Source organism: Cervus canadensis, chromosome 10, assembly GCF_019320065.1.
Source record: "Cervus canadensis isolate Bull #8, Minnesota chromosome 10, ASM1932006v1, whole genome shotgun sequence".
NCBI lineage: Eukaryota > Metazoa > Chordata > Mammalia > Artiodactyla > Cervidae > Cervus > Cervus canadensis.
Window position 1 is genome coordinate 72,287,866 of NC_057395.1, and position 72,089 is coordinate 72,359,954.

Sequence of the window (72,089 nt, forward strand, 5' to 3'; positions counted from 1 at the left end):
GCAGTTCTCTGATTGGGTATCTTAATCTTAACGCTAAGAAGGGAAGAGTAGATGGAGTTTAGCGTTGTACTTGGTAAGTCAGCATCTGTCATTCATACGGGGCAGGAGAGGGGGTTTTTGGTTATTTTTGGTGGCTTCTATAATTTAGCCGTTTGTGTTTAAACACAAACGGTAGTGTAGAGTGTAGAGTATCCTATTTTTGTCATGACATATCATGATCACAGAAAACCCTTGTTTGATGTTGATGTCTTGTGAAATATTTACATTCAGCAGGAGAATTTAAGGCCAGTGGTGGTGCCAAGTCTGCTCCTGGAATCAGAGGTTGCTTTTCTCTTTCTCTGTGAAACTCAGAGCATTATGATGAGAAGTAACAGGATGTGATATTTGTAAAATGCTTTGCACAAGTGTTGAAACTAAGCCCTCAGTGAATGACTGGCTTGATAACACTAATAGGAGCAAATAAAGCACAAATTATTAATAATAATTTGTTTAATTAATAATCATTAATAAGTAATAATTAAAAATATTAACTATTATTTTATAACAGTTTAATGTTACAGAGTCATTACTAATTAGATGGGTTTGGCTTTCAGTAGGTTTGGATGTTGCTGTGTGATCTTGGGCAAGTCCTTTCACTTCTCTGAGCCAAAGTTTCTTTCTTTGCAAAATAAGGTGCTGGCATCTATTTTAAGAAAAACAAGTACTCTGCTATTTTGAGAGTTACACTGATTTTGGTGTAAAGTTCTTTGAACTCCTCAGACCAACACACTTTTAAAAGAACATGGAGTATTATTTTCCTTTGTTCCCAGTTTTTAACATGTGCGGTCCACTGCATTTAAAAAAGGGACAAATAAGCATTTTGGGGGGGATGTCATATTTCATATCCCCTTCAGAAAGTTCCCCACTGTCCAAAGCATCACTGTGTCCTGAAATGGTCCCTTTCTTCTAAAGCACCTTTCCTTCAGCGACAGGCCTCACTCAGTTTGAGTCCCTTGCCCACCCCATGCTGCCCTTTATTTGACCTTCTGGTATCTCGAAAATGTAGGTGGGTTTGGGGGTTTCTGCTGGTTCTCTTTGGGATCAAGTCACCTGTTCCTTGGGGCTTCCAAAGTGGCTCAGCTGTAAAGAATCCGCCTGCCAATGCAGGAGATTCAGGAGACTAGGGTCGATCCCTGGGTCGAGAAGATCCCCTGGAGAAGAAAAATGACAACCCACTCCAGTATTCTTGCCTGGAGAATCCCACGGCCAGAGGAGCCCGGAGGGCTATAGTCTGTAGGGGTGACATGACTTAACACAAATATCGCCAGAAACCGCTCTATACGGCCCTCTGGTGGCTGCCTGAGGAAGTGCGATCTCCGCCTGAAGCTGCGCACGCTTCCTCCGTTAGGCCGAAATATTGAAGTCTTTTGGTAGCTGCCTTTAAAGGTTGTAGTTGTTGTTGCTAGATTCTGGCCTGGGGGCTGTCTGTGTGCCAGAGAAAGCTGTGAACTGCAGCTCACGAGGCTGAAGGGTTGCTGGGTTGGCACTTGGCAGCTGGGTTGCTGTTGTTCAGTCGCTCGGTCGTGTCCGACTCTTTGCGACCCCATAGACCGCAGCATGCCAGGCCTCCCTGTCCATCACCAGCTCCCGGTGCTTACTCAAACTCATATCCATGGAGTCAGTGATGCCGTCCAACCATCTCTTCCTCTGTCGTCCCCTTCTCCTCCTGCCTTCAGTCTTTCCCAGCATCAGGGTCTTTTTCAGTGAGTTGGCTGTTTGCATCAAATGGCCAAAGTACTGAAACTTCAGCTTTAGCATCAGTCCTTCCAATGAATATTCAAGGTTGATTTCCTTTAGGATTGACTGGTTTGATCTCCTTGCTGCCAAGCGACTCTCAAGAATCCTCTCCAACACCACAGTCTGAAAGCATCAATTTGTTGGCACCCAGCCTTCTTTATGGTCCAACTGTCACATCCATACATAACCACTGGAAAAACCATAGCTTTCACTAGATAGACCTGTGTTGGCAAAGTAATATCTCTGCTTTTTAATATGCTGTCTAGGTTTGTCGTAGCTTTTCTTCCAAGGAGCAAGTGTTTTTTAATTTCATGGCCACAGCCACCATCTGCAGTGATTTTGGAGCCCAAGAAACTAAAGTCTTTCACTGTTTCCATTGTTTCCCCATCAATCTGCCATCAAGTGATGGGACTGGATGTGATGATCTTTGTTTTCTGAATGTTGAGTTTTAAGCCAACTTTTTCACTCTCCTCTTTCACTTTCATCAAGAGGCTCGTTAGTTCCTCTTCACTTTCTGCTGTTAAGTGTGGTGTCATCTGCATATCTGAGGTTATTGATATTTCTTCCAACAATCTTGATTCCAGCTTGAGCTCCATCCAGCCCAGCATTTCGCATGATGTACTCTGCATATAAGTTAAATAAGCAGGGTGACAATATACAGCCTTGATGTATTCCTTTCCCAATTCGGAAGCAGTCTGTTGTTCCATGTCTGGTTCTAACTGTTGCTTCTTGACCTCCATATACGTTTCACAGGAGGCAGGTCAGGTGGTCTGGTATTCCCATCTCTTGAAGAATTTTCCACAGTTTGTTGTGATCCATATAGTCAAAGGGTTTAGCATAGTCAATGGAGCAGAAGTAAATGTTTCTCTGGAATTCTCTTGCTTTTTCTATGATCCACTGGATGTTAGCAGTTTGATCTCTGGTTCCTCTGCCTTCTCTAAATCCAGCTTGAACATCTGGAAGGTCTTGGTTCATGTATTGTTGAAGACTGGCTTGAAGGATTTTGAGCATTAGCTTGCTAGCATGTGAAATGAATGCAGTTGGCTGCAAAGTTTGAATATTGTTTGGTATTGCCCTTCTTTGGGACTGGAATGAAAACTGACCTTTTCCAATCCTGTGGCCACTGCTGAAATTTGGAATTTTCCAACTTTGCTGAACATATTGAGTGCAGCACTTTAACAGCATCATCTTTTAGGATTTGAAAAAGCTCAGCTGGAATTCCATCACCTCCACTAGCTTTGTTCATAGTGATGTTTCCTAAGGCCCACCTGACTTCACACTCCAGGATGTCTGGCTCTAGGTGAATGATCACACTATCATGATTATTTGGTCATTAATATCTTTTTTTGTATAGTTCTTCTATGTATTCTTGTCACCTCTTCTTAATATCTTCTGCTTCTGTTAGGTCCATACCATTTCTCTCCTTTATTGTACCCATCTTTGCATAAAATGTTTCCTTGGTATCTCTAACTTAATACTGCTATAAATTAACTATTGATAAAAGTTAAAGAATTTATATTTTTGCAGTATTACTATTACTCTTATCTATCTGACATTCATTAAATGGTTACTCGCCAGTACTTGGACAGACAAAGCATTTAACAAATACAACTCTTTTATTCTCATCATGACCCTATGAGATTGCTAGAGAAAGAGAAAAGCAACTATGAGTTCCAAGACCTGAGCTGGTACCACAGTGGTCCTTATGTTCTTCTGCTCAACATAAACATTTTACCGAACTTCAACATCAGAACAGGCCATTCTGTGTTTGTGAAAGATCTAGAAAAAAACAGTACACTGGATAATCATATTTAAGCTTTGACAAAAGGAGCTAAATTACAGAAAGCACCAATATGATCAAAGCACCTTCCTATCTTGAATAACTTCTACTTCTTGACCAAGTACAGCTCTCAGAGCCGCGATGAATTTAAGCCTTCTTAGATTTAAGATTAAGATACCCAGTCAGAGAACTACCCCGCTTCTTCACAGCCTTCATCCAGAGCAAAGACAGCTTCCTGAAACCCTCCATCAAATCACCTAGTACAGCCCACATCCTGTAAGTTCTTCCTAACATTTTCTTAATAAGACAGCATATTGTTTTCCATGGTGATTCCTGTTCCTTGCTGCAGTGAGTAATAAATCCAATGAGTTCAACTAGGAATGGAAGTTCATCTAGGAACAGGGGTGTTTCTACTGGTCTCTGGCTAGAACTATTAACAAGTAAGATTGTTATCTTTATTTTATAACTGAATAAAGGGAAACTCAGAGATGCTGAGTAATTTTCCAAGACTCTGAGGAAGTGAGTAACAGCACCAGCACCATCTATGTTGTCATTTATGTCATTACTGTGCTTCCTGTGGTCCCCACGCCTCACTTTACTCATCTGTTGTGAGACAGATATTCTCTATTTTCCCAAGGTGCCTCTGTCCTACATCTTTCCGGAGGCAGAGCTGGAAAACGTCATCAAAGTGGATCTACTTAGGAGACTTGGAAGCTGCCGTGTTAGGAAATGAATACAGCCAACTGTCATCTCCATGCCTCCATTTCCTTCCTTGAAGGACTCTTAGGAAGATTATAGAAAAATGCAGGGAAAATGCTAACACAGAGCCCGAGGCACTAAAGTGTAGTTGTCTTTCTGTAACTGAACTAAGAAGCCCCCTCCCCACATGTGATATCAGGGAATCGGATTTCTTAGAAAAGTGGACAACTGAGCCTCATGCCCATTCTCCTTCTGAGAATCCAACCTGCTCCCAAACTTGACTGAACTTAGAAGAATGAAATAAAAGCTGTCATGTTGAGGTGTGTGGCTAGCACATTTCTGTGTAGCTTGGGGTGGCTACTAAGAGGTCAATGATGCTTCCCGTACCTGGTAGGGCACAGTGTCTGGACAGGGAGATGGGAGGTGCCCACTGCTCTGCAGAACAGTGAGAAGGACCACTATTTCCATGGACCTTATTGGTTAAGGTTTGTAGTTGCACACAACAGACTCCATTTCAGTCAGTTTAATTTTAATATGCATTTATTAAAATATAACCCACAGTGTTTGAAGCTACAGAAAGGAAAATACAGGATCATTATGGGGTTTAGGGGCTTCTTTATCCCAAAGTCTTCTCTCAGGATGGATGCTGAGAACTGGATGCTGGAAATTCTGCCTTGGCCACCCACAAGGAGAGCAGTGATGGTGGGCAAGGGGATGAAGGTGAGGATGCCATGAGGATGGGGGTGAAAACAAAAATCCTGTGATAAACCGCAGGCTCTGTAGTTACTCTGGTCGTGAGGAATGTGCTCCTACCTTCCTCCCTCCCTTCTTTCCTCAAATAGAACTGTCTCTTTGGTGTCAGGAACTGTGCTAAGTGCTTGGGATAAAGGGAAGACATGTTCTCATGGTGCTGAGAGCCAGCTGAATGAGACAGAAAGGGCATGAAGACCACGGAGGAGAGGAAATAGGCAGGCTCTGCTGTGGAGGGTAGGGGAGAGAAGAACTGCGAGGAGACTGAATAGTGTAGAAGCAGCCACGGCCTAGCCCTGCAGGGATCCTCCGTGGACTTCACATTTTCCGGGAGACAGTCTCTGCGTGTCCTCTGCAAAAAGAAAGGAACTTGCTGAGTGCCATCATTTGTAGCCCCAGACCTGGACACTGGTCATCTTGACAGATCCTAGATTTTCCAAAAAACACAGAACCAGAGTCCTCATGACCTGAACGGCCTACAAGAAAGAAGTGAACTTTCCAAGCCTAGGTGGGGTGCTCAGGAGCATGGCAGACCTGCCCTGGAGGATGGCTGAGTCAGAGTTCCCATCTAAGAAAAGGGAGCATGTGATCAGGCTGAGATGACCACAAAGAGGCATCAGGGGTTGACCTTCTGCCATTCTCTCCCTGGAGACCTCGCTCAGTGTGGGTTTCACAGGACACTGCAGGCTCCCCTCCTGTGCAGGGTGACTGGCGTGTGGCCCCCTGAGCTCCGCCTCTTTCCCCAGCCCTTCCCCTCCTCCGGTGCCCTGCCCCCCGTCTTACCACAGGGACTGTGCCTTTGGATGGCAGGTCTTCCTGCAGTCCCCCAGTGTTAGGAAGTTGTTTTTGTTCCCTCTGATGCCGCCGTATGTAAACGGCTCACAGTGACCGGTCTTGGCGTTGTAGAAGTACCTGCGCATCGAGGCCTTGCCGATACCTACTACTTTAGGCTTCAGGCAGAAGTCAGGCCTAGAATCTGCTGGAATGAGAGGGGCAATTGTCAGTTATGTGGACGGTCATCACAGCTCCATACAAGGACAACAACTAGAACCACTAGTGTGTTTGGAATAGAGAATCTTAGGGTTGTGGGCGATGGTCAAATTGAAAAGCCCATTTGAAAACTTCCTTTTTCGAACTAATTATGATTGTTGCTAGGGGTGACGTGATATAGTAATCATGTACAAATGTATATCTCCTCATGAAGTCTTATAAGAAAATTTGGCATAATGCCTTTGAATAGCCTTAAAACTTCTATAGGACTTCCCTGGTGATCCCGTGGCTAAGAATCTACCTTCTAATGCATCAGTCCAAGGTTCAATCCTTTGTCAGGGAACTAAAGTCCCAAACGCTGTAGACACTAAGTCAACAGGCCATAACTGCTAAGCCTGGGACCCACAACTAATAACCAGCCCACCCAAATAAATACATAAATGCTCAAAAAAGAAAAAAAATTCCACAACTGTGCAACAACAAAAGGACAAAGGTAAAAAATATTCCCTATATGTCAATAATTACTGGGTCTGGATACCTGAGTTTTATAATATTATTAATATTCTCTGTGTTATGTGTATGGTAAAAGCTTTCCATTGTTAATAAAAATTGTGAAGGAATCATGCTATAATGGAAAAAGGCATGAAGAAAACATAACACTGTGTTTACTTCAGTTACCTCATGGGGATTCTATAAATGAATATTGATACTATATATTGTGTATATAAGGAGAAATATACATATTTGTTTTTTCATCATTTTCCTGACAATGAGCCTAAAAATCTTGGTATTTCTTTTGTGATGAGAACAGTAAAAGTGTCTTTTGGTATGTGAAGTGGTTGAGTTTGGAAAGACTCTAATGAGACCAGAATGGGCTCTGATTGCACAGGAAGGGACTGCCTACAGGAGGGTGGGCACTTTCATTCCTACCCTTCCCCTGATCTTCTATCCACTGCTCCTCTCCTTTGCTCAACCTCAGGGAGGGTAATGGAACCATCTATTGAACAGTCTCCAATGGCTAATGATTTAATGCATCATGACTAGGTAATGAAGCCTCCATAGAAACTTCAACGGAGCAAGACATTCATGTTATTCAAGAGACCTGGGATCCACCCAGGGAACAACATAGATACACACTCGGTGAGAGCTAGTTGCAGCACGCTGCTTGCTGGGGCTCTGTCTCTGCTCTTTACCCCCTTGAGGCCACTCTCTGAACTGCAGCCTGAAGGATTCTGTTATTCTGTCCTTTCTTCACATGGCTCCATCACGACCAATCCTTCAGTGAGTCCCTTTTTCTCTGAGAGTCAAATTCTGATTCTTAAAAAGTCCTACAAGCGTCCTCACGACCTGCTCCTATGGCCTCTGTGCCTCCTCCCCTTCCACTCCTTTTCCCTCATATAAACCCTCTCGTATCCAGCTACCCTGGTCCCTCCTGCTGCTCAGACACAAACAGGCACCTTATTTCTGCAGTTCTGCTCAGGGCCTCCTTATCACAGAAGGTTTCCTTCACCTTGTAGAGAAAAAGGACAGCATCCTTTCTCTGCCTCGCTCTCTATCTTCAAGAAACTGATAACCTACCATAGCATTTCTCCCCTTTGCTATTTTTGTCACCTTCCAAGAAGGCAAATTATTTTGCCATGTTTTTTTGATAGCTGTGTCCCCATCCCCAAGAATAGTGCTTTATAGGGACTTCCTAACTCCCATTTTCATTCTCTCCACAAGTGCAAGGTCATCAAATAGAATGGGTATAATTGATTTCCTTTTAGTACAAAATCACCTTGATGATGGGGCACATCAACATAAAGGTCAATCTCCCTCTAACATTCAGTCCCCAGAGAGCATAATAAAATAGTCTGTCCTAAAAAAAAAAAAAAAAAAAGTCTGTCCTGGTAATCATTAACCCTGAAGCCTCTGAACCCAAATATTTATGGATTTTTAAGGAGGTTTTCAATAGATAGCCACTTTGACTGAATTAGCAGCCATTGCTGATTGATCTCGAAGAGCCTGCCTCTCTCCCCAGAGGGGCTGGCAAGAAAGTGGTGAAATTTCCAACCTCTAAACAGGTGTTTGAGTTTTTTGGCAGACAACCCAAAACCTGAAGTTTCCTGGGTTGCTTTCCCTGAGTGGTCTCATGATCTACCAAAGAAAGTAAGTTCCAAGAGTTTCAGGATGTCTGGACCATGAACCAGGACAAAGATCAAATATGGATCAAATATATGAGTAATAAAATGGTAGTCAAAAGAGGACAAGTGAAAGGGCCTGGAGACTTTACTCATATTTTCTCAGCCTAAATCCCACGAGACAAACCACACAGGGCTGTGTTTTTGCACTCCTGAAGTTGATCTGCTCAATGGTCCCACGTCTTTCTGCTTATTTTAATAATAGAAGTATAATCATTATTTGAGCCCTCAGTATGTTTTCTTGCAAGGATAAACTTCTTCAGATTAACTCATTGGTGGAAAATGGGCAAAATTGGTCATGAAATGTGAACAGATTCTTTATATTCATGAGTGGTAAACTGTTCAGAGAACTCATGTAGCATTTTCCCCGTTCACATGAGGAAACTGCAGATGACTTGCCCCAGGACACAAGCATGTGGTGGCAGGGTCAGGACAAGTAACTATGATGTCACAACCCATCGATTACAATACCTGATTCTACCAGGAGTTCAGAAAATACAGCTTACTTTTAAGAGTTTCTGGATGCGGTGTCCTAATTTTATTGCTTCCCTGTCCCAAGCTTCATCTAAGCTCCCACGTCACAGGGCGGAGTGAGCTTGGGTTAAACCTTGACAGCAAATATGTGGTGTCTCTACCAACATCAACCGATTCCCCAGACACCTGCTGGGCGTCCCCCAGTCAATTGACGCCTGATATGAAATCCGTGCAGTTAGTGCAGATCCCACAGGTCTCAAGACTGTCCTCACTTTAGTGCCAGTCATGTGTTCCCTTGTTACTCACACTTGTGACCAAACGGCTAAAATGTGGAGGTTCCATGACCCCACTTCCAAGTTTAACAACTGAATGGAACTGATGACAAAACTTAGGAAAACCCTTACTGTTCTCAGATGAATATACCTGAAAAATTCACAAATAGTGAAATGGAGGAGATGTGTAGGGCAAAGGGGGAGTGGAGGTGTGTGGAGCCTCCGTGCCTCAATGAGCACAGCGCCCTCACATCACGTACTTGTGCTCACCACCCGGGAAACTCTCTGAATTTTAATATCTTTACATTTTTTGAGATTTCAAGAAATAGGCTTATTGATTGAATCACTGGCCACTGGCCATTGGCCAGTGGTGACTGATCTCAGTCTCAGTGCCCTTTCCTCTCCCCAGAGGTACAGAAAGAGAAAACCTTTGTTCTTCTCATTGAGTATTAAGTGTTGAGTATTGAGTGTTGAGTATTGGGTGTTGGGAACTCCTCTAACTGTATGGTTCTTGAGGTGTGCCCTGGAAACCACCACGTGACCTATGAAGGAAAGTAAATTTCAAGAGTTTCAGGAGGCCTGGTCCATGAAACAGGATAAGGATCAAACATGGATAAGATAATAACAGTCAAAAAAAGACAAGGGAAAGGGCCTGGAGACTTAAGCAATATTGTATCAGTCTTGGTCCCACAGCCTCCCACACAAGGGTTGTGTTTCTTGCTCTCTCTGCAGTTGCTCTCCTCCATGGTTCCACATCTTTTGATTAGTTTTAATAATAGAGGAATAACCATTATTTGATAAAGAAATATTTTTACTTGTCCAAAGCAAGTAGGCAGAGAAATTTTTTTCAGATTAATACACCATAGTGGAAAATGGACAAATCTGGCCATGAAATGTGAGTAAACTATTTACATACATGATTCATCATCTGTTCAAAGAACTCATGTAACATGTTTTCCCTGTTCAGATGAGGAAACTGCAGATGACTTGCCCCAGGACACAGTCACGTGGGTAATAGGGTCAGGATAAGATACTGTGAGGTCACAACCCATCTGATACACTGCCTGATTCTACCAGGAACTTGAAAGTACAGATAACTGGTAAGTGTTTCTGGTGCAGTGTCCTACTTTCCCTACTCACCTCTCCCCAAGCCTCATGTGAGCCCTCAAATCACAAGGGAAGGCGAGTCTGTGTTTTTCCCTGAAGCGGAATACGTGGTTTCTGCACTAACACCATCTGATTCCCAACACCCAATGGGAGAACCACAGTTAACTGACTTCTGACACAAAATCTGTGGAGTTTGGGCCGATGCCACAGGTTGAGGGATCTAGATTGTCCTCTCTTCAGATGCCAGCCAAGTGGTCTTGAGTCACTCATGCTTCTGACCAAGTGACTAAAAATGAGAGTTTCCGTGACCCCAACTCCATGCACAATAATCAGTAGAACCGGTAACTGATCTCAGGAAAACTCCAATTGTTCTCAATCAATGTACAGGATAAAATTCAGAAAGAATGAAATGGAGGAGCTCTGTAGGGCAAAGGGGGAGTGGAGATGTGCGAAGCCTCCATGTCCTGGTTAGATGAGCACCCTCATATAACCTCCTTTTGTTACCGTCCTGAACGCTCTCTCAATGCCAATATTAATGAATTCTTATTGAGGTTTCACTAAATAGGCATGTTGATCAAATCGTTGGCCAGTGGTAACTGATCTCAATCTCAGTGCCCTCCCTTTTCCCCATAGAAGCAGAAAGTTCAAACCTTTCTTTCTCTTATGTATTGCTTTAGCCACTTCATTTGCTAAACCGGATCCTGCTTTGATAATCTTGGCACCTATGAAAGACAAAAATTCCACAATTTTCAGGAGTCTTAGACCATGAACTGGGACAAGGTTCAAATATGGATAATAAAATGATAGTCAAAAGTGGACAAGGCAAAAGGCCTGGAGACTTTGCTAACATTAAATCAGCTTTGTCCCAGGAGCCAGCCACACAGGGCTGTGTTTCATGCTTCCCCTGCAATTGCTCTGCTCAGTGATCCCAGGTCTTTGTGATTTATTATTACAGTAGAGGGATAATCATTATCTGACACATAAATATTCTTTCTCACCCCAAAGCAGTAGGTAGAAATATCTTTTCAAATGAACATATCCTGGTGGAAAATGAGCAAAACTGGCCATGAAATGTAAATAAACTCTTTATATTTATGACTGGTAATATGATCAAAGAATCCATGTAACAGATATCTGCTGTTCAGATGAGGGAACCACAGATGATTTTCCCCAGGACACATGGCATGTGGGTGGCAGAGTCAGGACAAGATACTGCCCTGTCACAATCCATTTGATACACTACCCTGTTCTCCCAGGAACTCTGAAAATATCTATAAACGCTGAGAGCTTCTGGGTGCAGTGTCCTACTTTCATTACTCCCCTGTCCCCAGGACTCACCCGAGCTCCTAAAACTCAGGGAGAGTGAGCCTGGGTTTCCCTGACACCAAATCTGTGGTGTCTCTAGAAACAACTTGCAATTCCTCCAAACACCCACTGCGTGTCCAACAAGGCAATTTAATTCTGATAGAAATCCGGGGAGTTAGTACAGATTCTGCATATTGAGGGCTCAAACTTTCCTCAGCTCAGATGATAGCCATCTTGTCCCAATTCACTCATGATTTGACAAAGTGTCTAAAACTGGGAAGTTCCATTACCCTACCTCAGTGTTCAATAACGCAATAGATCTGACGACCAAACTCAGGAAGACCACTCTCAATAGGGATCTCACGTTATCATAAAGGATAAATCTTGGCACAGCAATGTGAGTGAGATGTGCAGGGCAAAGTGGAAGTGGAGGTGTGGGGAGCCTCCATGTCCTAGAGAACACGGGACCCTCACATCACCACCATGTGTTACCACCCCAAATTCTCTCTGAATCACATATTTAGGGATTCTTATTGAGGTTTCACTGAACAGGCATTTTGATTGAATCATTGGCCAGTGGTGCCTGTTCTCAATCTCAGTGCCCTCTCCTCTCCCCAGAGTTGCAGAAAGTTCCCACCTTTAGACACACCATCGATGATATTTTTAATCAGATCTTTTGTTGAATGCTTCTCACGTCCCTGTCTATGGCTTGTCTCCAGACCTATGAAAGACAGTAAATTCAGAGAGTTTCAGGAGACCTGGGCCATGAACCAAGGCAAACATCAAATATGGAGAATAAAAGAATAGTCAACAGTGGACAAGGCAGGATACAAATGTGTATAGTAAAGTAATAGTCAAAAGGGGACAAGGGAAAGGGCCTGGAGACTTTACTAATACTGAATCAACCTTGGTCCCAGAAGGCAGCCACACAGGGCTGTGTTTCTTGTTTTGTCTGCAGTGGCTCTGCTCATTCATCCCAGGTCTTTCTGATTATTTTTCATAAATAAAGGAACACTCATTATTTGACACCCAAATATTCTTTCTTGCCCAGGACCAGTAGGTAGACAAATTATTTTCAGATGAATTAACACACCCCTGTTAAAAATCACAAAGTTCACCACCTGCAAAGAGTTGAAATGTGTTTCACATCTTTATATTCATGACTGGTAATCTAGTCAAACCAGTCAGTCCGAAAGGAAGTCAACCCTGAATATTCATAAGAAAGGGTAATGCTGAAGCTGAAGCTCCAATACTGTGGCCACCTGCTACAAAGAACTGATTCACTGGAAAAGACCCCGATGCTGGGAAAGATTGATTGAAGGCAGGAGGAGAAGGGGATGGCAGAGGATGAGATGGTTGGATGGCATCACTGACTCAATGGACATGAGTTTGAGCAAGCTCCGGGAGATGGTGATGGACAGGGAAACCTGGTGTGCTGCAGTCCATGGGGTCGCAAAGAGTTGGACACAACTGAGCAACTGAAGGAAAACAACAAATCTGTTCAAAAACCCCTGTAACGTGTATCCCCTGTTCAGATGAGAAAATTGCAGATGAGTTGCCCAGGAAACATGGCATGTGGGCGGCAGGGCCAGGACAAGATACTGTCACGTACAACACATTGGATACACTGCCTGATTCTGCCAGGAACTCTGAAAATACAGATAACCGAGAACAATTTCTGGGTGCCATGTGTACTTTTGTTGCTCCCCACTTTTGGAGCATCACTTGAGCCCCAAGATCATAGGGGAGAGTGAGTCTAGGTTTCCCTAACACCAAATATGTGGTGCCTCTACCAATAGAAACCAATTCCCAAACAGCCACTGGGTGCCCAGCAAGAAATTCACTTCTGTTTCAAATCCATGGAGTTACTGCAGATTCTGCAGGTTGAGTGCTCAAGACTCTCCTCAGTTCAGATGCCAGCCATGATGTCCTGAGTCACTCATGCTTGTGACCAAATGGCTAAAATCAGGGCCTCTATGACCCCACCTTCAAATTCAACTACTGAACAGAATTGGCAGCTGACCCTAGGAAAACCCTTGCTTGCTATTCCCAGATTAATATGCAAAATAAAACTCAAGGTAGCTCAAGGGAGGAGACGTGCAGGGCAAAGGGGGAGTGGAGGTATACCCAGGCCCCATGCTCTAGTGAGCATAGGACTTTCACAGCATCTTCCTGTGTCCACCATCCTGCAAGCTCTCTGGACCCAGTAGTTATGTACTTCTTTCCAGGCATGTTGGTTGGATTATCTGCCATTGGTGATTGATCTCACTCTCAGTTCCCTCCCCTGTCCTCTGAGATGCTGGAGTGAGAGGTGGTGAAATCTGTACCCTTTAAATGGGTGTTTGAGGTTTCTTGAAGACCAGCCCCATCTTGAAGGTATCTTGAGTCACCTTTAGTGACTCATCTCATAACCTCAAGTCTCTCACCTCAAGTCAGAAAGTTTCAAGAGGTTTAAGAGGCCTTGGCCAAGTCATGAGAAGGATCAAATATGGATCTTTTTATTACTACACTATAGTGAGGTTCAGGGACAATGCAGGGACCAAGAATAGAGAGTCTCACAAATGGGGTTCATAATCTGGTAGATTTAGGTGGGATATATATATATATATACATACATATATATATATATATATATATATTTAGTATATTTCCTCATGAGAGTCATAATGTCAGTGGAGTTCAAAGCTTGCAACTTCAGCATTCCCTGGTAGTCCAGTAGTTAAGAATCCATCTGCCAATGCAGGGAACAAGGATTGGTCCCTGGTTTGGGAAGATTCCACGTGTCTCATTGCAACTAAGCAGGTGAACCACAACTACTGAACCCAGATGCCTCAAGCCCCGGCTCTGCAACCACCATGAGAAGCCCACACACCACAACCAGGGTAGCCCTTGTAACTAGACAATGTCATCGCATAGCCAGCGAGTCCAAGGCAGCAAAACCAAACAAACAAAAATCCTGCCCAACATGACAAGAGAAATCCAGAAAGGGTTGGCAGCACCCACCCCACACCTGCCCTGCCCCTTTCCATAGACTTCCATCATTTCCCTCCAGTCTGTAGAGGAGAGGTAAGGCTGGACCTACCTTCATCCTGGATATGGTGTATATTCAGCGGGGTGCTGTCCACCAGGATAACTAGGAGGAAGAGAAGGGCTGTGGAGAGGCAGAGCCGGTTCATCTTCATGGCCTTGCAGGAGGGCTCCTGAGGATGCTGGGGATGCACTGAGCTTTAATATCCTGGCTGAGGGGTGGGGTCAGGTGATGGGGAGGGGAGTGGGCAAGGGGAGGAGCTGGGTCAGTCCTGTTTATTGCATAATCTCTCTACAAAATTATTGCCTCTGGCTTCTCTCTGCAGGGGCCTAAAGTCCAGTAAAAATACTTCACAGATTTGACTCTCCCTGTGGGTCTCCTGTAAACAGAGATAGTGATTCTAATATGTCCACTCAGGGAGCGTCCCCGGGCCTAGAGCAGCACATGGCACATGATGGACGGTCAGTGAGTGGATGCGACAAATCACAGGACCTACAAATGAATAGCAGTGTGTCAGCCCACGTCCTCCTTTCAGCCTCCTGCACGTATCACCTCACCTGGACCTCAGTGCCCTGACCCCCTCACCTAGCTCAGATGACAGGTGTGACACAGGTCACCTTCCTGCAACACTGTCACAGCTTCTCCGCTGGATGGACACTTACTCTTGACCAGACACTGGTCCAGGGAGGAACTTAGCTGGGGAAGCTGATGTCCTCCTGGGCTGTAACCCTCCAGTGTGTTCACTTTGGTCACAGCATGAGCACTGGAATCATGGAATATGGAGGGAATACTGACGCTATCACTATAAAGAAATATCAATTTGGTCTTCTTCCCATTCTTGGCACAGAACTCCTAACACCGCTGGAGTTTCCCGAGAGATGAGAGAAACAAGAAGACTTTTGTCATGTGAGGGAGGTGACTGGTAAACACTCAGCCTAAACCAAGGAAGGAGTGTGTTATCAGGGTAACCAACACTTGATTGGGGGAGTGGGAATTTTCATTTCCACCTTTCCTCTTTCCCTGCCCCCGCACCTCAGGGAGGGGTGAGAGGTGGAGGGTGAATCCATCACAAATGCCTAAAGATTGAAGGATTTGTGATGAAGCCTCCACAGAAACCTCAACAGAGCAAGTCATTTATGATCTAAAAAACTGAGATCTACTCAAGGAACAACACGGGTACACACTCCACCATGGCTCACTGGACCACTGCAGCAGCCTGCCCAGGGGCCTTTGTCTCTGCTCTTATTTCCGAGGAGCCACTCTCCACTCTGCAGACTCAGGGATCCTCTTAAAACTTCAGTCCTATCGCATGGCTTCCATGACCAATCCCTCAGTGACTCCTCAGCTCTCCCAGAGTCAAATTCGGATTCCAATGAAGTTCTACAAGGCTCCTCATGTCCTGCCCCCATGGCCTCTCTGCCTCATCCCCTTCCACTCCCCTCCCCTCACCCACTCAGCTCCAGCCACCCTAGTCCTGGCTGCTGCTCAAACACACCAGGCTAATTTTTGGCGGCCTCTGCTCAAGGCCTCCTTATTCCAGAGTGTTTCCCTCACCCTCTATAGTCTCCTGAATGCCCATCACTCTCTTTCTTCACAACACTCATCACCGCCTGGCAAGGATTTTCCCTCTGTCTTCATTGTCTGTATCCCTCTTAGAAGGCATATTATTTTACTATACTTTGTTTACAGTTTTCCTACACCAAGAAATATGCCTTCTGGGACAAAAATCCTAAGTATATGATACATATTTGTCATGTAAATGAATCTCCCATGTCATCCTTATTTCAAGTGCACAATCATTGAAAACTCTGGATATAATAATATTCCTTATATTCTATCTGATGATGAAACCTGTATATATATAAGTGTATATATATATATATACACCCATATTTGTGTATATATAGATGTGATGAAACCTGTCTCTCCCTATGTACCTGTATGTATATGTATATATAGCTTCCCTCATGGCTCAGTGGTAAAGATTATCTGCAATGTAGGAGACCTGGGTTCAGTCCCGGGTCAGGAAGATCCCCTGGAGAAGGGAATGGCTACCCATTCCAGTATTTTTGCCTGGAGAATTCCCTGGACAGAAGACCTGGTAGGCTATAGCCCATGGGGTCACAAAGATCAGGCACAACTGAGCCATTGACACTTTCACTTTCGTTTACCTGTCCATATAATTATGAGTCTCCTCTAACATCATATATCCCTATAGGAAAATGAAAGAATCATCTGAAAGGACAACAAAATGAGCTGCATTGAGTTTTGACTTATATTTTACCAGTTTGAAAAGAACAGTCCTTGCGTCTTGAGCAAACTCCCGGAAGTACTGCATTGCCTGCTGTTCCCACAATGGTCTTCGAAGGTAAGAAGCCCAGTTGTCACTCAATGTTCTGATTAATTTCATCAGAGAAGTGATCATTATTTGATAGACAAATTTTTTTGGAGGGCTGGTGAGGAAATATATGTAGACAATTCTTTTGGACTAAAACATTGTGGTGGAAATTGAACATCATTGACCATGAATGTCAAACTCTTTATACTCATTGACTGGTAATCCTTTCAAAAAACTCATGTAACCTGGTCCCCCTGTTCAGGAGAGGAAAGTGTAGACGACTTGCCCATGATGGAAAACATGTCGGTGGTAGGACCAGGACAAGTCACAGTACATTTAATCAAGTATATGATTCTGCCAGGAATTCTGAAAATGCAGAGAACTGGGAGGGGGTTCTGAGTGCTCTGCCCCACATAATATAGTCTCAGGGCCCTGACCCTCATACCATACACAAATGATAGGGAAGTGTGAGTCTGGGTGTTGTCCCTGACTCCAAACATGCTGGGTCTCTGCCAACAGCAACTGGTTCCCCAACGTCCCCCTGGGCATCCAGGAGTCAATTCACTTCTGACACTAAATCTGCAGAGTGTACCAGACCCCACACAGTGGGGGCTCCTTCCCTGAGGACGGCCCACACTTCAAGTGTCGATCACAAGTCGTGGGGTCACTTACACGTGTGACCAACTGGCAATAAACTGAGAGCTTCGAAGACTCATCTGTAAGGTTCAATAACTTACTAGAACCACTCACAGGACTCAGGAAAGTCCTTTATTTACTGTCCCCAGTTGATGTAAAGCATAAAACTCAGGGACAGGGAAGTGGAAAAGCTTATGGTAAATGGAGAGTAGAGGATGCCGACACTCCAAGCCCTCTCAGGACTCTCCCCCCTCACATTCCCTTGATGGTATCACCTTCTCTGAAGCTCTCTGAACCCAGTGTTCATGGGTTTTAATTGAGGGTTGGATACAGACAATTTGATTGAATCTTTGGCCATTGGTGACTGAAATCAGTATCAGTATCCTCTCCTGTCCCCAGAGGGACTGGGCTTGAGAGTTTTAACCCTCTAATCACCTGAGGGCATGTTCTGCAATTCAGTCCCATCCTGATACTACCTCAGGTCCCATCTTTCACTCATCTCGTGACTGAGAATATACAGAAAATTCCAAGTGTTTCAGGGGGCCTGGGGCATGGATGGAGACGGGTCAAATTTGGATTTTGCTATGATGCTACAGTAGGATTGGGGTCAAGGCAGGGACCAGGAATAGGGTCTCAGTTGTGAGGTCCCTGATCTGGTAGAATCAGGTGGGATATGTCTTTTACAAAGAAGAACACATAATGATACCTCTTGGGAGTCAAGGAATTTCCCTGAAGTGCAAACTGCTAAATTTACTGGAAGAAATGCAGAGAGGTTTTGCTGCACCCACCCCGTGCCTATACCTCAGCGCCTTCCATGGACTCCCCTCATCACCTGTCCCCAGCCTGTAGAAGAGAAGTGAGCCAGGACTTACACTGGCACTGGTTCCTGGTTTCACCCACCAGGTGCCCAGAAACACAAGAAGGGCTGTAGACAGGCAGAGCTGGCTCATCTTTGTGGCCTTGCAGAAGGGCTTCTAAGGAAAGCCGGTGGCCGACTGAGTTTTTGCACTCCAGCTGAGGGGTTAGAACAGCCAGCAAGGAGAGGAATGAGGAAGGGAATGATCAGGGGTCCGTCTTGTACAGTGTGTAATCTCCCCACCTCTCCTGGTCCTGCTTCTGCCTACTGGGGCCCAATGCCCAGTAACACTGATTCTCAAACTTGACTATGCCTGTTGGTCTTGTAGAAACACAGGGTGTGATACCAAAGGTGGAATTTTGTTCAATATTGTCAGTCAGGGAGCATCACACTGCTCTTAGAGCAGTGCATAGCAGGTGACGGATGGCCATTCTGTGGATGAAAGCAAATCAAAGGTAGATAATTGGGCAATACTGTGTTAGCTCATGTCCCATTTGCAGCCTCCTGCAGGTGTCTTCACATCTGGGCCTCTATGCCCACCTGCCTCAACTGTACCTACTTAAGAAGATAGGTGTGACCCAGGTAAGCTTCCTGCAACCATTCTGGCAGCATCTCTACTGGACCCACACAAGCTCTTCATCTGGCACTGGTCCAGACAGATGGTGAGTCAGGGAAAGAGCATCTGTATCAGGGGAACAAACTCTTGATATTTTGGGCAGAAAAAAGAGTAAGGGAGTGGCCAGAAGGGAAGCAGAGACAAACATGTCTCCAGAGCATGACCACCCTTCACTCCTCATCTGGTTTCACCAACAGGAGAGCTGTCTGCCTGAGTGGACCACAGGGGACCTCGGAAGAACACTGGTAACCACCTCCTTCCTCCTGCTCTCCCTCAGTAGCGATGGGACTGTAGGACCTCGGTTTGGGCACCAGCCCTGTATTTTCCTAACTTTGTTCCTGAGGATTTAAATCTCCCAGAGTCCTGTGTCCTCAGGTATCAAATGAGATCTGTGCTGCCCACATCATGTGGATACCGTGGAAGCAATGGAGGCAATGGGCATGTATTCCTTCTCCCTGAGAAGTCTAAGGCCTTTGTAGTATTAATAACAAGAGTAATAAGTAGTTACACCAGGTAAAGCTTTAAGTCTTCATTGTGGCAGGCATTATCCAAAGCACCTGACACATATAACTCATCTAATCCTCAAAAATCTTTAAAGAAAGAGGGAGAAACTGTTGCTATTTCCTCATGTGACTGAGGAGGTACCTGAGATAACAGGAGATAAAGTAATTTGCTTGGGTCATAGCTTGTAGAGAGAGGATTGGGGCCCAGGGATCTGACTGCAGAGTCTGTGCACACGTGCTCTGCTGCATTGCAAGCTGTGAACCAGAGTGCATACGTCAGGTGTGTTGTTGTTGTGGTTCTGTCACTCAGTTGTGTCTGACTCTCTGTGACCCCACGGACTGCAGCACACCAGACTTCCCTGTCCTTCACTATCTCTCAGAGCTTGTTCAAACTTGTGTTCGTTGAATCGGTGATGCCATCCAACCATCTCATCCTCCACTGCTCGTTTCTCCTCCTCTCCTCAATCTTTCATAGCATCAGGGTCTTTTTTTCCAAAGAGTTGTCTCTTCACACCAGGTGGTCAAAGTATTGGAGCTTCAGCTTCAGCATCAGTCCTTCCAGTGAGTATTCAGAGTTGATTTCATTAGGATTGACTGGTTTGACCTCCTTGTGGTCTAAGAGACTCTCAAGAGTCTTCTCTGTGACTACAGTTCAAAAGCATACATTCTTTGGTGCTCAGCCTTCTTTTTGGTCCTACTCTCATATCCGTACATGACTACTGGAAAAACCATAGCTTTGACTGTATGGACCTTTGTCAGCAATGTTTTGTCTCTTCTTTTTAATATGCTGTCTAGGTTTGTCATAACTTTTCTTCCAAGGAGCAAGTGTCTTTTAATTTCATGGCTGCAGTCACTGCCTGCAGTGGTTTTGGAACCCAAGAGAATAAAATCTGCCACTGTTTGACACACCCACAATCCCTTCTTGTATATTTACTTGCAGTTACAACCATGTAACTTCCCAGGTGGTGCTAGAGGTAAAGAACCCACCTGCTGATGCAGGAGACACAGGAGGTCAGGTTTACTCCCTGGGTTGGGAAGATCCCCTGGAGAAGGGCATGGCAACCCACTCCAGTACTCTTGCCCAGAGAATCCCCCATGGAGAGAGGAGCCTGGTGGGCTACAGTCCATAGGGTCGCAAAGAGTCAGATGCAACTGAAGTGGCTTAGCACAGCACACAACCATGTAGCACCGTTGAGAAGGGAAGGAGCTCTCAGTCCTGATCACCCTAGGATAGGATGGCATCAGTAGCCAATTACTCGCAAAACAAGCCACTGTGGGTGTAGGGTCTCCTCTCTCCTGAGACATCTCATATGTACCATTTCATTTAGCCTCATGTCAATCTTACGGCATCTGGATTCTCATCCCATTGTGTCAAGGAGAAAGCAGAGGCTCAGAGAGGTGAAGAGACTTCCTCATTACTCACAACTTGCAGCTGGCACAACTAGGACTTCAGTTTAGGAGGCCCTCTGGCCCTTCCCTTCTTCCTGCTTCAATCTGCCCACCTGAGACCAGGGAGCAGCAGAGACTCCCCCTAAGAGCACAAACTCCTCTCTTCTCCCCCTCCTCTCTCATCTGTCTGTCTTTCTCTCCCAGTGTCCTCCTGTCCTGGTCCTCCTCAGTTTGACCCAGGTTAGAGCCCCCACCCCCACCAGCCCCCTCCTCCTCCTCCCTCCTCCCTCTTCCCTGCTCATGAGTGACTGAGATCTCCGATTAGAAACCTCCCCAGTTCCTGGGGGCATCTTCAGAGAAATCATAAGACAGGAAAATCACAGGGTTTGTATCTGGATAAAGACCAGAGAACCCAAAACTCTGATATCAGGTCATATCTCTGCCCCTTAATCCTCAGTTTTTCTGTCAAAAAAGGGAGAAATTTGAATTCCATGATACTTAAGGCCACATCCTGAAAGGATGGAATGTACACTGGGCATGCAGAAGATGTTTAGATTTTTCTGAGGCTTTGTCCTGTGACCATCATTCATATCTGAGTCATGGGTGGTCAATTTCAGGCTACATGATAAAACAGCACCTGACTTTTTGGAAATAAGTAGTTTGCATTCTTCAAATGATGTTGTGAATACTGTTTTTGTTAGGATAATTTTCAGGATTGAAAGGAAAAGTGGAAACCAGAGATTGCAAATCCGGCTAGCATACAAGTATTATTAACCCACATAGTACTTTCTACAATTATGAAACATTTCTGGGATTTAACAGTGGGAGATTTTATAGAAAATGAACTTCTCACATTGTTGGAAAAATAAGTAATCTGGCAACACAGTCCTGCCATTTAACAAGAGCCCTTTTCTGTTACATGGGATTCTCCAGGCAAGAATACTGGAGTGGGTAAACATTCCCTTCTCCAGGTGATCTTCCCAATCCAGGTATCGAACCCACATCTCCTGCATCGAGAAGCCACCTTTACCATCTGAGTCGCCAGGGAGCAGTGGGTCTCAACTCTGAGCGAGCTTCAGAATCCATTAGACATTTGTTGAAACACAGATCTGAGGCCTCCACTGTCTGAGGCTTGATTTGGTAAGGCATGGTTGGGATCTGAGTATCTACATCTACTAGGTTTCCAGGACTGAGGATGCTGCTCAAGGGACCACGTTCTGAAATTCATGAACTAAGCTAAGGAGAGCTGCTCTCTTCTCAAGAGGGGAGCATTCTTTCCAGTTTCCATAATCCCTGCCATTCCTTGTTGTCCCTCCGGCCTCCACCCCAATCCAAATATGTCCAGCCATGTTACTCACCTGGTCCAGGGGCATTTAACATTGTGATCTATGGGATGGGCTCACAGTAAGTGTTCAGGAAAATGTGTTGGTTTCTTTTTAGCTGCTATGTCGTGTCTGACTCTTTGTGACCCTGTGGACTGTAACCTGTCAGGCTCCTCTGTCCATGGGATTCTCCAGGCAAGAATACTGGACTGGGTTGCCTTTTCCTTCTCCAGGGGAATCTTCCCGACCTAGGGATCGAACTGGAGTCTTCCACATTGCAGGCAGGTGCTTTACCCTCTGAGCCACCAGGGAAACCCTCTTTCCTGGTAGCTCAGTGGTAAATAATCTACCTGCAATGGAAGAGACATAGGTTTGATCCCTGGGTTTGGAAGATCACCAAGAGAAGGAAATGGCAACCCACTCCAGTATTCTTGCCTGGAGAATCCCATGGACGGAGGAGCCTGGCGGGCTAAAGTCTGTGGATTAGGTTGAGTCAGACACAACCTAGTGACTGAGGATGCACGCACATTCACATTTTAGACATGAGGAAACAAAGTTTATCTAAGGAAAAGTTTCTTGTTGAAAGAAAAAAAGCTGAAAATCAGAAGGAAGACATATACAGAAAGTGTTAGTTGTCTGTCCCATTTCTTTTAATGTTACTAATATACAAACAACACTCAGGCGAACTAGTCTGTTATTAGCATAGATGATGCATTGAAGATACTGAACATGACTTCATGAGTGTCAAATCGTATTTATCAAGAAAAGGAGGTGGGTCCCAGCAGTTGTGGCTGTGGGAGGAGGGGCAGGGTCCAGGCACACAGGTTTCAGAAGGTTCTGGAGATGATGGTGGGGTGGAGGATGAAGGTGAGGATGCAGTGAGGAAGAAGATTAGGACAAGATCCTGGATTTAATCCCGGGGTCCACAGTCACTCCAGTCATGTGGAGCTTTTCTCCTTCCTTCCTCCAATATTTATGGACTGTATCCTTTGTACCAGGAGCTGTGAGAAGTTCTAGGGGTAAAGAGAAGACTTGCTCTCATGGTGCTTAGGGCCAACTGGATGAGACAGAACTAAACCAAGTAGCCCCATGGGGGGAATGAAGGAGGCAGATTTCTGCTGATGAGGATAGCATTGAGAAGCAAGAGAAGGCGGAACATTTTCAGAAGCAGACAGAGTCCAGCCATGGACTTGTCCTTCAGCATCTCAAGGGAGCACAGTTCACAGGTCCTCTCTAAAAGGAAAAGTGAAAGTGAAAGTGAAGTCACTCAGTCATGTCCGGCTCTTTGCGACCCCATGGACTGTAGCCTACGAGGTTCCTCTATCCATGGAATTTTCCAGGCAAGAATACTGGAGTGGGTTGCCATTTCCTTCTCCAGGGGATCTTCCCGACCTAGGGATTGAACCTGGGTCTCCTGAATTGCAAGCAGATGCTTCTACTATCTGAGCCATCAGGGAAGCAAAAGGAAAGGAACTTGCTAATTAATACCTCTGAAGATCCAGACCTGGATACTGCATCACTGGACAGGACCTAGACCATCCCAGAAAGGAGCAAACCACTGTCCTCCCAAGATGAGGATGGCCACCAAGAAGGCAGCGAATTCTCTAAGCCAAGGTGGGCACTCAGGAGCAATATAGATGGCTCTGTAGGGTGAGAGGTGACTCTGTGTAGGGTGACTGACTTAATGTTCCCATCTGAGGAAGGGGAGCATGGGAGTAGTCTCAGATTGTCATGATGGGGCTTCTAGGTGTGACCTATGCCACGCTGGCCCCTGGAGGACATGCTTAGCCAATGGTTTCAAAGGACACTGCAGCCACGTCCCCTGGGATGCCCTAAGGAAAAAGACACTGTGGGTTTGTGAGGAGTGTGTGCTCTCTTGAGCTCCGCATCTTTCTCCAGCCCATCCTCTACCTGTCTTAGCCCAGGGCCTGATGGCACCACTGTGGGTCTGGAACAGTCCTTCCCCATCTTGACATTGTTCTTCTTTGCTTTGCAGCAAAGGACTTGAAGATCCTGGACTTGGTGTTGTAGATGTATCTGATTACTTTGGCCTTGCAGGGACCCTTGTAAGCAGATTGCAGGCAGAAGTCAGGTCCCAGGGCTGCAGAGATGGGAGAATCTCAGTCAAATAAAGGATGGTCATCACTGTTTGGTCTACAAGGTGAGCAACTGAAACCCACCAGCTTGTTTGCAATAGAGATGGTAGGGGTGCAGGGGGGTGAGTGTGAAAGGCCCTTTGATAGCCTTCTGTCCAGGGCATTATTACCAATGTTGTTAGGCATCACTCACCCTAACAATGTTGTTAGGGTAATGCTGTAAATGTTATGTTGTTACTGAATATCTTTAGATTAATTGGCATAATGCCACTGATTAGCTCCAAAAGAACAAAAGAGGATATGTATTAAGAATAGTCTCCATATGCTGATAATGACTGGAGCTGTACAATGGTCTGTGGGTACTATTTTCTGGATGTGTGTGTGTGATTGAAACTTCTCACCATTAATAAAGGAAGTGTGAAGCTGGATAACCAACAAGGACCTACTGTATAGCTATAGTATATAGTTATATACTGTATACCTACTGTATATACACCTACAGTAATGCTGCTCAGTGTGAAGTGGCAGCCTGGAGGAGAGGAGGATTTGGGAGAGATGAATACATGTGTATGCATGGCTGAGTCCCTTTGCTGTCCACCTGAAACTATCACAATATTGTTGATTGACTATCATTTCACTTCAGCGTTCAGGAAACTAAGATCATGGCATCTGGTCCCATCACTTCATGGCAAATAGATGGGGAAACAGTGGAAACAGGGCAGACTTTAATTTTGGGGGCTCCAAAATCACTGCAGATGGTGACTACAACCATGAAATTAAAAGACGCTTACTCCTTGGAAGAAAAGTTATGAACAACCTAGACAGCATATTAAAAAGCAGAGACATTACTTTGGCAACAAAGGTCCATCTAGTCAAGGTTATGGTTTTTCCAGTGGTCGTGTATGGATGTGAGAGTTGGACTATAAAGAAAGCTGAGCGCAGAAGAATTGATGCTTTTGAACTGTGGTGTTGGAGAAGACTCTTTTTTTGTTGTTGTTGTTTTTTTTTTTCATTTATTTTTATTAGTTGGAGGCTAATTACTTTACAATATTGTAAGACTTTTGAGAGTCCCTTGGACTGCGAGGAGATCCAACCAGTCCATCCTAAAGGAAATCAGTCCTGAATATTCACTGGAAGGACTGATGTTGAAGCTGAAATTCCAATACTTTGGCTACCTAATACGAAGAGCTGACTTATTTGAAAAGACCCTGATGCTGGAAAAGATTGAAGGTGGGAGGAGAAGGGGACAACAGAGGATGAGATGGTTGGATGGCATCACCAACTCAAGGGACATGAGTTTGAGTAAACTCCGGGAGTTGGTGATAGACAGGGAGGACTGGTGTGCGGCAGTCTATGGGGTTGCAAAGAGTCGGACACAACTGAGTGGCTGAACTGAACTGAACTGATAGCCTATACTCCAATACAAAATAAAGAGTTAAAAGAGAGTGGGAAGGTACCATGCTGTACTAGAGAAATGCATGGAAGAAGAGCCACCAGTGTGTTCACTTTGGTTACATCATGGGCACTGGAATAATGGAATAGTGAGGGAATATTGACACTGTGACTTATATGAGAAATATCCTGTTCTCCATCTACATTCATCTGGAGGGCAAAAGCTCACCTGTCACTCAATGTTGTGATGAATTTTATTACAGATAAATGATCACGATTTGACAGATAATTTTTTAGAGGGGTGAGGAAATATAGGTATACAAGTCTTTTGGAGTAAAACATTTTGGTGGGAAGTGGACATCATTGGCTACAAATGTGTAAACTCTTGATACTCATGACTGGTAGTCCTTTCAAAAAACACTTGTAACCTGGTCCCCATGATCAGGTGAGGAAATTGCAGATGACTTGCCCCAGGGCACAAAGCATTTGAGTGTTAGGATCAGGATAAGTCACAACCCATTTAATCAAGTATGTGATCCTGCCAATAATTCTGAAATGCAGAGAACTGGGAAGAGGTTCTGAGTGCTTAGTCCCAGGGTCCTGACCCTCATGGTAGACACAAATGGTAGAGAAGAGTCACTTTGAGATTTGTCCCTGACTCCAAACATGCGGGATCTCTGCCAATAGCACTGAGTTCCCCCAAACCCACTGGGCATTCAGGAGTCAACTCACTTCTGACACTAAATCCACAGAGGTGACCTGGATCTCACAAGGGAGAACTTGGTCCCTGAGGACTGCCCATACTTTCAAGTGTTGATCACAAGTCCTGTGTTACTTATATGTGTGACCAACTGGCTATAAATTCAGAGGTTCCATGATGCACCTCCCATGTTCAATAACTTATTAGAACCACTCCCAGAACTCAGGAAAGCCCTTTATTTGTGGTCCCCAGTTATTATAAAGCATAAAATCAGGGACAGCCAAATGGAGGAGAAAAGGTATTAGTTGCTCAGTCATGTCCGATTCTTTGCAATCCCATGGATTGTAGCCCTCCATGCTCCTCTGTCTGTGGAATTCTCCAGGCAAGAATACTGGAGTGGGTAGCCATTCCCTTCTCCAGGGGATCTTCCCAACCCAAGGATGGAACTTGGGTCTCTTGCATTGCAGGCAAATACCTTACGATCTGTGCCATCAGGGAAGCCCAATGGAGGAGAAGCGTAGGGTAAATGGGGAGCTGGGGCTGTAACGCATAAAACTCAGGGACAGGGAAGTGGAAAAGCTTAGGGTAAATGGAGAGTAGAGGATGCCGAGACTCCAAGCCCTCTCAGGAGTCTCCCCCCCTTTATCCCTTTGTGTGTTCACCTCCCCTGGAGCTCTCTGAACCCAATGTTTATTTGGGTTTTAATTGAGGGTTGGATGCCCGCAATTTGATTGAATCTTCAGCCACTGATGCCTGAACTCCATGTCAGTACCCTCTCCTCTCCCCAGAGGGACTGGGGTTGACAGTTCTAACCCTCTAATCGCCTACTGCCATGTTCTGGAGTCCAGTCACATCCAGACACTATCTCAAGTCCACTCATCTCATGACTTACAGAGATACAGTAAGTTCTAAGAGTTTCAGGAGACCTGGGACATAAATGGAGAAAAGGATTAGTTACAGATCTTGTTATGACACTACAGTGCAGTCAGGGACTAGATAGTGACCAGAAATAGGGTCTCAGAGATGAGGTCCATGATCTGGTGGAGTCAGGTGGAATGCTTTTTTTTTCCCCAAAGCTGAACACATAATGATACCTTTTGAGAGTCAAGAAAAGTCCCTGGAGTGAAAACTGCTCAATTTATCAGGAGAAATCCAGAAAGGGTTTGCTGTACCTCCTCTACCCCTACTCCCCAGTCCCTTCCATGGACTCCCCTCAACCCCCACCTCCACCAGCCTGTAGAGAAGAGGTGATCGGGGACTTAACCTGGGCCTGGATGCAGGTTTTACCCGCTGGGGGTGCTCTGGAGGATGAGAAAGTCTACAGAGAGGCAGATTCTGGCTCATCTTCATGGCCTTGCAGGAGGATTTCTGAGGAAAGCTGGGGGCTGACTGAACTTCTCACCTCCCAACTGTATGGAGGATGAGGAGAGCAAAGAGGAAGGGGAGGACTGGGCTAGTCCTGTTCATGCTTGACCTCCCCATCTAACCAGACTTCCTGTCTCTGCCTGCTGGGGTCAAGTGCCCAGTAACAATATTTCTTAGACTTGATTATGCCTGTGGGCCTGGTGGAAACATAGATTATGATTCTGCAGGTGGAATTTTGTCCAGTATGGTCCCTCCAGGAGCATCCCAGCACCTAGAGCCGTGCATGGCATGGATGGATGGTCCGTGAGTGGATGAGAGCAGATCACAGGACAGGTAGGTGATCAGCAGTGTCTTAGCTCAGGTCCTCCTTCTGAGCTTCCTGTAGGTGTCTTTACAGCCCCTGCTCCACTTCAGCCCCACCTTCTTCACAAGGTGGGTGTGACATATCAGGCTTTCTGCAATTATTGTGGCAGCATCTCTACTGGACAGACACCAGCTCTTTACCTGGCAGTGGTCCAGGCAGATGGTGAGCCGGGGGAAGAGCATCTCCATTTGGGGCACAGCCTTGATATTCTGGGTAGGAAAAAAAAAGAGTAAGGGCAGTTGGCTGAAGGGGAGCAGAGAGACAAAAATGTCTTCGTAGTGTGGTCCCCCACCGCCCCTCACCTGGTTTTACCAACAGGAGAGCTGCCTGCCTCAGGGCACCCTGGCAGATCGCCTGCAACACCACACAACTCTGGTCTTTCCACCTGTGGTTTTGGGAGCAGAGACCTCAGTTTGCATCCAGTTCTGCCTTTTCCTAACGTTGTGGCCTGGGGTCACAAATTTCCCTCCTCTTTACATGTTACACAGCAGAGTGACATACATACATAGTTACATAGCAGCTCATGCTGCTCACGTTGAGGAGTTCTGAAAGCAACTGGAGAAGGAAATGGCAACCCACTCCAGTACTCTTGCCTGGAAAATCCCATGGACGGAGGAACCTGGTAGGCTACAGTCCATGGGGTTGCAAAGAGTCAGACATGATTGAGCGACTTCACTTTTTTTTTTCTGAAAGCAATGGAGGCCATGACATATATCCTACTCCCTGCCAAGTGTAAGTCCTTTGAAATAATGATGGATGAGTAGTTATGTTAACTCCTTTGGCCAGAGGGTCAAATAATGGCAAAGTTAGGTGGGAAAAGGGTTGGACCTGGGTGAGGTCAATCACTGAAGCAAGAGGGCTTTCAGTTACCTCTGAGGAAGAAGGAGACCTGTTTGGAGAACAGACTGTGACTCCACTCTGGCACTGGGGGAACTTCCTCACAGTGAACTTCTAGAAGGGGACACTACAACAGTCAATGCTATTTTTATTTTTTCTTTACTATAGTTGACAGCACATTTAAAGAGGAGTCAGGAGCCGAGGAAACTAACACTCTATGTGCTTCTAGACAATTTGCCTGTTCTGTGGTGTTCAAAGCACGTTAGCAGCATAATCAACAATGGTTCTCTAAAAGACCCAAGTCTGGGGTTTTCTTAATGCAGACACCATGATCCTCTTTTCCTAAAAGAGAATCTGTGTCTCAGGGAGGTGAAATGACTTGTTCAAGACCACACAGCAGTTTAGTGAGTTATGGAAGTCAGTCTCTTTCCTTTAATACCAAGTCATTTCCCATTACACTGTTATAAATTAATAATTTTAGTAAAAATCAAATTCTTTACATATTTGTAGTATCACTATTATTGCCATCAGATCTGACATTTATCAAAATGTTACTGTTGTCAATACTTACACAAAGGATTTAACATATATCTTATCTTTTTTCTTCTGATTACAATATTATGAGATTGATAGATGAAGCAAAAAGCAACCTCTGAGTTGCAAGGTCTGACCTGGCACCACAGTGGGGCTTCTGTTTTCTTGCTCATCATAAACATTACACAGAATTGAAAGATCAGACAAGTTCCTACCATGTCTGTGAAAGGTCAAAACAAAAATAGGACATTTGGTAATTATGTCTGAACAGACACAAGAAGTTACATTATACAAACCACCGAAATGACCACATATCTCCCTATCTTGAGTGACTGCTACTTCCTGATCAAGTACAGCTCTAACCTCTATCTAGTCTTCCCTTCTTAGAGTTAAGATTAAGATACCAATTCAGAGAACTACCCCACTTATAACACCAATCATCCTGAAACCCTCCCCCAAATCATTTAACACAACCCACATCCTAGAAGTTCTTCCTAACATTCTCTTAATGAGACATCATACTGTTTTCCAAGATGATTTCTTCCCCTTACTGAGGGGTGGAGGGTGAATCCATTATAAATGGCTAAAGATTTAATGAATTGTGATTTGTGATGAAGCCTACACAGGGCAAGAAACCTCAACAGGGCAAGTCATTCACGTTCTTCTAAAGAACTGCGATCTATCCAAGGAACAGAACAGGTACACACTCCATCATGGCTCCCTGGACCACTGCAGCAGCCTGCCCAGGGGCCTCTGTCTCTGCTCTTCGCCCCCTAGAGGACACTTTCCACTCTGCAGCCTCGGGGATCCTCTTAACACTTGAGTTTTATCAAAATGCTCGCATGATGAATCTCTCAGTGACTCCTCAGCTGTCTCAGAGTCTGCCTTTCTGCATCCTTTCTCAAACTCTTGGGCAGCCTAGTGGCCCACATCACATGGGGTGAAACCAGTAACCAGGCTCAGGATAAGTCCCAGCTCATGTCTCCTCTACAGACTGGAGATGAAGGAGGTGAGCCCGTGGAATAGGCTGGGAACAAGGGGTGTGCTGGATTCTGCCAGACCTGTCTGGATTTCTTTTGGAAAGTGAGCAATAGAACTCTAGGGACATTTCTTGACTCTCAAAAAAACTATGTGTTCAGATTTATTTTTTAAAAAAGATCCTACCTCACGTTACAGAATCAGGGACTTTATCTCTACACTCTCTAATCCTGGTCTCAATTTTGTCTCTAAACCCCACTTTAGTATAACAAAAATATCCATATTTGATCCATGTCCTGGTTCATGCCCCAAGCCTTCTGAAACTCTTGGAATTTAATATCTTTCAATAAGTCATGAGATAAGTGAAGAATGAGATCTTAGATAGTGTCTATGTGGACCTGGACCCCAGAACATGCCATCAGATGATTAGAGGGTTAGAACGATCAGTTCCCAGTCCCTCTGGGGAGAGGAGATTGTACTGATACTTAGTTCCATTAGCAATGGCCAAAGATTCCATCAAATTGCCTCCATCTAACCCTCAATTAAAACACATGAATACTGGTTCAGAGAGCTTCAGCTGAGGTGATAACATCAAGGGATTGTGAAGAGCGTAGGGTCCTGAGAGGGCTTAGAGGCTCAGTATTTCCTACTCCCTCTTTGTCTTATGCTTCTCCTTCCTGTCCCTGAGTTTTGCTATCCCTGAGTTTTATTCTTTATAATAACTGGGGACAGTAATTAAAGGGCTTTCCTGAGTTCAGTGAATGGTTCTGATAACCTATTCAACATGGGACATGGGTCCAGGGATCTCTGAATTTATAGCCAGTTGTTCACAAGTGTAAGTGACCCCAGGGCTCATGATCAACACTTGAAGTGTGGGCCATTCTCAGGGATGCAGTCCTCACCTTGTGGGGTCTGAGTCACCTCTGTGGATTTAGTGTCACAAGTGAGCTGACTCCGGGATGTCCAGTGGATGTGGGGTAATTTGCCTCTATTGGCAGAAACCCTACATGTATGGAGTCAGGGACAAATCCCAGACTCATTCTTTCCTACCATTTGTGTCTGGTGTGAGGCTCAAGGACAGGGGACCATATTATGTTGAGCAGAGCACTCAGAACCCCTCTCCACTTCTCAACACTTTCAGAATTCCTGGCAGAATCAGGTACTTGATTGAATGGATTGTCACAGACTGTGTCTTGTCCTCATCCTACTACCTACATGCTGTGTGTCATTTGGCAAGTTCCATCTGCAGTTTTTTTTTGGTGAGAGCAGGGGAACCATATTACTTGAGTTTTTTGAAAGGATTACCAGTAATGAGTACAAAGAATTTACATGTTTGTGGCCAATATTGTCCATTTTTCACCAAAAGCTTTTAGTCTGAAAGACTTGATGACCTACCTACATTTCTTCATGACACATCAAAAAAAATACATATGTGTCAAATAATGATCATTTCTCTGTGATGAAATCAATGAGAGAGTTGAGTGGCAGCTGAGCATCTTCCCTCCAGAGGCAGCTGCAGGCAGATCAAGAAATGTAGTACTTTCTTGAGTTTGCTTGTGGGCCCAAGACTGCATTTTCCAGGCTGGTATGATATTAGTCAAGACTCAATGTCCTTCCTCTTGCTCCCCTTTCAGACTATATTTTAATTTCCTTTAATGATATAGATGAAAGTTACACTCATAATTATATAGACAGGCCTCATCATCATAGAGACTAACAAGAATTTTACTCTATCCAGTCTCTTCAATGATGGTGTACTTGGCATGAGTATGAAATAGGAGAGTCATTTACTGGAGAAATATTTATCAAAATTTATCCTTTTGGTTCAACAAACAAACATGGTTCTTGGAGTTGGTAAACAACTGTAAACAAAATATAGTAAAATAATACCCTATAGGAGAAAGACACAGAATAAAGACGGGAAAATCCTATGCCAGGTGGTGATTAGTGTCATGAAGAAAGAGAGTGATGGGGATAAAGGAGACTGTCCAGGGTCAGGTAAACCCTCTGTGATAATGAGGTGTTGAGCAGAGCCTGCCAAAGTCATGCCTATTGTGTTTGAGCAGCAGACAGGAGCAGGATGGCTGGACCTGAGTGAGTTGAGGGGACTGGAGTGGAAGGGGATGAGGCACAGAGGCCATGGGGGCAGGTCTTAAAGAGCCTTGTAAAACTTTAAGAATCAGAATCTGACTCTCAGAAAGCTGGGGAGTCAGAGAGGCACTGGACAGGGGAGCCACGGGATAGAATTCACTGTGAAACAGGTTCCTTGTGGCTGCAGTGTGGAGAGTGACCTCTAGGGGGCGAAGGGCAGAGACTGAGGCCCCTGGGCAGGCGGCTGCATTAGTCCAGGCGGCCCTGGAATGTGTACACATATTGTTGCCTGGATGAATCACAGTTCATTAGAATTACATGAATAACTTGTTCTGTTGAGGTTTCTGCAGAGGCTTAATAAAAAATCATGATTCATTAAATCTTTAGCCATTTGTGATGGATTTACTTTCAAACTTTCTCCTTTCCTTGAGGTGTGGTGGCAGGGAAAAGCAGAAAGTGGAAATTAAAACTCCACCCCTTAATCAGGAGTTGGTTACCCAGGCAAGTAATCTCCATTCTAAGGTTAAATTTAGCCTTTACTAGTCACTTCCCTCACATGATAAAAGACTCCTGTAGTGCTCTTATCTCTTAGGAAATCCAGTGAGTGGTTTTAGGAGTTCTGTTTCAGGAATTGGAAGACCAAATTATCAATATTCCCTCAATATTTCATTTTTCCAGTGCCCATGATGTAACCAGAGTAAACAGTGGGCTTTCTTCCATGCCTTTTTTCATTAAATCATGATGCCTTCACACTTTCTTTCTTTTTTTTTTTTTGTAGAGGCTTTCAACCACACGCATGTACAGAAAATAGTATAAAGTCATGGGCCATTGTTCAGCTCCAGTCATGATCAACATATGGAGAATATTCTTAACATATATCCTTTATTCTTGTTCTATTTGCAGTTAATCAATGTGTCATGCCAATTCATCTATAAATATTCAGTAACAACATGTAATTATTTACAATATTACCCTGTCATTGTGAAACCTAAAAATATTAATAATAATGCCCTAAAAGGCAAGATATCTAAGGCCTTTTCACATTCACACCTCTGCACTCCTTCCACTCCCTACTGCAAACATACTGACGAGTTCTGTTTTTTACCTTTTAGACCCAGCTGTGCTGACCATCGTCATATTTCACAGAGATCCTCCCATCCCTACAGCCCTGCAGCCAGACATCTGCCTGGAGCCTCCATACACATGTCCCTGCAAGGCGAAAATAATCAGACACTTCTACAATGCCAAGTCCAGGTTCTGGGAGACCTTTGTATATGATAGCTAAAATGTTAAGAACAAAGATGGGTGGGTCTTTGTGGGTGGATGGGGCTGTGTTAAGACCCTTGGTGGTGCTATCCTATCCTGGGTAAGACAGGGGGCAGGGCATGGGTGGAAGGGCTGGGGAAAGAGCTGGAATTCAGGAGGGCACATACTCCTCAAAACCACCCACAGTGACATTTGTTTCCTCGATGCCTCCCAGGGGAAGTGGCTGCAGGGTCCTTGAAATGATGGACTGAGCATGTCCTCCATGGACCAGCTTGGCAAAAGGCCAGCTATAGAAGCACCAGCTTGATAACCAGAGCTTACTACCGTGTTCTCCTTTCTCAGAGTGGATCACTAAGTCAGCCACTCTACAGAGCAGGTCCGCAGCACTCCTCAGTGCTCCACTTCGCTTGGAAAATTCACTTCCTTTGAGTATTTTGGTGGTCATCGTGGTCTTGAGAGGACTGTGTCTGCTCATTTCTAGGATGGTCTAGGACCTGTCCAGGTATACGTTGTCCAGCTCTGGGGCTTCAGCGATGTCAATCAACAAGTTCCTCTCCTTTTGCAGAGGCCATGAGCACTGGGCTCTGAGATGCTGAAGTCCAAGGAGCAGCCAGTCAGGGCTGAGCTCTGGCTGCCTGTGATAGTTTTCAGCCTTTCCCTCTTGCTTCTGAACCCTACTTTCCTCAGCAGAAATCTGCTTCTTTCCTTCCCTCCATGGGTCTACTTGCTTTACTTCCATCTCATCCAGTCAGCTCTAAGCACCCTGAGAGCAAGTCTTTTCTTTATCCTTAGAACTTTGCACATCTCCTGGCACTAAGGATACAGTCCAAGAACATTAGAGGAAGGGAGGAAAGAATGCAAGAGAAAAGCTCCTTATGATTGGAGTGACTGTAGAGCCTGGGATTGAATCCAGGATCTTGTCCTAATCTTTTTCTTCACTACATTTTCATCCTCTACCACACCATCTCTTCGAGAGCCTTTGGAACCTGGACTGTGTGGATGCTGCGAGAATTGCTAGGATACAACTCTGATTCTTGTAAATGTGATTTGACACTCATGAAGTCATGTCCAAAATCTTCGATGCATCATGTATGTTAATATCAAATAAATTTGCCTGGGTGGTGTTTGTGTGCTTGTGAATTAGTGACATTGCAATAACTGAGGACACTTAACTAACAGGCAAGTGTCTTCCTTCTGATTTCAGCTGTTTCTCTTCCAGCAAGTCACTTTTCCGTAGCTGAAGTTCAATATCTTCATTGCTAAAAAGGGAATAATAATACTTAACTGATGAATTGTTATAGAAGAGCAAGCTACCTTTTTTGAACACTTACTGTGAGCCCACCCCACAGGTCACAATTTTAAATGCCGTCTTACCAGGTGAGTAATCCCTAAGGTTAGAAGTATGTGGGGGTAGGGATGGAGGCACGGGAACAGTAAGGAATGATGGGGATTATGGCAACTGGAGAGAATGCTCCCCTCCTGAGGAGAGAGCTGCACTCCATAGCTTAGTTCATGGTTTTCGAAATGTGGTCCCTTGAGCCGCATCATCAGTGCCTTGGGAAACTTGTTGATGCAGACACTTAGATCCCACCTTTGCTACTGTATCAAAAACTCTGGACTGAAGTTCTCAAATCTGTGTATGACCAAATGGCTAAGGGTTTCTGATGCTCACTCAAGTGTGAGTCTCACTGCCCTTGTTAAATTGCAGGACTGTGATGCTAGTTTGTGTTCCTTTTCCAGCGTGGATAGAAATTTTTATATGAAATTGCCCACTGTGAAATCTTGTAAATGCTTTAAAATTGTAAAATGAGCTCTGTGGGCTAACAATACATATATTCTAGACAGGTTTGCAGCCTCTGGTTTATTCTCTTCCTTTTAATCCTGAAAATAATCTTTAAAATCGCACAATGTGGTCCAAAAATTGAGGTGCTGTTTTATCATGTAGCAAGAAAGTGGTCACCCTTTACTCGGATACGAATGTACTTCTCGGAAGCTCCAATACTTTGGCTACCTGATGCATGGAGCCGACTCATTGGAAAAGACCCTGATGCTGGGAAAGCCTGAGGGCAAGAGGAGAAGTGGGCGATAGAGGATGAGATGGTTGGATGGCTTGCTCACTCAATGGACAGGAGTTTGAGCAAACTCCAGGAGATGGTGAAGGACAGGGAAGCCTGGTGTGCTGCAATTCCTGGGGTCACAAAGAATTGGACACGACTGAGCAACTGAACAACAACTCAGAGGGCATAGCATCTCAAACATCTAAACATCTCTTTGCCCTGGGTGCATTCCATCCATTTCAGGATACAGCCTTAGATAGCATGGAATCCAAGATCTCACTTTTCAGATGGGAAAAAATGTAGGATAGGAACAGAGATATGAACTGTGGTCCCAGGTTGTCATGGTTATTGGTCCTTATCCAGAATATGAACAATATGAGGTTCCTGCCCTGTAATTTCTCTGAAAAGGCCTGCAAGGACCTGCAAGATTCCTAATTAGAGACCAGACACAGTCAGGAGTAGGCAGCGGGGAGGTGAGGGGAGGACTGTATTATCTGGGGGCCTCTCCTCTGGGGGCATCTAATCCAGATCAGAGTGAAGAGAACCAGGAAAGGAGGACATGAGGGAGAAAGACAGGCAGATGAGAGAGGAGGGGGAGAAAAGAGGAGTCTCTGTTGTTAGGAGGAGGCTCTGCTGCTCCTGGTCTCAGATGGACAAACAGGCAGGAAGAGGTGCAGGGCCAGAGGCTTCCTCAACTGAAATCCTGGTTGTGCTGTCTATTGTTTGTGGGTCCTGAGCAAGTGGTTTTACCTCTCTGAGTCTGTACTTCCTCCTTGACACAATGGGATGAGAACCCAGACGCTGTAGGATGGACATGAAGCTAAATGAAATCATGCATGTGGGATATCTCAGGAGAGGGCAGACCTTCCTCTCACAGTGGCTTGGGTTTGGTGAGTCACGGGCTCCTGATGCCCTTCTGTCCTGGGGCAGCTCGGTATTGAGAGCTCCTGCCCTTCTCCAGGGAAAGGATGTCTGTGCAGGAAGGCAGCCCCCCGTGTCCTCCCAGCTCATCACCCAGCTCTGTGCCTGCTTGACATTTGGCTGGACTTGCTCCTGCGGCTTCTGGGCATTGAGCCCGGCTCCCTCCTCCTTGAGCCTGGAGTGGGGCACAGGGGGTGTGTGTGTGTGTGGTTGGGAAATGCTTGTCAATGTGTGGATGAGTGAATGGGTGGGAGTCTTGCGCTACATGATTGTAGCTGAGAGTGGATAAATGGGTGTGAGTGAGGGGGTTGTGGGTATATCACCCTCATGTGTGCACTATAGTTTATAGCCAGCAATGCAAAGAGTATGTGTGCACAGACTCAAACCAGATTCCTAGGGTCAAATCCTCTTTCTCCACTCTATGACTTTAGAAAGATTACTTTATTGCTTTTTACCTCAATTTCTTTCTTTGTAGCATGAGGAAATATCAATAGTCCTTCATACCCTCTTTTAGGACTTTTGTGAATTAAATGAGTTAATACATGTCAAGACCATAACACATATAACACATAGAAGAGTCTATATATTATCATCTATAAATACTCAGCATTATTATTAATACTACAAAGGACTTTGACTTCTCAGGGAGAAGGAATATATTTTTGCTGAGTCCGTTGATTCCACAGCAACCCCGTGATGTGGGCAGCATGGATCTCATCTGACACTCGAAGACACGGAGCTCTGGGAGGTTTACATCCTCAGGAACAAAGTTAGGAAAAGGTAGAGCTGGTATCCAAACCAAGGTCCTGTGGCCCCATCACCACTGAGGGAGAGCAGGAGGAAGGGGCAGCTGCAGCCAGTCTTCAAGGCCCCCTGAGGTCCACTCAAGGAAGGCACACTTCTGTTGGTGAAGCCAGGTGAGGGATGGCAGGTGGCCAGGTTGTAGAGATGTGTATCAACTCCCCGCTTCCCCTCTGCCCGCTCCCCTTACCCCCTTTTCTACCCAGAAAACAGGGTTGCTGCTCCAGCAGGACATCACTTTCCTCATCACCATAGGTCCTGCCTGGACCAGTGGCAATTGCCAGCAAGCGTCCATCCAGTGGAGAAGTGGTGACAATAGTTGCAGGAAATCATCCTGTGTCACACGTGTCTTCTGAGCTAGGTGAGGGGGGAAGGACATTGCTATCAGGATGTGATGATTCCATGGGAGGCTGAAAAGGAGAACCTGAGCTAAACTCAACTTTGCACTTCTCTGCCCATTGATTTGCTCTCATCCACTCACTTCGTGTCCATCACTTGTCATGCACTGCTCCAGGTGCTGGGATGCTCCATGAGCATCAAACAAAAATTGCACCTGTGGAATCACAGACTGTGTTTTCACAGGATCCACAGGCAAAGTAAAGCTGGAGAAGCAGTGTTACTGGGCATCTGGCCCCAGCAGGCAAAAGCAGAAAGTCTGGCTCTGTGAGGGATTTCACACTGGACAAGCCTGACCCCCGCTCCTCCCATTCTTTACTCCCCTCTTTGTCACCTGTCCCACCATACAGCTGGGGTGTGAGAAGCTCAGTCACCCCCAGCTTTCCTCGGGAGCCCTCCTGCAAGGCACTCTGCCTCTCTGCAGCCCTTCTCATCCTCCTGGGCACTGTGATGGCTTGCATCCTGGTGGGTGAAATCAGCAATCAGGCCCAGGGTAAGTTTCAGCTCACCTCTCCTCTACAGGATGAGGTAGGATAAAGAGAGTCCACGGAAGGCGCTGGGGAGCAGGGGTGGGGTGGAGGCTGCCAAGTTCCTCTTGATTTCTTCTGGGATATTGGGCAGTTTTCACTGCAGGGACATTTCTTTTTTATTTTTTTAAAAATTTATTTTAATTGGAAGCTAATTACTATACAATATTGTGGTGGTTTTTGCCGTACATTCACATGAATCAGCCATGGGTGTACATGTATTCCCCATCCTGACCCTTCATCCTACCTCCCTCCCCATCCCGTCCCTCGGGGTCATCCCAGTGCACCAGCCCCGAGCACTCTGTCTCATGCATCGAACCTGGACTGGTGATCTGTTTCACATATGATAATGTACATGTTTCAATGCTATTCTCTCAAATCATCCCACCCTTGCCTTCTCCCACAGAGTCCAAAAGTCTGTTCTTTACATCTGTGTCTCTTTTGCTGTCTCGCATATAGGGTCACTGTTACCATCTTTCTAAATTCCATATATATGTGTTAATATACTGTATTGGTGTTTTTCTTTCTGACTTACTTCGCTCTGTATAATAGGCTCCAGTTTCATCCACCTCATTAGAACCGATTCAAATGCATTCTTTTTAATGGCTGAGTAATATTCCATTGTGTATCTGTACCACAGCTTCCTTATCCATTCGTCTGCCGATGGATGTCTAGGTTGCTTCCTTGATTCTCAAAAGGTAACACTATGTGTTTCTGTGCTCAGTCCCTCAGTTGCGTCTGACTCTTGGTGACCCCATGGACTGTAGCCCACCAGGCACCTCTGTCCATGGGGATTCTCCAGGCAAGAATGCTGGCATTCTCCATGGCAAGAAGGGTTGCCATGCCCTTCTCCAGGGGATCTTCCCAACCCAGGGGCCAAACCCAGGTCTCCTGCATTGCAGGCAGATTCTTTGCCATCTGAGCCACTGAGGAAGTCCCCAATTATGTATTCACATTTTTTTTTCTCTTAAGTATCCCAACTCACTCTACCAGAATAGGGACCCCATTACTGAGATCTCTCTTCCTGGTCACTGCAGCTGGTGCTGCTAAGTCACTTCAGTTGTGTTTGACTCTGTGCAACCCTATAGACGGCAGCCCACCAGGCTCCTCTGTCCCCGGGATTCTCCAGGAAAGAACACTGGAGTGGGTTGCCATTTCCTTCTCCATTTTTGGTCACTATCTTGTCCCTAAAACTCAATGTAGTATAATAACAAAATCCTTATTTTGTTTATTCCTTGTTCCCATTCCTGCCCAGGCTTCCTGAAACTTGGAATTTAGCATCTTTCTGTAAGTCATGAGATGAGTGCAGGATGGGACCTGAGATAGCATCTGGATGGGACTGGACTTCAGAACATTCCATCAGGTGATTAGAGGGTCAGGAACTATCAACCCTAGTCCCTCTGGGGACAAGAGGGTACTGATACTGAGTTTAGTCATCAATAGCCGAAGATTCAATCAAATTGCCTACCTCCAACCCTCAATTAAAACCCATGCAGATTGGGTTCAGAGAGCTTCAGAGGAGGTGATAGCATCAAGGGTTTGTAAAGGGGAGAGTTTGTGAACCTGAGAGGGTTTGGAGGCTTGGCAGCCTTACCTCCCCACTTCCCCTATGCTTCTCCTCCATTTCGCTGTCCCTGAGTTTCATGCTTTATACTAACTGAAGACAGGAAGTAAAGGGCTTTCGTTAGTTCTGTGAGTGGTTCAAATAAGTTACTGAACTTGGAGGTGGGTTATGGAACCTCTAATTTTGTAGCCAGCGGGTCACACGTGTTAAGTGACCACAGGACTTGTGATCGACACTTGAAGTGTGGACAGTCTTCAGGGACCAAGCCCTCACCCTGTGGGATCTTTGTCACCTCTGCGGATTTAGTGTCAGAAGTGAATTGACTCCTGGATGCCCGTGGGTGTTGGGGAACTGATTGCTGTTGGTAGAGAACCCGCATGTTCAGACTGGGACAACACCCGGACTCACTCTTCCCTATCATTTCTGTCTGGTATGAGGTTCAGGTCCCTGGAACTATGTTATCTGGGGAGAGCACTCAGAACTAATTCCCAGTTCTCTGTATTTTCAGAATTCTTGGCAGAATCAGGTACTTAACTTAATGGATTGTGACTTTTCCTGATCTTAATACTCACAGGCTTTCTGTTCTGGGGCAAGTCATCTGCAGTTTCCTCTCCTGAATAGGGGGACCATGTTACATGAGTTTTTTTGAAAGGATTACCAGTCATGAATATAAAGAATTTGCACATTCGTGGTCCATGATGGTTCACTTTCCACCAAAATATTTTACTCCAAAAGACTTGTCTACCTACATTACCTCACCATCCCTATAAAAATATTTCCTCTGTCAAATCATGATCATTCCTCCGTTATGAAATTAATCAGAATGTTTAGTGACGGCTGGGCTTCTTACCTTTGGAGACAATTGCAGGAAGAGCTGGAAATGCAGTACTTCTGAGAGTTTGCTCAAAGTGAAAAGACTGTTATTTCCAGCCTGGTACAATGTAAGTCATATCTCAATGCACCTCAGTTTGTTGTCCTGTCAGACTATTATTTCATTTTCATATCAGCATATACAATGTTAGAGAGACACATTATTATACAGACAAGTGAAAGAAAGTGAAAGTGTTAATTGCTCAGTTGGTGACTCTTTGTGATCCCATGAACTGTAGCCCCTCCAGGCTCTTCTATCCATGGAATTTCCCAGACAAGAATACTGGAGTGGGTAGCCCTTCCCTTCTCTGGGGATCATCCTATCCCAGAGATCAAATTCAGGTCTCCTGCATTGAAGGCATTCTTTACCATTGAGACATGAGGGAAGCCATATCTATCTATCTCTCTATCAATCAACATACACAGCCCTCATTATCAAAGAGACTAACATGAACTTTAATGTATCCAGACTCTTCAATAACTGTACACTTGGCATGAGTGTGACATGGAGATTCATTTACTTGACAAATATTTATCAAATATTTATCCTTTTTGTCCCAGAAGGCATATTTCTTGGTGTAGAAAAACAGCTGTAAACAAAATATAGTAAAATAATATGCTATCTAAGAGGCTGACAGACAATGAAGACGGGGAAAAACTTATGCCAGGTCATGATGAATGTTGTGAGGAAAGAGAGTGATGGGGATTCAAGAGGCTGAAGAGGGTGAGGGAAACACTCTGGAATAAGGAGGTGTTGAGCAGAGGCCGCCAAAAATGAGCCTGGTATGTTTGAGCAGCAGCCAGGACCAGGGAGGCTGGAGCTGAGTGGGTGAGGGGAGGGGAGTGGGAGGGGATGAGGCAGAGAGGCCATGGAGGCAGGTCGTAAGGAGCCTTGTAGGACTTTGTAAGAATCAGAATTTGACTGTGAGAGAGCTGGGGAGTCACTGAGGGACTGGTCCTGGAAGCCATGTGATAGGATTCAAGTTGAAATAGGAACCCTGAGGCTGCAGAATGGAGAGTGGCCTCTAGGAAACGAGGGCAGAGACCGAGGCCCCTGGGCAGCCTGCTGCAGTGGTCCAGTGAGCCATGGTGGAGTGTGTACCTGTGTTGTTCCATGGGTAGATCTCAGTGCTTTAGAAGAACATGAATGACTTGCTCTGTTGAGGTTTCTCTGGAGGCTTCCTCACATATCACGAATCCTTCAATCTTAAAGCATTTGTGATGGGTTCACCCTCCACCCCTCTCCCCTCCCTGAGGTGCGGGGGCAGGGAAAGAAGAAAGATGGAAATGAAAATTCCCACTCCCCCAATCAAGTGTTGGTTACCCTGACAACACACTCCATCCTTGGTTTAGGCTGAGTGTTTTTTTTTAATTAAAAAAATTAATTAATTTATTTTAATTGGAGGCTAATTACAATATGGTAGTGGTTTTTTAGGCTGAGTGTTTACTAGTCACCTCCCTCACATGATGAAAGACTCCTTGTTGCTGTCATCTCTCAGGAAACTCCAGCAGTGTTAGGAGCTCTCTGTCAGGAATAGGAAGAATACCAAATTAACATTTCTTTATAGTCACAGTATAAATACTCCCTCCATATTCCATGATTCCAGTGCTCATGCTGTGACCAAAGTGAACACACTGGAGGGTTACAGCCCAGGAGCACATCAGCTTCCCCAGCCAAATTCCTGCCTGGACCAGTGTCTGGTAAAGAGCATGCGTCCACCCAGTGGAGAAGCTGTGACAGTGGTTGCAGGAAGGTGACCTGTGTCACACCTGTCATCTGAGGTAGGTGACGGGCATCAGGGCACTGAGGTCCAGGTGAGATGATACGTGCAGGAGGCTGAAAGGAGGATGTGCGCTAACACACTGCTGATCACTTATCTGCCCGTTGATCGACTCGCATCCACTCATGACCATTCATTACATGCCATGTACTGCTCTAGGTGCTGGGACTTTCCCTGAGTGACATATTGGAATCATGATCTGTGTTTACAGAGACACACATGCATAGTCAAGTCTAAAAACTGCTATTAATAGAATTTAGGCCCCTGCAGAGAAAAGCAGGAGGCATGGTTAGGTAAGAATATTGGGTAATAAAAAAGACTTACACAACTCCTCCCCTTCCCCACTCCCTTCCTCATCACCTGAGGTCACCCCCTAGCCAGGATGTTAAAAACTCGGTCCATCCCCAGCATCCTTAGGAGCCCTCCTGCAAGGCCACGAAGATGAGCTGGCTCTGCCTCTCTGCAGCCCTTCTGGTCCTCCTGGTCAGTCTGGTGGATAGCACCCCAGCGCTTAGAAACAATATTCAGGACCAAGGTATGTCTGGACTCACCTCTCCTCTACAGGCTCCAGGGAATGATGGGGGGAGGGGGGAAGGTGAGAGGTCATGCTGCCAGCCCTCTCTGATTTCTCCTGGCGTGTGGGGCAGGGTTTTTGTTATTTTGGTGCTGGCTGCACTGGTCTTCCTCAGGAGACTAGGACGTTCTCTAGTTCTGGGCTCTGCTGTCCGGTTGTGGCGTGTGAGCTTCTCGCTGGGGTGGCTTCTCTAGTTGCAAAGCAGGGGCTCTAGGCATCTGGGCTCACTAGTTGCAGTTCACCTGCCTAGTTGTGCCGAAGCACGTGGATCTTCCCAAATCAGGGTTCAAACTCATGAACGCTGCAATGGCAGACAGATTCTTAACTATTGCACCCCAAGGAAGTCTGAAGTTGCAAGGACTGAGCTCCACTGATATTATAAATGTCATGAGTAAATATTTTACATATGTAGGGCTTCCCTGGTGGCTCAGCTGGTAAAGAATCTGCCTGCAATGCGGGAGACCTGGGTTTGATTCCTAGACTGGGAAGATCCCCTGGTGAAGGGAAAGGCTACCCACTCCAGTATTCTGGCCTGGAGAATTCCATGGACTGTATAGACTCACAAAGAGTCAGACTTGACTGAATGACATTCACTTGTACTGTTGACTACTATTTTACGGTCCTGTATTTGATTGTTGTCTTGGCCCAGACCTCCTGAAACTCTTGGATTTGCTGTCTTTATAGGACTTGAGACAAGCCAGAGAAGGGGACCTGAGAAGCAGTCAGAACCCAATGTGTTTCCAGATATCATTAACGACGTGATTTTAGGTTTGAACTTTCTGCATCTCTGGGAAAGGAGAGGGCACTGAGACTGAAAACAGTCACTAGAGGGCAATGATTCAGTCAGTATGCCTGTTTAGGGAAATGATAATAAAAATTCAGAAATACGGTCATTCCAAGAGCTTTTGGGGTGCTAACAGACGGCCGTGATGTGAGGTACCTGTGTCCTCTAGGGCCTTGGGACTCCCCACATACCCACTTCCACTTTGCCCTGCACATCTCACTCATTTCGCTGTCTCTAGATTTACCCTTTAAAATAACGTGAGATCTGTATGTGAGTGGTCTTCCATCTGTACTAACTCCCCCGATTTCTTATCAGAATTAAGTTGACTTGTCGAACACTTAGTGGATGTTTGGGGAATTGGATGTTGTTGCTAGAGACACCACATATTTGGTGTCAGGGAAACCCAACACACTCTTCCTGTGCTTTGGGAGCTCAGGTGAGTCCTGGGGACAGGGGAGTAGTGATAGTAGGAGACTGCACCCAGAAGCTCTCAGCAGTTATCAGCATTTTCAGAGTTCCTGGCAGAATCAGGTAGTGTATCAAATGGATTGTGGCAGGGAAGTATCTTGTCCAGACCCTGCCACCCACGTGCTGTATGTCCAGGAACAAGTCATCTACACTTACCTCCTCTGAACAGTGGATACATGCTACATGGGTTCTTTGAACATAATACCGGTCATTAATATAGAGAGTTTATTCACATTTCACTGCAAATTTGGGTCATTTTCCACCACAATAGGTTCATTTCAAATGATTTCTCTACCTGCTTACTTGGGGCCAGAAGTATATTTTTGTGTCAAATAATGATTATCCTTCTCTGATAAAAATTAATGAGAAAGACCTGTGATCACTGAGCAGAGCAACTGCCAGGAAAGCATGAAACTGTGTGGTTTGAAACCACAGTCCTTGTGTGGTTGACTGGTGGGACCAGGGCTGATAGAAAATTAACAAAGTCTCCAGGTCTCTTTCCTTGTTATGTTTGGCTATCATGTAGTTATTTATATTTGAACTTTGTCCTGATTCATGGTTGGAGACCCCTGATAATTTGGAGTTTTTGTCTTTTCTAGGTAGTCGGGTAATTGAATTAGGATCCAATATAATAAAAAGTGTGGCTGAAGTATTTGAACGTGGATATAAAGGTTTGAACTTTCTGCACCTATGGGGAAAGGGGAGGGCACTGAGATTGAGATCAGTCGCCAGTGGCCAATGATTCAATCAATATGCCTATTTAGTGAAACCTCAATAAGAATTCATTAATACTGGCATTCAGAGAGCTTCTGGGATGGTGAGAAATGGAGGTTATGTGAGGGTGTTGTGCTAACCAGGGCGGGGAGACTTCACACACCTCCACTCTCTCTTAGCCCTACATGTCTCCTCCATTGCACTGTTTCTAACTTTCATCCTGTACGTTAATCTGAGAACAATGAGTAAGAGTTTTCCTGAGTTCATTTGCCTGTGTGACTGAGTTATTGAGCATTGATGTGGGGTCATGGAAAATTCGACTTTTATTAGTCACTTGGTCAGAAGTATGAATGACTCGTGATCACATGGCTGGCTTTTGAAGTCAGGACAGTCTGGATCCCTCAGCCTATGTCATTGGCACTAACTCCACAGATTTGATATGAGACGTCAATTGATAGTGGTTTGCCCACTGGGTGTTGGGGATTGGATGGTGTTTGGAACTGGATGGTGTTGGTGGAGAAGCCATGTGTTTCATATCAGCAAAAAACCGAGACTCCCCCTCCCCTATGATTTGGAGGCTCAGGTGAGGTCTGGGGAGAGGTGACTAGGATAGTAGGACCCTGGACCCAGAAACTCTGTATTTTCAAGTTCCTAGCAAATCAACAATGTATCAAATGGGTTGTGACATGACAAATCTTGTCCTGACCAGGCCATCCACATGCTTGTGTGCTGGGGCAAGTCATCTGCAGTTTCCTCATCAGATTAAGAGAAACATGTTACATGAGTTCTTTGAATAGACAACGAGCCAGAAATATAAACAACTTATTCACATGTCACAGTCAGATTTGTCCATTTTCTACCACAATATATGAATCTGAAAAAAAATTTCTCTACTGGCTTGCTTTACCAAGTGAAAATATTTCTTTATCAAATAATGATTATTCATATGTTATTAAAACTAATCAAAAGATGTGGAACCAAGGAGAAGAGCAGTTGCAGGGGGAGCAAGAAACACAGCGCTCTTGTGGTAGGCTGTGGGACGAAGATTGAGACAACGTTATGAAAGTCTCCAAGCCCTTTGCCTTGTCTTTTTTTGACTGTTATTTTCTTATCCATGTTTGATCCTTTTCCTGTTTCATGGACCAGGCCTCCTGAAACTCTTGTAATTTACTCCCTTTCACAGATGAGAAGATGATTTTTGGAAGACAACATGAGAAACACATTGTACAAGAGTTCCTAACACTAATACTCAAACAGGCAGATAAAGGTTTGTGATTATTGCACCTCTGAGGAGAGGGAATGGCACTGAGATTGATATCAATCACCAATGGCCAATGATTCAATCAATAAGCCTATTTCTTGAAACCTCAGAAAAGTGCATGAGCATTTTGGCTCAGAGGGTTTTCGGGGTGAGGAACACAAGTACGTGATGTGAGGGTGCTATGCTCACTAGTGCATGGATGCTCCACACACCTCCACTCCCCTTTGTCCTACACATCTCCTCCATTGCACTCTCTGTCAGCTTCCTGTGTGTGTTCATCTGAGAAGAGTAAGTATGGGCTTTCCTAAGTTTGGGTGTCAATTTCTTTCTGTTATTGCATGTAGAGGGGTGATCATGGAACCTCCACATTTTGGCCGCTTGGCCACAAACATAAGTAACTCAGGATCAGGTGGCTGGCACTGAAATGAGGGCACTTTTGAGCCCTCAGTGTGTAGGATTCGCACTAAATGCACTGACTTCACATCAGACATCAGCTGACCAGGAGACACCCAGTAAGTCGTCGGGGAATTGATTGATGTTGGTAGAGACATCACATATTTGGTGTGACATCACTCACTCTGCTCTGTGATTCGGGGGCTCAGGTGAGGCTTGAGGCCAGGAAGTAATGAAAGTAGACACTGTATCCAGAAACTCTTACAAATAAGCTATATTTTCAGAATTCCTGCTAGAACCATTTATTGTATTAGATAGGTTGTAGGCATCACCGACTCGATGGGCATGAGTTTGAGTAGACTCCGGGGGTTTGTGATGGACAGGGAGGCCTGGCGTGCTGCAATTCATAGGGTCGCAAAGAGCTGGACACGACTGAGCGACTGAACTGAACTGAACTGAATATCATAGAAACTAGTCTTGACACTACCACCACAACTTTTGTCCTGGGTCAAGTCATCTACAATTTCCTCATCTGAACAGGGGACACATGTTGCAAGCATTCTTTGAACAGATTACCAATCATGAGTGTAAAGAATTTATTCATATTTAATGGCTAATTTTGTCATTTTCCACCAACATGTTAATCTGAAGAAGTTTATCCTTTTACCTCCTTTGGGGAAGAAAACATATTGAGGAGTCAAATAATGATTATTCCTCTACTATTAAAATAAGCAGAAAGAACTGGGACCACTGAGCAGCAACCGCAGGGGCACAAGAAACACAGCCCTCGTGTGGTTTGGCACGTGGGATCAAGGCTGAGACTATATGAGTAGAGCCTCCGGACCTTCCCCCATGAATTAGAATTTTAAAATTTCACCACTTTCTTGCCAGCACCTCTGGGAAGAGGGGCAGGGCCTGAGATTCACATCAGTCAGCAAAGGCTGCTAACTCAGTAAATATGACTATTTATTGAAAATCTTCATAAAAATCCATAAATATTTGGGTTTGGAGAGGTTTCTGGGTTAATGATCACCTGTAAAGACTTTCAATACCCTCTCAGCAGACTGAAGGCTAGAGGGAGATTGACCATTATGTCGATAAGCCCCATCATCAAGGTGATTGTGTCCTACAAGGAAATCAATTATATCCTTTGTATTTAAGGACCTTGCCCTTGTTGAGAGAATGAAAATGGGAATTATTAAGCCTCTACAAAGCACGGTGCTTGGGGGTGGGGAAACATGGCACAATAACTTGCCTTCCAGAAGGGAGACATAAAATAGCTAAGGGGAGAAATGTTATGGTGGGTTATCAGCTTCTGGAAGGTAGAGAGTGAGGCAGAGAAAGGAGTTGTGCTTTTTGTCTAAAGGGTCAGGGAAACCCTTTGTGATAGGGAGCTGTTGAGCAGAGACTGCAGAAGTCACATGCCTGCCGTGCTCTGAGCAGCAGCAGGGACCAGTGTTGCTGGAGACGAGTATGTGTAGGTGAGGGGAAACAAGTGGAAGGGGGTGAGGCATAGAGGCCTCTTTGAACAGACTGTCAGTCATGAATATAATGATTTGTCAAGGGAGCAGGCCATGAGGAGCCTTGTAGGGCTTTATAAGAATCAGAATTTGACTGCCAGAGAAAAGGGGACTCACTGAAGAATTGGTCTCCTGGGAGCCATGGGATAAGACTGAATTAAGAGAATCCCTGAGGCTGCAGGGCAGAGTGGCCTCTAGGGAGTAAAGAGCAGAGACAGAGCCCCAGTGATTAGGCTACTGCAGTGGTTCACATGGAGTGTGTATTTACACTGTTCCCTGGGTGGATCCCATGTCTTCTGAATAACATGAATGTCTTGTTTTGTTGAAGTTTCTAGGGAGGCTTCATTTCCTAGCCATGATGCATTAAATCATTAGTCATTGGAGATTGCTCAATAGATGGTTCCATTACCCTCCCTGAGGTTGAGGCTTCCCTGTCCATCACCAACTCCTGGAGTTTACGCAAACTCATGTCCATTGAATCGGTTATGCCACCCAACCATCTCATCCTCTGTCGTCCCCTTTTTCTCCAGCCCTCAATCTTGCCCAACAAGAGGGTCTTTTCCAATGAGTCAGCTCTCCACATCAGGTGGCCAAAATATTGGTGTTTCTGCTTCAGCATCAGTCCTTCCAATGAATATTCAGGACTGATTTTCTTTATGATGGACTGCTTTGATCTCTTTGCAGTCCAAGGGACTCTTAACAGTCTTCTCCAACACCACGGTTCAAAAGAGTCAATTCTTTGGCGTTCAGCTTTCTTTATAGTCCAACTCTCACATCTATACATGACTACTGGAAAAACCATAGATTTGACTAGACAGACGTTTGTTGGCACACCTGCTTTTTAACATGCTGTCTAGGTTGGTCATTGCTTTTTTCCCAAGGAACAAGCATCTTTTAATTTCATGGCTGCAGTGACCATCTGCAGTGATTTTGGACGTCAAGAAAATAAAGTCACTGTTTCCATTGTTTCTGCATCTATTTGCCATGAAGTGATCAGACTGGATGCCATGATCTTAGTTTTCTGAATGCTGAGTTTTAAGCCAACTTTTTCACTCTCCTCTTTCACTTTGATCAAGAGGCTCTTTAGTTCCTCTTTGCTTTCTGCCATAAGGGTGGTGTCATCTGCCTATCTTAGGTTACTGATATTTCTTCTGGCAATTTTGATTCCAGCTTGTGCTTCCTCCAGGCTGGCATTTCTCATGATGTAGTTGGCATATAAGTTTATTAGCAGGGTGACAATATACAGCCCTGACGTACTCCTTTCCCCATTTGGAACCAGTCTGCTTTTCCATGTCCAGTTCTAACTGTTGCTTCTTGACCTGCATACAGATTTCTCAGGAGGCATGTCAGGTGGTCTGGTATTCACATTTCTTGAAGAATTTTCCACAGTTTGTTGTGATCCACACAGTCAAAGGCTTTGTTGTAGTCAATAAAGCAGAAGTAGATGTTTCTCTGTAACTCTCTTACTTTTTTGATGACCCATTGGATGTTGGCAATTTGATCTCTGGTTCCTCTGCCTTTACTAAATCCAGCTTGAACAGCTGGAAGTTCTCTGTTCTTGTACTGTTGCAGCCTGTCTTAGATTTTGAGCGTTACTTTGTTCTTGTGTGAGATGAATGCAATTGTGTGGTAGTTTGAACATTCTTTGGCATTGCCTTTCTTTGGGATTGGAATGAAAACTGACCTTTTGCAGTCCTGTGGCCAATGCTGAGTTTTCTTAATTTACTGGCATATTGAGTGCAGCACTTTCATAGCATCATATTTTAGGATTTGAAATACCTCAACTGGAATTCCATCACCTCCACTATCTTTGTTCGTAGTGATGCTTCCTAAGGTCCACTTGTCTTTGCATTCCAGGATATCTGGCTCTAGTCCAGTGATCACTCAATCATTTTTATCTGGGCCTTGAAGATCTTTTTTGTGTAGTTCTTCTGTGTATTCTTCCTACCTCTTCTTAATATTTTTTGCTTCTGTTAGGTGCATACCATTTCTGTTCTTTATTGTGCCTATCTTTGCATGAAATATTCCCTTGGTATCTCTAATTTTCTCAAAGAGATCTCTAGTTTTTCCCATTCTGTTGTTTTCCTCTATCTTTGTCTTGAACACAGGAAGGCTTTCTTATCCCTCCTTGCTATTCTTTGGAACTCTGCATTAATATGGTTATATCTTACCTTTTCTTCTTTCCCTTTCAGTTCTCTTCTTTTTTCAGCTGTTTGTAAGGCCTCCTCAGACAACCATTTTGCCTTTTTGTATTTCTTTTTCTTGTGGATGGTCTTGATCACTGCCTCCTGTACAATGTCACAAACCTCCATCCATAGTTCTTCAGGCACTCTATCAGATCTAATTCCTTGAATCTGTCACTTTCACTGTATAATCGTTAAGGATTTGAGTTATATCATACCTGAATGGTCTTGTGGTTTTCCCTACTTTCTTCTATTCAAGTCTTAATTTTGCAATAAGGAGTTCATGATCTTAGCCCCCGTCAGCTCTCAGTCTTGCTTTTGCTGACTGGATAGAGCTTCTCCACCTTCGGTTGCAAAGAATATAATCAATGTGATTTTGGTTTTGACAATCTGGTGATGTCCATGTGTAGAGTCTTCTATTGTGTTGTTGGAAGAGGGTGTCTGGTATGAGAACATTACCTAGTCATGATGTATTAAATCATTAGCCACTGGAGATTGTTCAATAGATGGTTCCATTACCCTCCCTGAGGTTGAGGGAATGTGCGGGTTGGTGGATAAAACACCTTGGAAGAGGGTAGAAATGAAATTTCCCACCCTCCTATAGTCAGTCCTTTCCTGTGCAATCAGAGCCCATATGGCTTATGAGGGTATTAACAAACTCACTGACTTCACATACCAACAGACACTTTTATTGTTTTCATCACATGAGAAATACCAAGATTTTTAGGAATGGTGTCATGGAAAAGATGAAAAGACAATTATATGTATTTCCTCTTATAATCACAATATCAGTAGTATCATTACTCAATTTATAGAATCCCATGAGGTAAACAAAGTAAACAGTGGTATGCTTTTTTTTAATGCCCTTTGCCTTTATAGCATGATTCCTTCACAATTTTTATGAGTAGTGAAATGTTTTTACCATACAGATCAGTGCAGAGAACATTAATAGTCTTATAAAACTCAGGTATCTATACCCAATAATTATTGACATATAAGGAATATTTTTTACCTGTAACCTCTTTTTGCTGTTATTGTGCTGTGGGTTTTTTTTTTTTTAGCATTTACACATTGATTTGGGTGAACTGGTGATTAGCTGTGGGTCCGAGGCTCAGTAATTATGGCCTGCTGACTCAGTGCCTACAGCATTTGGGAGTTTAGTTCTCTGACAAGGATTTGAACCCAGAATTCCTTTCTTGGAAGGAGAATTCTTAACTACTGGACCACCAGGGAATCCTATAGAAGTTTTAAGGCTAATCAAAGGCATTACATGAATTTTGTTTAAAATAATTCATGGGGAGATATACATTTGTACATGATACATTTGTATATCACATCATGCCACACAACATTCATAATTCTGTCTGAAAAAGAAGGTTTCAAATGGGCTTTTCAATTTGACCATCCTCCACAACCCTAATATTCTCTATTGCAAACTAACCCATGGTTCTAGTTGTTATCCTTGTATGGAGCTGTGATGACCACCCTCATAACTGAGCCTTTGCCCCTCTCCTTCCAGAAGCTTCTAAGCCTACTTTCTGCATGGAGCCTCAATTAAAGGGTGACTGCAAGGCCACGATAATGAGATACTTCTACAATGCCAAAACTGGCCTTTGTGAGCTGTTTAGGTATGGCGGTTGCGGAGGAAACAGAAACAACTTCCTAACAAAAGAGGAGTGCATGAAGACCTGTTCTCCATTGCCAGGTTCCCTGTGGTAAGACAGGGGGCAGGGCACCGGAGGAGGGGAAGGGCTGGGCAAAGAGGTGGGGCTCAGGGGGCCACACACCATTCACCCTGCACAGCGTCCTCCTCCTCGCTGCTGCCAGGAGGGGAGGCTGCAGTGTCTTGTGAAACCCACACTGAGCGAGTTCTCCAGGGAGAGAATGGCAGAAGGTCAGCCCCTGATGCCTCTTTGTGGGCATCTGAGCCTGATCACATGCTCCCCTTTCTCAGTTGGGAACAGCGATTCAGCCACCCTCCAGGGCAGGTCTGCAGTGCTCCTGAGTGCCCCACCTAGGCTTGGAAAACTCACTTTCTTCTTTTAGGCCGTTGGGTCATGAGGACTATGGTTCCATATTTTTTGGAAAGTCTAGGATCTGTCTAGTTGACTGGTGTCCACCTGTGGGACTACAAAGATGTCACTCAACAAGTTCCTTTCATTTTGCAGAGGACATGAGAGGAGTGGTCCCTGAAACTCTGAAGTCTGAGGAGGACCCCTGAAGGGCTGTGCTGTGTCTGCTTCTAAAGCAGTTCAATCCCTTTCCAGTTTTTTCTCCCTCTACATGCCTCAGCTGTACTTGCTTATTTCCTTTCCTCCTTTGTCTTCATGTCTTAGCTCTGCCTCATCCAGTTGGCTCTCAACACCATGAGACCCGTAAGCTCAATTCTTGGCATGAAGGAGAGAGTTCATAATTATTTGAGGAAGGGAAGAAGGAATGTAGGAGCACATTTCTCATGACCAAAGTAACTATAGCCCTTTGGTTTGATGCCAGGATTTTTGTTGATGCCCCATCCTATGGCATCCTCACTGTCATCCCCCTCCCCACCAGCACTGCTCTTCTTATTTGTGGCCAAGGTGGAATTTCCGGGATCCAGTTCTCAGCATCCATAATGAGAGAAGAGTTTGGGGTAAAGAAGGCCCTTGACCCTACAATGATGTTCCAAGTTTCCTTTCTGTAGCTTCACACACTGTGGCTTATATTTCTATAAATGCATTTTCAAAACTAAACTGCCTGGAGCGGAGTCTGTTTTTTGCAACTACAAACCTTAACCAATAGGGTCCATGGAAATGGTGGTTCTTCTCTCTGTTCTGCAAACTGTGGGCACCTCCCCTTGCCCTGGCCAGAGACTGTGCCCTACCATAGGAAGCAAGTTCATTGTAGCATCATTGACCTCTTAATAGCTACACAAGCCACACAAAACCATGGGAGACAGACTCTTCCACATTACAGCTTTTATTCCTTTCTTCTCAGTTCAGTCAAATTTTGGGGTAGTTTGTCCTCATGGACTCTCAGAAGGAGAATGGGCATGAGGCTCATTTGTCCAGTTTTCTAAGGTATCTGATTCCCTGAAGTCACCTGTGGGGAGGGGGCTGCTTAGCTCAGTTAAAGAAGGACGATTACGTTTTAGTGCCCCGGTCTCTGTTTTAGCATTTTGCTTGCATTATTGTATTAACCATCCTGAGGCCTTCAAGAGAGGAAATGGAGGCATGGAGATGACATTTACTGGTCATTTCCTAACATGGCAGTTTCCTGCTCTCCCCAGCAGAGGGCCTTTGATGATCTCCTGCTTCTGCCTCTGGGAAGATGTAGGATGGAGGCACCATGGGAAAACAGATAGTATCCATTTCACGACAGATGAGTAAAGTAGGCATGGGGACCACAGAAAACACAGAATTGTAATAAAGAAGAATGCAGATGGTCCTGGTGCTGTTACTCACTTCCTCGGAGTCTTGGGCAAATTTCTCAACATCCCTGAGCTTTCTTTTGTTTAGTATAGGATAAGGATAACGATCTTACTTCTTAGTATTTCTAGCTAGAGACCAGTAGAAATACCCCTGCTTCTAGTTGAATTTGTTGGGTTTATTACTCACTGCAGTAAGGAACAGGAATTATCCTGGAAAACAATATGCTGTCTTATAAATACAATGTTTGAAAGAACTTATAGGACATAGGCTGGATTAGATGACTTGGTGGAGGGTTTCAGAAAGCTGTCTTTGCTCTGGATGAAGGCTCTGAAGAAGTGAGGTAATTCTCACTTGATAATGGTATCTTATCAAGTAATCTTATCAAGGTAATTTGATTTTGCATCTTAATGTTAACTCTAAGAAGTGAAGTGAAGTGAAGTGAAGTGAAAGTTGCTCAGTTGTGTGTGACTCTGAAACCCCCTGGACTATACAGTCCATGGAATTCTCCAGGCCAGAATACTGGAGTGGGTACCCTTTCTCTTCTTCAGGGGATCTTCCCAACCCAGGGGTCATACCCAGGTCTGTCACATTGCAGGTGAATTCTTTCCCAGCTGAGCCACAAGGGAAAACCTAACTCTAAGAAGGGAAGACTAGATAGAGGTTAGAGCTGTACCAGGTTAAGAACTGGGACATATGACTAATACTTTGATAAGTGTCCTTTTCTGATTTTCAGATGTTTTTCTTTCAGCAAGAGACTTTTCCTTAGGTGAACTTTGTTTCTTCATCTCTAAAATATCAATATGTGTGGATGTGCTCAATGTGCCTGACTCTTGCCACCCCATGGACCGTAGCCCACCAGGCTCCTCTTTCCTTGTGATTTTTCAGGCTGGAATACTTGAGTGGGTTTCCATTTCCTGCTCCAGAGGATCTTTTGGACAAAAGGATTGAAACTGAGTCTCACATGTCTCCTGCATTGCTTTACCCACTGAGCGACCTGGGACAGCTCAAAATAGTAATAATAATACTTAACTCATAAGACAGTTAAATAAAAACAAGCTACCTTTTCCTAAGGGCTGCCCTCTTGGTTAAGGGGTGAAGAATCCACCTGCCAATGCAGGACACATGGTACTGATTCCTGGGTGGAGAAGATCCCCTGGAGAAGAAATGCAGTCCACCCGAGTATTCAAGCCTGGAAAATCCCACAGGCAGATAAGCCTGGTGGACTACAGCCCATGGGGTCTCAAAAGAGTCAGACAGGACTTAGGAACTGAACAAGGACAACAATGGGATAATGAGTTGTTATTAAGGAAAAGATATTGGCTTAAGTAACTCACTATGCTGCTGTACAGTCTTGGGCAAGTCATTTCATCTCCCCGAAACACAGATTCTTTCTTTCTAAAAGAGAATAATGGTGTCTGCATAAAGAAATCCCCAGATTTGGTTACTTTTGAGAACCATGTTGATTATGCAGCTAATGTGCTTGGAACAGCACAGAACAAGGCAAACTGTTGAGAAGCACATAGACTTTTAGTTTCCTTGGCTCCTGATCGCTCTTTAAATGTGGTGTCAACTGTAGTAAAGAAAGGAAGAAATAGGACTGGATGCTGTAGTTTGACCTTCTGATATAGAAATTCACCAGCAGAGCAGGAAGTTCCCTCAGTGCCAGAGTGGAGTCACAGTCTCTCTTCCAAATAGGTATCCTTCTTCCTCAGAGGTAGTGGAAAGCCCTCTTGCTTCAGTGATTGACGTCACCCAGGTCCAGGCCTTTTCCTACCTCATGCTATTGGGTGTGTTCTAAAGTCACTTCAGTCCTGTCCCACTATTTGTGACCCTCCAGGCTGTAGCCCACCAAGTTCCTCTATCCATGGGATTCTCCAGGCAAGAATACTGGAGTGGGTTGCCATTTCCTCCTCTAAGGGATCTCCCCAAATGGGAAGGAACCAAGGTCTCTTAACTCTCCTGAATTCGCAGGTGGTTTCTTTCCCACTAGCACCACTGGGGAAACCCTTTCCCACCTCACTTTGTCAGTATTTAAACCTCTAGTCAAAGGAGCTAAGTGTTACAGTAATAATTACTCAATAATATTATCATTTCAAAGGACTTTGAGTTTGCAGGAAGTAGGAATATATGTCTTTGGTCTCCACCGCTTCTGCAACACCCTCAGGATGTGGGCAGTGCTGATCTCTTGTGACACCTGAAGCCAAGGGGCCCTGGGATAATTCTGGTCACAAAGTTAGAAAAGGCAGAATTGGGACTCAAACTGAGGTCCTCTGATCCCAAAATGCACACTGGGGAGACCAGTGTTGGGGGTCAGGAAGTGCAGGTGTACTTCCGAGAGCTGACCCCTGAGATCTACTCTAGCCCCTGAGGTCCACTCAGCAGGCAGCTCTCCTGTTGATGAAACCAGGTGGGGAGGCTAATTACTTTACAATATTGTAGTGTTTTTTGTGGTTTTCTTTCTGATTTACTTTACTCTGTGTATAGGCTCCAGTTTCATCCACCTCATCAAAACTGATTCAAGTGCATTCTTTTTAGTAGCTGAGTATATGTACCACAGCTTTCTTACCCATTCGTCTGCCGATGGACATCTAAGTTGCCTCCAGGTCCTAGTTATTGTAAACAGTGCTGTGATGCACACTGGGGTACACGTGTCTTTTTCAATTCTGGTTTCCTCAGTGTGTGTGTCCAGCAATGGGATCGCTTAGTTGTATGGCAGTTCTATTTCCAGTTTTTTAAAGAATCTCTGCACTATTCTCCATAGTGGCTGTACTAGTTTGCATTTCCACTAACAGTGTAAGAGGGTTGCCTTTCCTCTGCACCCTCTTTAGCATTTATTATTTTTGATAGCTTCAAATTCTGACCAGCGTGAGATGGTACCTCATTGTGGTTTTGATTGGCATTTCTCTGATAATGAGTGATGTTGAGCATATTTTCATGTGTTTGTTAGCCATCTGTATGTCTTCTTTGGAGAAATGTCTGTTTAGTTCTTTGGCCCATTTTTTGGATTGGGTTTATTTTTCTGGTATTGACCTGCATGAGCTTCTTGTTTAATATTTTTGAGATTAATTCTTTGTTAGTTGCTTTGTTTGCTATTATTTTCTCCTATTCTGAAGGCTGTCTTTTCACTTTGCTTATAGTTTCCTTTGTTGTTCAAAAGCTTGTAAGTTTAATTAGGACCCATTTGTTTATTTTTGCTTTTATTTCCATTGCTCTCGGAGGTGGGTCATAGAGGATCCTGCTGTGATTTATGTCAGAAAGTGTTTTGCCTATGTTTTCCTTTAGGAATTTTATAGTTTATGGTCTTACATTTAGATCTTTAATCCATTTTGAGCTTATTTTTGTGTATGGTGTTAGAAAGTGTTCTAGTTTCATTCTTTTACAGGTGGTTGACCAATTTTCCAAGCACCACTTTTTAAAGAGATTGTCTTTTCTCCATTGAATATTCTTGCCTCCTTTGTCAAAGATAAGTTGTCCATAGCTGCGTGGATTTATCTTTGGGCTTTCTAATTTGTTCCATGGATCTCTATTTCTGTCTTTGTGCCAGTACCATACTGTCTTGATGACTGTAGCTTTGTAGTATAGTCTGAAGTCAGGCAGGTTGATTCCTCCAGTTCCATTCTTCTTTCTCAAGATTGCTTGGCTATTTGAAGTTTTTTTATATTCATACAAACTGTGAAATTATTTGTTCTAGTTCTGTGAAAAATACCATTGATAGCTTGATAGGGATTGCATTGAATGTATAGATTGCTTTGGGTAGGATACACATTTTCACTATATTGATTCTTCTGACCCATGAACATGATATATTTCTCCATCTATTTGTTTTATCTTTGATTTCTTTCATCAGTGTTTTATAGTTTTCTATATATAGGTCTTTTGTTTCTTTACAAAGGTTTGTTCTTGTCTGTATTCCCCTCCTCTTTCATTTGTTTTACATAAAAGCAAACATTTCTAGAAATGTCATCAAGGGTGTTGACTTCACCAATAACCCACCATCTCTTATTTTCAGATTGCAATGTTCTCCTGTTGAAGAATGCTCTGAAACAGAGTGTGAGGGTCTCAGAGGTGGGCATTATGCAGGGCAGTCTTAGAAGCTGAAACCTGGTGGGTTCTTCCTAAACAATCTTGAGTGTTTGCATTAATGCATGATAACTGCTTATAGAAGAGTTTTACCTGTAATATGTTTTTATAATGCTAATGGGTACCTGGGATTAATTTTGGAAGACTTAAATCCACTTAAGAGTTTAACTGGAGTGCAGTTGCTTTACGATATGGTGATAGTTTCTGCTGCACAACACAGTGAATCAGTCATATGTATGTGTGTATATATACGTATGTATCCCCTCCCTCATGGACCTTCCTCCTTCCTGTCCCTTCCCACCCATCGAAGCCATCGCAGAGCACTGAGCTGAGCTCCCTGTGTCACACAGAAGCTTCCCACTGGCTATTGTTTTACCCGTGGGGTGTATATATGTCAACCCTAATCTCTAGGTAGATTTATTTCTAAGTATTTTATTCTTTTTGTCACATTGGTGAACAGAATTCCTTCCTTAACTTCTCTTTCTGTTTTCTCACTGTTAGTGTATAGTAATGCAAGGGATTTCTGTGTATTAATTTTATATCCTGCAACTTTACTATATTCATTCATTAGCTCTAGTAATTTTCTGGTGGTGTCTTTAAGGTTTTCTATGTAGAGGATCATGTCACCTGCAAACAGCGAAAGTTTTACTTCTTCTTTTCCTATCTGGATTTCTTTTATTTCTTTTCTCTTCTCTGATCGCTGTGGCTAAAACTTCCAAAGCCATGTCGAAAAGTAGTGGTGAGAGTGGGCACCCTTTTCTTGTTCCTGACTTTAGGGGAAATGCTTTCAATTTTTCACCATTGAGGGTAATGTTTGCTGTGGATTTATCATATATGGCTTTTGTTATGTTGAGGTATGTTCCTTCTATAGCTGCTTTCTGGAGGATTTTTATTATAAATGGATGTTGAATTTTGTCAAAAGCTTTCTCTGCATCTATTCAGATAATCATATGATTTTTATCTTTCAATTTGTTAATGCAGTGTATCATATTGACTGATTTGCAAATATTGAAGAGTGATTGCATCCCTGGGATAAAGCCACTTGGTCATGATGTATGATCTTTTTAGTATGTTGTTGGATTCTGTTTGCTAGAATTTTGTTGAGGATTTTTGCATTTATGTTCATCAGTGATATTGGCCTATAGTTTTCTTTTCTTGTGGAATCTTTGTCTGGTTTTGGTACTAGAGTGATTGTGGCCTTATAGAATGAGTTTGGGAGTTTACCTTCCTCTGCAATTTTCTGGAAGAGTTTGAGTAGGATAGGTGTTAGCTCTTCTCTAAATTTTTCATAGAATTCACTTGTGAAGCCATCTGGTCCTGGGTTTTTGTTTGTTGGAAGATATTTGATTACAGTTTCCATTTCCATGCTTGCCATACATTTGTTAAGATTTTCTATTTCTTCCTGGTTCAGTTTTGAAAGGTTATACTTTTCTAAGAATTCATCCATTTCTTCCAAGATGTCCATTTTATTGGCATATAGTTGCTGATAGTAGTCTCTTATGATCCTTTGTATGTCTGTGTTGTCTGTTGTGATTTCTCCATTTTAATTTCTAGTTTTGTTGATTTGTTTCTTCTCCCGTTTTTTTCTCAATGAGTCTGGCTATTGGTTTGTCTACTTTATTCATCTTCTCAAAGAACCAGCTTTTCAGTTCAGTTCAGTTCAGTCACTCAGTCGTGTCCGACTCTTTGCCACCCCATGAACTGCAGCACACCAGGCCTCCCTGTCCATCACCAACTCCCAGAGTCTACCCAAACTCATGTCCATTGAGTCAGGGATGCCATCCAACCATCTCATCCTCTGCCATCCCCTTCTCCTCCTGCCCTCAATCTTTCCCAGCATCAGGGTCTTTTCACATGAGTCAGCTCTTCACATCAGGTGGCCAAAGTATTGGCGTTTCAGCTTCAACATCAGTCCTACCAATGAACACCCAGGACCAATCTCCTTTAGGATGGACTGGTTGGATCGCCTTGCAGTCCAAGGGACTCTCAAGAGTCTTCTCCAACACCACAGTTCAAAAGCATCAAATCTTCGGTGCTCAGCTTTCTTTATAGTCCAACTCTCACATCCATACATGACCACTGGAAAAACCATAGCCTTGACTAGATGGACATTTGTTGACAAAGTAATGTCTCTGCTTTTTAATATTGCTGTCTAGGTTGGTCATAACTTTCCTTCCAAGGAGTAAGCATCTTTTAATTTCATGGCTGCAATCACCATCTGCAGTGATTTTGGAGCCCCCCCAAAATAAAGTCAGCCACTGTTTCCACTGTTTATCCATCTATTTGTCATGAAGTGATGGGACCAGATGCCATGATCTTACTTTTCTGAATGTTGAGCTTTAAGTCAACATTTTCACTCTCCTCTTTCACTTTCATCAAGAGGCTCTTTAGTTCTTCACTTTCTGCCATAAGGGTGGTGTCATCTGCATATCTGAGGTTATTGATATTTCTCCCGGCAATCTTGATTCCAGCTTGTGCTTCCTCCAGCCCAGCATTTCTCATGATGTACTCTACATATAAGCTAAATAAGCAAGGTGACAATATAGAGCCTTGACATACTCCTTTTCCTATTTGGAACCAGTCTGTTGTTCCATGTCCAGTGCTAACTGTTGCTTCCTGACCTGCAGAGTTTTGGTCATCTTTGCAATAGTCTCCTTTATTTTTTTTTTCATTTATTTCTGACCTAATTTTTATGATTTCTTTCCTTCTACTAACCCTGAGGTTCTTCATTTCTTCTTTTTCTAGTTTCTTTAGGCATAAAATTAAGTTATTTATTTGATTTTTCTCTTGTTTCTTGAAGTAAGCTTGTATTGCTATGAACCATCCCCTTAGCACTACTTTTACTGAATCCCATAGGTTTTGGATTGTCGTGTTTTCATTTTCATTTGTTCCTATGCATATTTTGATTTCTTCTGTCATTTGTTGGTTATTCAGAAGTGTGTTGTTTAGCCTCCATATGTGTGTATTTTAATAGTTTTTAGATGTAGATGACATCTAATCTTACCGTATTGTGATCAGAAAAGGTACTTGAAATGATTTCAATTTTTTTGAATTTACCAAAGCTAGATTTATGGCCCAGGATGTGATCTATCCCATGTGCACTTGAGAAAAAGGTGAAATTCATTGTTTTGGTGTGAAGTGTCCTATAGATATCAATTAGGTCTAACTGATCCATTGTATAATTTAAAGTTTGTGTTTTCTTGCTACTTTTCTGTTTGACTGATCTATCCATAGGTGTGAATGGGGTATTAAAGTCTCCCACTATTATTGGATTACTGTTAATTTCCCCTTTCATATTTGTTAGTGTTTGCCTGACATATTGTGGTGCTCCTATGTTGGGGGCATGTATATTTATAATTTTTATATCTTCCTGTTGGATTGATCCTTTGATCATTATGTAGTGTCCTTCTTTGTCTCTTTTCATGGCCTTTATTTCAAAATCTATTTTATCTGATATGAGTATTGCTACTCCTGCTTTCTTTTGATCTCCATTTGCGTGAAATATCTTTTTCCAGCCCTTTACTTTCAGTCTGTATTTCCCTTGTTTTGAAGTGGGTCTCTTGTAGACAGCATATATAGGGGTCTTGTTTTTGTATCCATTAAGCCATTCTTTGTCTTTTGGTTGGGGCATTCAACCCATTTACATTTAAGGTAATTATTAATAAGTATGATCCTGTTGCCATTTACTTGGTTGTTTTGCATTAGAATTTATAAACCTTTTCTGTTTCCTGTCTAGAGAAGCTCCTTTAGCATTTGTTGAAGACCTGTTTTGGTGGTGCTGAATTCTCTCAACTTTTGCTTATCTGTAAAGCTTTTGATGTCTCCTTCATATTTGAATGAGATCCTTGCTAGGTGTAGTAATCTGGGTTGTAGGTTTTTCTCTTTCATCATTTTAAGTATGTCCTGCCATTCCCTTCTGACCTGAAGAGTTTCTATTGAAAGATCAGCTGTTATCCTTATGGGGATCCCCTTGTATGTTATTTGCTACTTTTCCCTTGTTGCTTTTAATATTTGCTCTTTGTGTTTAATCTTTGTTAATTTGATTAATATGTGTCTTGGGGTGTTTTGCCTTAGGTTTGTCCTGTTTGGGACTCTCTGGGTTTCTTGGACTTGGGTAGCTATTTCCTTCCCCATTTTAGGGAAATTTTGAACTATTATCTCCTCAAGTATTTTTTCATGGCCTTTCTTTTTGTCTTCTTTATCTGGGACTCCTATAATTCAAATGTTGGGGTGTTTCACATTGTCCCAGAGGTCTCTGAGTTTGTCCTCATTTCTTTTAACACTTTTTTCCTCTCTGCTTCATTTATTTCCACCATTCTATCTTCTACCTCACTTGTCCTATCTTCTACCTCAGTTATTCTACTGTTGGTTCTCTCCAGAGTGTTTTTGATCTCAGTTATTGAATTATTCATTATTGATGGACTCTTTTTTATTTCTTCTAGGTCCTTATTAAACATTTCTTTCATCATCTCAATCCTTGTCTCTTGTCTATTTATCTGTAACTCTATTTTGTTTTCATGATTTAGTATCATATTTACTTTCATTATTCTGAATACTTTTTCAGGTAGACTCCCTATCTCCTCTTTTGTTTGGTTTTGTGGGCATTTATCATGTTCCTTTACCTGCTGAATATTTCTCTGCCTTTTCATTTTGTTTAGATTGCTGTGTTTTGGGTTGCCTTTCTGTAGGCTGTAAGTTTGTGGTTCCTCTTTATTGTGGAGCTTGCTCCCTGTGGGTGGGGTTGGACGAGTGGCTTGTCAAGGTTTCCCGGTTAGGGGAGTTTGTGTCCATGTTCTGGTGGGTGGAGCTGGATCTCTTCTCTCTGGAGTGCAATGATGTGTTCTGTAGTGAGTTTTGGGGTGTCTTTGGGTTTGGCATGGCTTTGGACAGCCTGTATTTTAATGCTCAGGGCTGTGTTCCTGCATTGCTGGAGAATTAGCATGGTATGTTTTTCTCTGTAACTTGTTGGCTCTTGGGTCGAGCTTGGTTTCAGTGAAGGTATGGAGGCTTTTGGATGATCTCTTGTCTATTAATGTTCCCTGGAATCAGGAGTTCTCTGGTGTTCTCAAGTTTTGGATTTAAGCCTCCTGCCTCTGGCTTTCAGTTTTATTCTTAGAGTAGCTTCAAAAATTCTCCATCCATACAGCACAGATGATAAAACATCTAGGTTAATGGTGAAAATATTCTCCACCATGAGGGACACTCAGAGAGGTTCACAGAGTTACATGGAGAAGAGAAGAGGAAGGAGGGAGATAGAGGTGACCAGGGGGAGAAGAGAGGGAGTCAAAATGGAGCAAGCAATCTAGCCAGTAATCAATTCCCTGTGTGTTCCCCACAGACTGGAACACCAGAGAGGTTCATGGAGTTACATAGAGAAGAGAAGAGGGAGGAGGAAGATAGAGGTGACCAGGTGGAGAAGAGGGGGAGTCAAAAGGTGAGAGACCAATACAGCCTATAATCAATTCCCTAAGTGTTCTCCACAGCCCAGAACACCCAGAGAGGTCCACAGAGTTACATAGAGAAGAGAAGAGGGAGGGAGGAGATAGAGGTGAATTGGGGGAGAAAAGGGAGAGTCAAAAGGGGAGAGAGCAATGAAACCAGTAATTTCACATCTAAGTGAAAATGGATACTGAAGATTAGATTCTTAAAGGTACAAAATTGATAACAAATACCAAAAATCAAGGATTAAAAATCTAGAGTAGCGGTTAGACTATCAAAAATACAGTATTAAAAATACAAAAAAAGTCAATCAAAAAATTATAATATATATATATGTATATGAAATTTGCTTTAAAAGTAGGGCTTTTTTTTTTTTAACAAGGTACTAGAACATTATAAAAATGAGAAAGGAGTAATAAAGAACTTAAAAAATAAAAAATAATTTTAATGAGAATAGTAAAAATATATCTAGGAATTTTTCTGGAGATGTTGTGGGCAGTGTGGGGTCAGTTCAGTTTCAGACAGTTCTTTGTTTCAGGACAAAAGCTGACTCCAGATTCCTGTAAAGTGGACTGTATGACACTGGAAAGGCAACAGGGATATATTGAAGAACAACAAAATGTCCTTGCCCTCAGGGTGCTTATGTTCTGCAAAAGTTCTGTGAAGAATTACCTGCAGGCATGATGAGATGGATACAAGATTGTGGAGTAGAAGGACGTGTGCTCATCTTCTCCTGAGAGAACTCCAAATTACAACTCGCTGCTGAACAACCATTGACAGGAAAATGTTGGATCCCACCAAAAAGATACACCACATCCAAGGGCAAAGGAGAAGCCCCAGCAAGATGGTAGGAAGGGTGAAATTGCTTTTAGAATCAATTCCCATACCTGCTAGAGATGCTCGGAGGGCATAAAAAACCCTTGTGTGCACCAGGACCCAGGGACCCCACAGAAACTGAGCCAGAGCTATGTTTGAGTGTCTTCTGCAGAGGTACAGGTCAGCAGTGACCTGCTGCAGGGGCAGGAGCTCTGGGTGCAGCAGACCTGTTTTTGGCATAAGGTCATCATTAACCCCACCATAGAGCCACCAGAACTTACACAGGGCTGGGGAAACAGACTCTTGGAGGGCACAAACAAAACCTTGTGCACACCAGGATCCAGGAGAAAGGAGCAGTGACCTCAGAAGAGACTGACCCAGACTTGCCTGTGGGTGTCCAGGAGTCTCCTGCAGAGGCTTTGGTCGTCAGTGGCCTGCTGCAGGATCAGGGGCACTGATGCAGCAGTGGGTGCACTGGACCTTTTGAAGGAGGTCACCATTATCCTCATTACCTCCACCATGGTTTGGCCTCAGATCAAACAACAGGGAGGGAACACAGCCCTGCCCATCAACAGAAAGTTGGATTAAAGATTTACTGAGCATGGCCCACCCATTTGAACAAGACCCCGTTCCCCTTCAGTCAGTCTCTCCCACCAGGAAGCTTCCATAGCCTCTTGTCCTTATCCATCACAGGGCAGACAGAATGAAAGCCACAATCACAGAAAACTAACCAAACTGATCACATGGACCACAGCCTTGTCTAACTCAATGAAACAACGAGCCATGCTATGTAGGGCCACCCAAGACAGATGGGTCATGGTGGAGAGTTCTGACAAAACATAGTCCACAGGAGAAGGGAATGGCAAGCAACTTCAGCATTTTTGCCTTGAGAATCCCAAGAACAGTATGAAAAGGCAGAAAGACAGGACACTGAAAGATGAACTCCCCAGGTTTGTAGGTGCCTAATATGCTGCTAGAGATCAGTGGAGAAATAACTGCAGAAAGAATGAAGAGATGGAGACAAAGCAAAAATAACACCCAGTTGTGGATAGGACTGGTGTAAAGTAAAATCCGATGCTGTAAACAGCAGTATTGCATAAGAATCTGGAATGTTAGGTCCATTAATAAAGGCAAATTCAGTTCAGTTCAGTTGCTAAGTTGTGTCCGACTCTGTGACCCCATGAATCGCAGCACGCCAGGCCTCCCTGTCCATCACCAACTCCCAGAGTCCACTCAAACTCATGTCCATCGAGTCGGTGATACCATCCAGCCATCTCATCCTCCGTCGTTCCCTTCTCCTCCTGCCCCCAATCCCTCCCAGCATCAGAGTCTTTTCCAATGAGTCAACTCTTCGCATGAGGTGGCCAAACTACTGGAGTTTCAGCTTTAGCATCAGTCCTTCCAATGAACACCCAAGACTGATCTCCTGTAGGATGGACCGGTAGGATCTCCTTGCAGTCCAAGGGACACTCAAGAGTCTTCTCCAACACCACAGTTCAAAAGCATCAATTTTGTGGCACTCAGCTTTCTTCACAGTCCAACTCTCACATCCATACATGACAACTGGAAAATCATAACCTTGACTAGACAGACCTTTGTTGGCAAAGTAATGTCTCTGCTTTTTAATATGCTATCTAGGTTGGTCATAACTTTCCTTCCAAGGAGTAAGCGTCTTTTACTTTCATGGCTGCAGTCACCAACTGCAGTGATTTTGGAGCCCCCCAAAATAAAGCCTGACACTGTTTCCACTGTTTCCCCATCTATTTGCCATGAAATGATGGGACCAGATGCCATGATCTTAGTTTTCTGAATGTTGAGCATTAAGCCAACTTTTTCACTCTCCTTTTTCACTTTCATCAAGAGCCTCTTTAGTTCCTCTTCACTTTCTGCCATAAGGGTGGTGTCACCTGCATATCTGAGGTTATTGATATTTCTCCCGGCAATCTTGATTCCAGCTTGTTCTTCTTCCAGCCCAACGTTTCTCGTGATGTACTCTGCATATAAGTTAAATAAGCAGGGTGGCAATATACAGCCTTGACATACTCCTTTTCCTATTTGGAACCAGTCTGTTGTTCCATGTCCAGTTCTAACTGTTGGTTCCTGACCTGCATACAGGTTTCTCAAGAGGCAGGTCAGGTGGTCTGGTATTCCCATCTCTTTCAGAATTTTCCACAATTTATTGTGATCCACACAGTCAAAGGCTTTGGCACAGTCAATAAAGCAGAAATAGATGTTTTTCTGGAACTCTCTTGCTTTTTCTATGATCCAGCAGATGTTGGCAATTTGATCTCTGGTTCCTCTGCCTTTTCTAAAATCAGCTTGAATATCTGGAAGTTCACGGTTCACATATTGCTGAACCTGGCTTGGAGAATTTTGAGCAGTACTCTACTAGTGTGTGAGATGAGTGCAATTGTGTGGTAGTTTAAACATTCTTTGGGATTGCCTTTCTTTGGGCTTGGAATGAAAAGTGACCTTTTCCAGTCCTGTGGCCACTGCTGAGTTTTCCCAATTTGCTGGCATATTGAATGCAGCACTTTCACAGCATCATCTTTCAGGATTTGAAATAGCTCAACGGGAATTCCATCACCTCCACTAGCTTTGTTCGTAGTGATGCTTCCTAAGGCCCACTTGACTTCACATTCCAGGATGTCTGGTTCTAGCTGAGTGATCACACCATCGTGATTATCTGGGTCGTGAAGATCTTTTTTGTACAGTTCTTCTGTGTATTCTTGCCACCTCTTCTTAATATCTTCTGCTTCTGTTAGGTCCATACCATTTCTGTCCTTTATCGAACCCATCTTTGCATGAAATGTTCCCTTGGTATCTCTAATTTTCTTGAAGAGATCTCTAGTCTTTCCCATTCTGATGTTTTCCTCTATTTCTTTGCATCGCTCGCTGAGGAAGGGTTTCTTATCTCTCCTTGCTATTCTTTGGTACTCTGCATTCTAATGGGAATATAATTCCTTTTCTCCTTTGGTTTTCAAAGCTTCTCTTCTTTTCACAGCTATTTGTAAGGCCTCCTCAGACAGCCATTTTGCCTTTTTGCATTTCTTTTCCATGGGGATGGTCTTGATCCCTGTCTCCTGTACAATGTCACAAACCTCTGTTCATAGTTCATCAGGCACTCTGTCTATCAGATCTAGTCCCTTAAATTTATTTCTCACTTCCACTGTATAGTCATAAGGGATTTTATTTAGGTCATACCTGAACGATCTAGTGGTTTTCCATACTTTCCCTACTTTCTTCAATTTAAATCTCAATTGGCAATAAGGAGTTCATGATCTGAGCCACAGTCAGCTCCCAGTCTTGTTTTTGCTGACTGTATAGAGCTTCTCCATCTTTGGCTGCAAAGAATATAATCAATCTGATTTTGGTGTTGACCATCTAGTGATGTCCATGTGTAGAGCCTTCTCTTGTGTTGTTGAAAGAGGGTGTTTGCTATGACCAGTGAGTTCTTTTGGCAAAACTCTATTAGCCTTTGCCTTGCTTCATTCCATACTCCAAGGCCAAATTTGCCTGTTATTCCAGGTGTTTCTTGACTTCCTACTTTTGCATTCCAGTCTCCTACAATGAAAAGGACATCTTTTTTGGGTGTTGGTTCTAAAAGGTCTTGTAGGTCTTCATAGAACTGTTCAACTTCAGCTTCTTCAGCATTACTGGTTGGGGCATAGGCTTGGATTACCATGATATTGAAAGATTTGCCTTGGAAACGAACAGAGATCATTCTGTCATTTTTGAGAATGCATCCAAGTACTGCATTTCAGACTCTCTTGTTGATCATGATGGCTACTCCACTTCTTCTAAGGGATTCCTTCCCACAGTAGTAGATGTAATGGTCATCTGAGGTAAATTCACCCATTCCTGTCCATTTTAGTTCGCTGATTGAATGTCGACATTCCCTCTTGCCATCTCCTGTTTGACCACTTCCAGTTTGCCTTGATTCATGGGCCTAACATGCCAGGTTCCTATGCAATATTGTTCTTTACAGCATCGGACCTTGCTTCTATCACCAGTCACATCCACAACTGGGTATTGTTTTTGCTTTGGCTCCATCCCTTCCTTCTTCCTTCCTTCTTTCTGGAGTTATTTATTCACTGATCTCCAGTAGCATATTGGGCACCTACTGACCTGGGGCATTCCTCTTTCAGTATCCTATCTTTTTACCTTTTCATACTGTTCATGGGGTTCACAAGGCAAGAATACTGAAGTGGTTTGCCATTCCCTTCTCCAGTGGACCACATTCTGCCAGACCTCTCCACCATGACCCGTTCGTCTTGGGTGGCCCCACACGGCATGGCTTAGTTTCATTGAGTTAGACACGACTGTGGCCCTGTGATCAGATTGGCTAGTTTTCTGTGATTATGGTTTCAGTGTGCCTGCCCTCTGATGCCCTCTCGCAACACCTACTGTCTTACTTGGGTTTCTCTTACCTTGGACGTTGGGTATCACTTTACGGCTGCTCCAGCAAAGCGCAGCCGCTGCTCCTTACCTTGGACAAGGGATATCTCCTCACGGCCACCCCTCATGACCTTGAATGTGGAGTGGCTCCTCTCGGCCCTCCAGCGCAGCCGCCTCTCCTTGGACATGGGGTTGCTAAGTGGTCAAACAGGAGATGGCAAGAGTGAACATCAACATTTTTGGAATCAGTGAACTAAAATGGACTGGAATGGGTGAATTTAACTCAGCTGAAAAGGGGATATGAGCTAACACACTACTGATCAACTGTGTGCTGTGCTTAGTCATTCAGTCTTTCCGACTCTTTGCAAGCTGAGCCCATATATTGTAGCCCACCAGGCTCCTCTGTCCATGGGATTCTCCAAGTGAGAATACCAGAGTGGGTTGCCATTTCCTTCTCCTGGGGATCTTCCCAACCCAGGGTTCAAACCTGGGTCTCCTGCATTGGAGGCAGATTATTCACTCACTGAGGCAACAGCACTGATCAATGATCCATCTTTGATTTGCTCTCATCCACTCACTGACCATCCATCACGTGCCATGCAGGAGAATCTCCAGGAGCTGGGATTCTCCCTGAGTGACCATTTTGGACAAAATTCCCCCTTTGGAATCATAAGCTGTGTTTCCCATGAGACCCACAGGCATAAGCAACTTTGAGAATCAATGATACTGGGCATTTGGCCCCAACAGGCAGAAGCAGAACCATGAGAGGTGGAGATCTTACACATTGTACAAGATGGATCCCAGATCAACCCCTTCCTCACTTGCCTCTTTGTTGGCTGTTCTGACCCCTCAGCTTGGGTACAAAAAGCTCAGTCAGCCCCCAGCTTTCCCAAGAGGCTCTCCTGCAAGGCCACAAAGGTGAGCCAGTTCTGCTTCTCCTTAGCCCTTCTTGTCTTCCTGGGCACCTGGTGAAACCAGGAAGTGGTCCCAGGGAAAGCCCTGGCTCACTTCTCTTCTATAGGCTGGAGACAGGTGATGAAGGAGGTCCATGGAAGGCACTGAAGTACAGGTGTGGGGTGGGTACAGCAAAATCTTTCTGCATTTCTTCTGGTAAATTAAGCAGTTTTCATTTCAGGGAAATTCCTTGACTCTCAAAATGTACCATAATGTGTTCAGCTTTGAAAAAAACAAAATCCCACCTGATTCTATCATATCAGGGATCCCATAACTGAGACCTTATTCCTGGTCAGTGCCTGGACCCTGATCCTACTGTAGTGTCATAATAAAATCCAAATTTGACCCCTGTCTCTGTCCATGCCCCAGGCCCCCTGAAACACTCATATTTTCTGTATCAAAATCAGGAGATGAGTGAAGGATGGGGCCTAAGATAGTGTCTGGATGGGACTGGATTGCACTGATTGCCACCAGATGATTAGAGGGTTAGAACTATCAAGCCCAGTCCCTCTGGGGACAGGAAAGGGTACTGATACTGGGTTCAGGCATCGTGGCCAAAGATTCAATCAAATTACCTGCATCAAACCCTCAATTACAACTCATAAACACTGCATTGTGCTGATCTTACCACTGACAGGCTTTCTGTCCTGGAGCAAGTCATCTGCAGTTTCATTTCCTGAACATGGGGACCAGGTTATATGAGTTTTTTGAAAGAATTACCAGTCATGAGTGTAAAGAGTTTCCATATTCGTGGACAATGATGTCCACTTTCCACCAAAATGTTTTAGTCCAAAAGACTTTTCTACCTACATTTCCTCACCATCCCTCTAAAAAAATTATCTGTCAAATAATGATCTTTTCTGTGTTATGAAATTAATCAGAACGTTGAGTGAAAACTGGGCTTCTTATCTTTGGAGACAAGTGTAGGAACAGCAGAAAATGCAGTACTTTTGAGAGTTTGCTCAAGGTGCAAAGACTGTTCTTTCCAGGCTGGTATGATATAAATCAAAATTCAATGCACCTCATTTTGTTGTCCTGTCAGACTACTATTTAATTTTCCTACCAGGATATGCATTTATAGAGGAGACTCATAATTGTATAGACGGGTGAAAAAAAATGGAAGTGTTAATGGCTAAGTTGTGTTTGATCTTTGTGACCCTATGAACTGTAGCCCACCAGCTCTTCTGTCCATGGAATTCTCCAGGCAAGAATAGTGGAGTGGTTAGCCATCCCCTTCTTGAGGGGATTTTCCTGACCCAGGGATTGAATCCAGGTCTCCTGCATTGCAGGCAATCTTTACCATGAAGACATGAGGGAAGCTCTCTCTCTCTCCATATGTGTATATATATATATATACACATATGCACGCCAAAAGATATACCTTATGGGACATGAAGCCTATGTATTTGATAAATATTTGTCAAGTAAATGAATCTCTCATGTCATACTCAAGCTAAGTACACAGTCATTGAAGAGTCTGGATAATAAAATTCATGTTAGTTTATTTGGTGATGAAACCTCTCTCTCTCAACATAAATATCCCAGAAATATCCCAGAAGGTATATTTCTTGGTTTAAGAAAACAGCTGTAAACAAAATATTGTAAAATTATATGCCTTCTGAGACCAACAGACAATGAAGACATGGGAAAATCCTATGGCAGGTGGTGATGAGTGACGTGAAGAAAGAGAGTGATGGGGATTCATGAGGCTTAGAGGGTCAGGGAAACACTCTGTAGTAAGAAGGCCTTGAGCAGAGGCTGCCAAAAATGAGCCTGGTGTGTTTGCCCAGCAGTCCAGACCAGGGTGAGGGGAGGGGAGTGGAAGGAGATGAAGCAGAGAGGCCATGGGGGAAGGTCATGAGGAACCATGTAGGACTTTATTAGAATCCAAATTTGACTCTGAGAGAGCTGGGGTGTCACTGAGAGAGTGGTTATGGGAGCCATGTGATAGAACTCAAATTTTAAGAGGATCCCTGAGGCTGCTAACAAAGGTCCATCTAGTCAAAGCTTTGGTTTTTCCAGTAGTCATGTATGGATATGAGAGTTGGGCTGTAAAGAAAGCTGAGCACTGAAGAATTGATACTTTTGAACTGTGGTATTGGAGAAGACTGTTGAGAGTCTTTGGACAGCAAGGAGATCCAACCAGTCCATCCTAAAGAGATCAATCTTGAGTATTCACTGGAAGGACTGATGCTGAACTCCAATACTTTGGCCACCTGATACAAAGAACTGACTCATTTGAAAAGACCATGATGCTGGAGCTTCCCTCATAGCTCAGTCGGTAAAGAATCTGCCTGCAATGCAGGAGACTTGGGTTTGATTCCTGGGTCGGGAAGATCCTCTGGAGAAGGAAATGGCAACCCACTCCAATATTCTTGCCTGGAGAATCCCATGGACAGAGGAGCCTGGCAGGCTACAGTCCATGGGGTTGCAAGAGTTGGACATGAGTGAGTGACTTTCACTACTCACTACTATGATGCTGGGAAAGATTAAAGATGTGAGGAGAAGGGGAGGACAGAGGATGGGATTGTTGGATG

The 72,089-nt window shown here is 44.0% G+C and overlaps 1 protein-coding gene across 1 annotated transcript; it reads right to left on the minus strand.

Annotated features, from left to right (window-relative positions):
• Positions 1-5,784: 5,784 nt before the first annotated feature.
• LOC122448932 (trophoblast Kunitz domain protein 1-like) lies at positions 5,785-14,515 on the minus strand. The gene is made up of 5 exons (XM_043480589.1): positions 14,416-14,515; positions 11,971-12,054; positions 10,679-10,750; positions 9,350-9,463; positions 5,785-5,984 (listed from the first exon to the last, which is right to left on the minus strand). The coding sequence occupies exons 1-5, from the start codon at positions 14,513-14,515 to the stop codon at positions 5,785-5,787; spliced, it is 570 nt and encodes a 189-aa protein (XP_043336524.1).
• Between the last annotated feature and the right edge of the window lie 57,574 nt (positions 14,516-72,089).

Bases quoted from the DNA above. Each gene is read 5' to 3' on its own strand.
- LOC122448932 (XM_043480589.1), bottom strand. From the start codon at position 14,515: ATGAAGATGAACCGGCTCTGCCTCTCCACAGCCCTTCTCTTCCTCCTA. The intron at 12,055-14,415 runs GTAGGTCCAGCC...TGTCTTTCATAG, and splicing joins ACACCATATCCAGGATGAAG to GTCTGGAGACAAGCCATAGA. The intron at 10,751-11,970 runs GTGGGAACTTTC...TGTCTTTCATAG, and splicing joins CATCGATGGTGTGTCTAAAG to GTGCCAAGATTATCAAAGCA.